The 72089-nt window shown below is 42.9% G+C and overlaps 1 protein-coding gene and 2 pseudogenes across 7 annotated transcripts; all 3 read left to right on the top strand.

Moving 5' to 3' along the window:
* Positions 1 to 33921: 33921 nt before the first annotated feature.
* Positions 33922 to 37469, top strand: LOC147439478 (uncharacterized; annotated as a pseudogene).
* A 5080-nt stretch (positions 37470 to 42549) lies between these two features.
* LOC147439477 (uncharacterized) lies at positions 42550 to 44900 on the top strand (annotated as a pseudogene).
* Positions 44901 to 51842: 6942 nt separating this feature from the next.
* Positions 51843 to 70844, top strand: LOC147439476 (pentatricopeptide repeat-containing protein At2g13600-like). 7 transcript variants are annotated; one of them, XR_015184598.1, is made up of 3 exons: positions 51843 to 52182; positions 66805 to 69200; positions 69617 to 70844. XR_015184598.1 is itself a non-coding variant. In XM_086485321.1 (3 exons), coding segments are annotated over exons 2-3 (1752 nt in total). In that variant the 5' UTR covers positions 52047 to 52182; positions 52382 to 52521; the 3' UTR covers positions 68581 to 70844. The 7 variants fall into 7 exon arrangements, 2 of the variants coding, with proteins under 2 accessions (XP_086341446.1, XP_086341447.1); XR_015184601.1 differs by having other exon boundaries at positions 66805 to 69749; positions 69836 to 70844; XR_015184600.1 differs by having other exon boundaries at positions 66805 to 69749; positions 69832 to 70844.
* The last annotated feature ends 1245 nt before the right edge of the window (positions 70845 to 72089 follow it).

Below are 72089 nucleotides of genomic sequence, written 5' to 3'. Positions count from 1 at the left end.
AATAACGAGGGTATGGCACCACCAATGTATGTAGCACAACCTTCGAGGGATCAATATTTGGTGGACGAAAGAACGTTAATGTTCATTGCGAACCAGAACTACAAACCAAGAGGATATCCTAATAGGGCGGGACAACCTATGGGACCACCTCCTCAAAATCAACTACCAACTGGACCGTGCTATAACTGTGGAAGTACAGATCATTGGGAGCGTATTTTTCCTTTCAAAAGCGAAAGAGTGAAATTTTTTGGGTTTTGTGACGGTTGTGGTGTGAATCACATACTGTTAGATTGCCCAAGGAATCAGGAAAACAAGGGAAAAGCAACTATGAATATTATGGGGGTGTTACCGAGTGCAAGCAGTGGATCAAAAACCAAACCCATGATCCAAATCAATGCGGTAATCAAAGCCCAAGCCAAGGACTTAGAGAGAAACAAGCCATTGGAAGAAAAGGTCGAGTTGCAATTACCCACAGAAGACGAGAGTTTATTTGTGAGAACACAGCGAAAATCCTGGAAGGGGAAACAAGACAGAATGAAAGCAAGAAGGATGAAAACCCAAATTTCCATGCAAAATGAATTACATGAAACAAAAGAGCAACTGAAACAAGAGAGAGATAGTAAAATTGTTGAGGAACACAACAAGCCGAGAAAAGCATCCTCAAGGGGATCAGTCTTGGTCGAGAAAGTGCTAGAGCCTTTAGATGCTCTATTACAAGCGTATGAAGCAAGGCTAAAAACAAACCAAACGTTAGAGAAGAGATGGTTGACTTATCCTCAACCAGAAGTGGAAACGAAGCGTTTGGAAATGTGTAAACACCTTATTGAAACAGCCCAGGCATTGATGGAACCTAATGCGATTAGAACCCCAAAACAAGAAGTGCTGATTCACAAAGAGCAAGAAAAACTGAAGATCGATGAATCAGAACAAGTAAACGGACCCAGGCCTGACACTATATTGTCATTGGATCACCAAGTGGTGCCGAACACCACTGATGATGCTAAGTCAATGACTATAATGCCAGTTCCAGAAGTGGAAGAACCATGGCCACAACACTTATGGAAAACCATTAGAAATAGAAAGAACAGAAGCGCGACGTTACAATCTGCACCAATTCCTGAGGTTAACATGGACAATGAATTTTATCCAGGAGATATACAATCGTTGTATGGAGATGCAGGAACGGAGGTTTCGATGGAAAGCAAAGCTCAATCCCTTACCCTGCCTACATTTATAGGCGAACACGAGACACAATCGAAGATAAGATTAGTTCCATCCCAGAAGAGAGCTATTCCACAAATGATTGACTCAAAAAGTCTTCAAGAGATGCTGTCGACACCTGTAACATGCACAATCACACTGTCAGAACTCTTGAGAGTCATACCACACTTATGGGAAGACATGGGGAAACATTTGGAAAACAAAGGAATAAATATTCCTCTTCAGACAAACCCTACGGTAGAAGAAAACAAATGACAAGGTCAACCCAAAGCCCAACCTGTGCCCATAAACAAAGTCGGAGATTACTGTGAAGGTGAGGAAGGTAATACAACCTTACCTGTCGAATATCAAGATGTAAAGACGATAGCTATCCTAGACAATGGAGCGGGAGTTTCGATTGCTACAAAGAAAATCTGGGAGAAATGGGGCCGTCCAGCTCTCAGAAAGACGAGAATGAAACTGCAACCCGCAGATGGATACGTAGAGAGACCATTGGGAGTCCTGGACCAAATAGTTGTAACTTTGTGTGGAATTAACTATGAGCACACCTTTGCCGTGGTAGATTTCGGGAAAACGAACAACTTTGACGTTATTTTGGGGCGACCTTTTATGCCTCAACTCAAAATGATACAAGATTGGGGGTACGACCAAATTTACCTAAGGCATGAGGAGCTAATAACAAAAATCAACATGAAGGATCACAACTATAGAGACGTTGCAAAAACACCAATGCAAGAATTTGATTCAACTATAGTGAACGGAAAAGAAATACTTGCGTGGTTACAAACGAAAACACATGTCTGGATGTGTGGAGCATCTGATTGTGGAGACTTAATCAAAGAGGAATGTGTGTTGGAAAGGTCCGTAGAAGACGAGGCTTATCTCCCAGAACCTTTCCCTGAAAATTTATTTGAACCATTTGGGTGGACTCAAATATTGTCAACCTTGGATGTATGTGTTAATGAATGCACGTCTGTAAAATTTTGTGACGATGAAGGATACGACCTAGTAACGTTGCAAATGGCTAGTGTCATCCTTGAGTCAGGATCAGAGAGCGAGGAACAAGAAGAACCACTACGTGAGACTGAGTGTAAAAGAATAGTTGATGATATATCTGTATTGGATGATAGGAATCGAACAGAGGAGGAATTCACAGACTCACTAAGCGATGACCTTCCATCACTGGGTGATGAAATCCAAATGATAGATGTTGATGACGAAAGATCAAGTGGATCAGAGACGAATAGCAAGTATATGTCGAGACCGGACAGGTTTTAAGAGTTTCCTAACCAAAAACCTAGTCGACAAGGGCGGTATAGATCAAAGAGAACAAGGAAATCAAGAGCGAATAAGCATAAACCCATGCCTCTTGTCAATGACAAAACGGGATATCTAAGGCTTGTAAAAGCTGACGATTGTGTCAAAGACAATATCACAGGCCGGTTTATCAAAACTAAACCATGGAGAAACAACAAGAAGAACAAGCACGAAAAGCAAACGACTGAGACACATAAGGAGGGGGAAACAGGGTCTAGAATGACCAAAACAAAGAGGAAAACAGAGTACAATAAGCTCAAACGAATCCTCAAAGACATATGGACAACTGAAATGGAAACAGATGAAGACACGAATTTTGACAAGATGGATGTGTCGTCCCATTATAAGAAGTATACAATACAAGATAGAAAAATCATAGTGCAACAACCGAGGGAATTGAAGGAACCTAGTACATCATACGACGGTCCTGAAAAAGAAAAACGAATAGATCTAGCGGAGCCAGGAGAAGATCCAAAACCTGCATATATTGCCACGGATCTTACTGAAGAAGAGGAAAAGCTTTTGATAGCTACTCTAAAACAGTATAGAGATGTGTTTGCATGGTCATACAAAGATCTTAAGGGGGTGGATCCAAGTATCTGTCAACACACAATGACGCTAAACCAAGCAGACAACGTCCTTATACTTACAATGAGATGTTTGCAAGGAAGATCAAGGAGGAGATAGATAAGCTGAAAGAGGCTAAGTTTATTTACAAAATTGAGCACACCGACTGGGTTTCACCGATTGTGGTGGTCCCGAAGAAAAATGGAAAGTTGAGAGTATGCGTCAATCTCAAAAAAGTAAACGCTGCTACAATTCGGGACAACTATCCCTTACCCATTACTGATCATGTAATAGAAAGAGTGGCAGGAAAAGAAGCTTAAAGTTTCTTAGATGGCTTTTCAGGCTACAACCAACTCGCAATAAAGCCAGAGGATCAGCACAAGACGGCTTTTGCAACTGAATGGGGCATTTTTCCATTCAGGGTAATGGCTTTTGGCTTAACGAATACACCAGCCACATTTCAGAGGCTGATGGGTCATTCTTTTAAAGAATATCTAAGAAAGTTCTTAGAAATTTACATGGATGACTTGTGCATTCACTCTCTCGTAAGATTGGAGCACATAGAGCACTTAACCAAAGTGTTCAACAAATGCAGACTGTATCGGATTTGCTTGAATCCGGAGAAATGTGTCTTCATGGTGAGACAAGGCAAAATATTGGGACGTATAGTGTCCAAAAATGATATTTCAACAGACATGGAGAAGATCAGTGTAATTGTTGATCTACCACGACCAATAAAGGTAAAGGAGGTACAGGCATTTATGGGCCATTGTGGATATTATCGCACATTTATCTACTCATACGCTATAATTGCCAAACCACTTTACGCGTTGATAACCAAATTTGAGTGGACAGATGAGTGCGAAAAAGCTTTTTAAACTTTGAAGCAAAGATTAATATCCTCTCCAATTTTGAAGGCTCCGGATTGGGAAAAGATATTCCACATCCACGTAGATGCATCAGCATATGCTATAGGATGCATACTTGCACAACCTGGAGAAAACAACATGGATTTTCCAATCAGTTACTCCAGTAGACAACTAAACAGTGCAGAGAAGAATTACACAACAACTGAAAGGGAGGGTTTGGGTATGATCTATGCTGTGAAAAAGTTTAGACATTACCTACTTTCCAATAAATTTGTATTCTTCGTTGATCACCAAGCACTATTGTACTTGGTAAACAAACCTTGCAGTACAGAGTGGATTGTACGATGGTTCATCATACTGCTTGATTTTGACTTCACGTTGTAGTCAAAAAAGGAACTACACACCAAAGAGCGGATCATTTATCTAGAATGGTGCATGGAGAAAACCCTGTAGGAGTTGATGATGATTTTCCATATGCATATCTCTTCAACATAGAAATGGTTCCAAGATGGAGCGAGGATGTAATTCCTTTGTTGACTATTGGGTCATTGAATTTAACAAGAAAACCATCTACCATTGTAGCATCTAGATCATTGGTAATGCTGGTTGGAAGGCTATACAAACAGGGATCGGATAAAATCCATAGGCTTTGTGTTGAATCAAGTGAACAGGACTTGTATCTAAACCAATCTCATGTGCAAACAATGGGGATTCACAATGGGCATGCACAGACGTATCAAAGATTGATGAGAATGAGTGTATATTGGCCGAAAATGCAACAAAGTGTTCATATGCATATCAAATCATGTGTTATCTGCACTTTTCAAAAGCCGATAGAACACGCAACTCTATTCAAATTATCTGTAGCACCCAGATCAAGTAACTACATTGTAGAATACCTCACCACGGAATACTGCCTGAAGGGATGAGTAGATCACGTATCAAAACGATCACGAAAGAGACAGAAAACTATGTATTGATTGAGGACAATCTTTACAAGAGGGGAAAAGACAATCAATTGAGAATGTGTGCGACGGAAGAGGAATACATTCCTATCTTAGAGCAAGCACATGGCGAACAGGCTGGAGGACATTTCTCAGCTGACAAAACGGCCAAAGAAATTCTTATTGCTGGCATATGGTGGCCTACACTATTCATGGACGCCGAAGAATTTGTGAAACAATGTGACGATTACCAGAGGACAAAGATTCCTAGAGCATGAGATGACATGCCCTTGAGGCCAATGATGGGGGCAAGAGCGTTTGCAAAATGGGGAATAGATTTTGTAGGACCAATTGCGCCTCCTGGATATAAAATGCACGCTCAATACATTATTGTGGCAACAGATTATCTAACAATGTGGGTTGAAGCGAAAGCAACAACCAAAAATGATGCAAAAACGACAGCACAGTTTTTGTATGAGTACATTTTTACCAGGTATGGCTTACCAATAGAGATAGTGAGCGATAGAGGGACTCATTTCGTCAATGAAGTGATCGAATTCCTATTGGATGAATTCATCGTAATTCACAAAAAGTCAGCTCCCTATCATCCACAAGCTAACGGTCAAGCAGAAAGTACGAACAATATTTTGGTGACAATTCTCACGAAAATTGTTAGTGAATCGAGAGCCGACTGGGATCAAAAGCTGCATTCAGCTTTATGGGCATATAGAGTAGCGTACAAAACCTCAATCGGAACAACTCCGTTCAACATGGTTTATGGAATTCAAGCGATTTTGCCACTTGAATTTCTTATTCCCACACTTTGGGTAGCTAAAGAATTAGAATGGATGGGCCATGAATTATCCAATCAAATAGATAACCTGGAAAAACTGGATGAAACTAAATTGAGAGCAGTTGCATCAATCTATGTACAAAAACAAAACATGAAATCATTCTTTGATCAACATGTCATCAACAAGGAATTTTCTACGGGGGATCATGTCTTAATGTATACCCTGAAACAACATTCCCGAAAACTCAAAAAGCAAGGCAATGGACCCGTTGTGATTCATGACATATCATCTAGTGGTGCCATTAAGCTTGCAACACTAGAGGGAGAGGAGATGCCTAAGTGGATTAGTAGCTGCAGATTAAAGAAGTACAACCTACCACTAACCTCAGAGATGCTTGCCGAAATCCACGCTACGAAGGACCGCAAGAACAAAGCAAATGAGACAAAGGCTCAAGCACACGAGGAAGCCAGAATCAGGATTTTAAAGCGGAAACAAAAATTACAACAACATAAACTTCCTCAACCAGCAGAAACGGCTCAAATTCCTCTTTCCATAATTCACACCGACGAGCAATGGAAAATAGGAATCGATGTTCGCATCAATGTCAGACTTCCGAATGGCAGATATCAACGAGCATTGATTAACACACGGCAAGAGTCAATGTGGTCAACTTCTCCACTTACAAGATGCTTACCAATGAACCCCTAGTGCAATCCACACGAGATTTACAAGCCGCAAATGGGGCAACAATGCCAACATTGGGAATAGTAAACTTACCAATCAATACTGATGGGAATAGTTGTCCTCATCAATTTCTCGTAATGAAAGCCGGAGAAATCAGAGAATCACTATGTTTGGGAGTTCCATGGATGAGAACGTACAATGCAGTTACCAAATAGTCAGAACATGCACTGATGTACAAACACAACTCTAACACGTACATGACTCCATTTGCCAAGACAAATCACTCGTGGCCGATTATCCCCATCGACAAAAAGCAATCAGCTCATCAACCAGAAACATCAAAAAAGGCTGTTCGGAAAGTATGGATAAAGAAAATTGTCGTGCAGAACAAACAGAGACAGATATGGCTGCCCAAGTCACAACTCCCGACGACAGCAACACCATATCAAAGACCTTCAGGAGCTATCCAGAGTAGAAATGGCAACCAAAGCTGGAGACAACCAAAGCTGGAGACAACCAAAAATTCAGCGACAAAGATCGAACGGAGACCAAAAAGTCAACATAGGAAGCCTGAACTAACAAAGTGGCAATGGAAACCTAAGAAAATTCAAGAACCTACATTAAAAAAAATTAAAAACAAATGGGTTCCAAAAATAGTTGCCATCAAAAAACCAACAATCAAGGAGAGAGCAATTAAACTGCAAGCCCTTTTGTTCCATAAACAGCTAGCCTCGCCATCCAAAGCCACTGAAAATTACATTCAGTCCCCGCATCTTGCACAGCACTTTGTTACCCAATGCATTGTCTCAAACATGAGGATAGGGCCACATTACACGGCCGTGCATAGACACAAATTTCAAAACCCATGCACATGGGCACAACCTTCGTTCGAGACGACTCAGTTTAGGAAGGGGGGAGTAACTACTGAATCTAGCAGCAGTCAGGACCATTAAGGGTTCCAACATGTATATATGTACATAATGCATGTGTTGTTGTTTTTTTCATATGCGTGTGTTGTTTTTTTCATTTTTTAGAGTTCAATTTCGAACAAATTTGATCAAAATTTGATATTTTTTAGCGTTTTCATCATCCAACCAGCATAATAATGAGCTGTAATGACAAAATCTAGAGCATGGGGATGGTTCTAGTGAAAATATATGCTTAGGGGTGAGTATAATAATTTTTGGCTAATTTTCGCCAGTTAATAAGTATTTTCAATTTATTTTGTTTGATTTTCGTTAATAATCTTCCAAAAATTAAAAAAAAATATCGTCCACAGTGTCGGAATCAAGTTCTGGAAGCAAACACCGAAGTATCATGATAGGGTTATCAAGCATGGAAGATATGAAGCTAATCTGAAGATGTCGAATTTCAGCCTTAATGATCATGACCACATTTCGCCAGAATCGCATCAAATGGTCATACGACGCCAGAATGACGAAAGGTTCAACCCACAAGTGGTATACAAATTATCTCAAGATCAAAGGTAAGGAAAATCAGCCCTATGTCACAAAAACCTCGGGAAGATATGGGTCAGGTAGGCCAAATTCTAGCTCATTGATCATTTTCACATTTTGAGAGAGAAGAAGAGAGCTTCTTGACCTAGAGCGAGCTGCCACATTTCTACCCCATGCAGACGTTCGGAGCCAGCATTTCATACCAGATTTGACAGGTATGTTCCTTATCAAGTAAAAATCAAGTCTATTATGCATGCAAGCGCGAATCATTGCACAAACGGGCGAATGGATCAAATCAAAGTCGGATTGAGTCGAATAGGTCAAGGGCCCTTAGAGGCATCATAACAAAACTTTTTTAGGGACAGAACACATCAATGTGCTCCCCACAATGTCAGGAACAAAGCCATGTGATCATATTTCAGTTTGGTGGTGGTACAACGATCACGATCGGTGTACCCCACTGACCAAAATTGACACAGAATTTGCAAAAAGCCTCCCCTCAACTTCTCCAACAACCTGCAGGTGTCCAAAATTAATCTGGGATTTATGGTGCAATCGCGATTGGTGCCCCCAGTTGCAGGTTTTAGAAATTTTGACATGGCCCAGGCTTAGAACTCATGGAGGAGTACACTCTCTTGAATTTTCATAAGAAATACATAAAGTTTGCTCATATAATGGACCAAAATTGTCAAACACACCCGAATCGGGAACTTTGACCTACAACTACCAAAATTCGACTGAAAATTATGACGGGTGGTTTGAAAGGCATACATGTCCGACTAGGAGTCAGCACAGTAGTAGAAAACCCTGAATGGAGCTCAGAATCTCCTACAAGGATGGAGATAACCATTTCAGTCTCGAGTGATCACACAAGGGAAGAATTTGACCGAACTAATGTCAAAGACTAAAAGGCGACTTAGAGATGCCCAATTATCCCATTGGTATCCAAAGAATGCCTGAAAAATGCACAAGTCTGGAAAATCTCCAAAGACGGGGTAAAAAGTGTCTGATCAAGTCAGAATCAGACAGCGGAGTAGGCTTATGATAGCAACACATCATGGAAGCAGTAAAAGCTCAAAAACTAACATCAACTAACTCCAAGCTCCAACCATAATTCATCAAAAAAACCCAATATGGTTAGACTTAGTAAAATAAGGTCAAACAGTGAAAAATTGCTCTAATTTGTTTATTTTAAGTCCAAACTTGAAAATAAATCATCAATGGGCTAGGTAGGCATAGGAGACTAAAGCCATCTAGTTTTCACCCAAAAAAGCCCAGGTACTACGATCGCGATCGGTGTCCCTCAGCATCAGATTTTGACCAGAACCTAACAGATCTCTTGTACACATCTTGTTCAAGTCACACATCAAGCTTCAAGCCAATTGGATATCAAAAACCCATGAAAAATCAAAGTCTAGTCCAAAACTCCCTTGTAACCCAAAATTGGGACATATAAACTCAAAAGTGGTTCAAATAAAAGACAGAGTGGACCAAAATGACCCTCTAGCTATCAGCAAACCACTCATGTGATCAAATGATATTTTGGCCTCTGTACTACGATCACGATCGGTGTACCTCAGGCCCAGATTTGGCTCAAATTTCAATCAGTCATAGCTCTAGTCTTCCTAGTCCCACTGGTGAAATATAGACAAGAATGGATGAGATTTGTTCAAGTTATGATCAGTTTTAACTTTTGAAGTGCTTTTTACTAAAAGTCTAAATGCTACTGGTTGCGAAAGGAAAATCCTGACTGCTTGTGATTCTAATGACACAGAATGCCTCCCCAAAAGCAAGCAAGGTAGTGGGCAGCAGCACCGTATGAAGTGGATGAGCTCTCTACAAACGAAAAAGCTCACATCTCGGATGAAACACTAACTCAGATCCCTGCTCACATTTTCATTGCGAAGTTTAGGGATGCTGATGGTGACATGGTAAAGACCACTATCATGCCACGAGAAATATGGAATCTCCACCAAAGGCCGGAGGTCATCGAAGCCGTGCGGACTATTCATTTGGACCAGTTTTTCAGATTGCAGCCATGGGGAACAGACTACATGAGGACCCACGAGCTCATGAGCTCGATACAGTATGATGGGCAAGCAATTCTCACCGACAAGGATGGTTCAAAGGTAAAAGTAAAGATCACAAAAGAAATAATCAACGAAGCTTTACACTTCCTTCCAGGGCGACACAACTTGCTGGCAAAGACCAAGTCACTGGATAACGAGAAGGCATTTATCAAAGCAAAAGGAAACAAGTACAGTGACATGATATACGGTGAGCTGGAGTTACCAATGAGATTGATCTCTCAACATTTCAGGGTACAAAAGCCTCCTCGCTACACAGAGCCGATCCTGCACATTGCAGTGGTCATGGCTCTAGAAACAGCTGAAAACAGAACCATCCGATGCGATTGTGGTTCTTGGAGAACTTGGTCGAAGAAAATTTGAAGGGCTCGGCAAAAAACAAAAGCTACATGAGCGCATGGCCAATGCTAACAAGAATAGCATACCAAGCTTTGGGAATGATTGAAGACCTGCCGGAGGCCAGTTCTCAAACGGCCTTGATTCAAAAATCAAAGCTGGTTGCTCACTCAGTAAGGACGACTACTAGCGCAACATCATCGCGCTCGGCCAAGGCATCCAACAAAAGCTCAAGTGATGAAGAAAAGACGGAGACTGAAGACGAAGGAAACTCTCAAGGGTCAAAAGACAAAGGACCATCGGAATTTGAAGAAAGCGAGGAGGAAGACTCCACCACACTGCTTGAGAGAAGAAAGAGGGAAAGAAGTACAGTGCCACAGTCCGACCTTCAAAAAGCATATGCAGAGGCCCAACAAAGAATCGAGGAAAGAAGGACCAAGTTGCGGGCTGACAGAAAGGCAAGGGCTACTGCAACACAACAAACAAAAAAAAAAGATTCGAGAAGGAAAGACAAGCAAGAATAGAAAATGCATCTCGCATACGGGTTGAAAAACAAAGGTTAGAAGCGAAACAAAAGGCTGCAGAAGTGGACGTTTCTTCTTAGTCCACTAAAAATTATGGCTTAGGGGCACCTCTGGGAGAGGAACCCTCCCACTACCGAAGACCAGAGGAGGTATATCGAGTAGGACGAGGAGAACCAATGATGAGATTTTTAGACCTTGTAGAATTAGACCTTCTCAGGTGCAAAAATGGGTAAACAAGAAATACACAAGAAATAGAGATCCCAAGGATCATGTAGCAGCCTTTGTGCGTGTAATTAGAGCTGAAGAAGTTTTGGACTTCCCTACTCAATTTTCAGGGTTTGGACTTACCCTAGAAGAGGATGTCGCTACTTGGTTTAACTCTGTGGAGAGTAGAGATTTTGAGTCTATGGAGGAGGTTTTTGACGAGTTTATTGAGGAATTCTCACAAAGGGGGATAGCTCATAATACAGTTTCACAAATCCATAAATTCAAACAGAAAGAAGGAGAATCTGTGCGAAAGACAGCCCTACGACTCAAAAGATATGTGAAGTTCTGCCTTGTGGAAGAACTGCCAACTCAATCCAGACTTATGCTTATATTTATTCAAGGACTAAGGAACGTAGATCTCCAGAAGGACTTACATATGAAGAGGAGCACGACATTAAATGAGTTAACTAAGGAGGCTCTTTACCTTGTAGACAATTGTGTGGTCTACAAGGAGGGTGAATTCAAGGATCTTGATGACGATTCATCCTCACAACAAAGTGGAAGCAAGTCCGCTAAGACAGCACCGAAAGGAGAAGTAGTTGTAAGCCAGTAGCAGCTTGTGGAGGAAGTGCTAAAAAAATTTAATATGTATACCAAGCCTCATGCTAAGCAGCCAAAGTGGTGTGCTATTGAAGAAAAATGGACAAACCATGTGACAGAGGAATGTTATTATAACAAGGGATATGTGAGAGAGCGACCTTATTCTCCCCAAGCTCAGGTAGCATCTCCTCAACTTCCACCGATGCCTAGGTATCAAGCAGGCAACCTACCAGGACCTGTAGGTGTTGAAAGACCACAACCAGTATTGGGGCAACAACCACCCCTACCAGGATTACGACCGGTCGGCATAAGATACACACCAACGGTAAACGAACAGAAGAGAAGGCTTTGGTACCTATGCATGCATATTACGAAGATTCCAATGGATATGCAGCAAATCTTGTCTATTATCCACCGGAAGAACCCCCAACACCAGAACCTTGGATCATGATTGGAAGTACAGGACCACCAACAGTTGCACAGGCAGCAGGAGAAGGAAGATACAGCATGGATGAACGAACACTGTTGTTCATAGCCAACGGAGGCATGGGCGGGTAGAGGCATGCATACCAACAGAGAGGAGCTCAAGGAGCACCTCAACATCCTAAGGGACCGTGCTACAAGTGTGGCAGAGATCATTGGCTAAGGGATTGTCCTCACGATAAAATCATTAGAGTCAACGCGTATTGCACCGAGTGTGGAATTACTCACTTGATTCCCGATTGCCCTAAGAACCCGAGCAAAGGAGCAAAAACTACTTTGAACATGCTGAAAGCAGTGCCTTACAGTGGAGGGTCAGAAAACGAAACAGTAATACCTATTCAGGCAGTGACACGAGCACAAGCTCAATGAATGACAAACGAACCCATAATTGAAGAGCCAAAGACTGATGCCCCAAGTGCAGAAATAAAAAATTAGAGAAGCACTTGGAAAGCTAGAAAGGCGCATATGAAAGCCAGGAGAGAACGAGAGCAAACGGCTCTATCCGTGGAGTTAAAACACACAAAGGATAGATTGGAGCGGTTAGAGGATCTAACTAGTTTAAGTTCACACGCTGCTACAATCAAAGGAGCCAAGGAAATAGTAGAATCCAAAAGTGCAGGATCGGGAGGATCAGTGCCGGTAGAAAAAGTAAATGAGCAGCTGGACGCACTTTTAAAAGCATACAAAGCCAGACTCAAAAACAATCAAAACCAAGAGCAAAGATGGATGACTTATCCATATACAGAAATAGAAAATAGAGGTTGGAAATGTGTCGAAAGATGATTGAAACAGCCCAATCCTTGATAGAAAATCCGCTTGGTAAACCTGCAAGTTGGCACGAGGTACCAGCTCCAACCCCTATCAAACCAACTCTAGAGAAACAAATAGACACGAAGGAGAGACTCGCGACTGCCTCTGAGTCTAGGAGAGATCCTATCATAGTGCCAAATACAATAGATGAGACAATTGATGGTTTCCAGCCTAAAACATTGGTAGAAATGGGTAAGGATTATAACAGTTTAGATGACGTGTGGAAGCAAATCCGAGAAGCAAATGAAGCTAACAGGGTGAACCACCAAATAAATAGCACTAGAAAGGAGAAAAATGAGATCTCACCTCCCATTGAAGAGTTTGAGGCAAGATCACAAATGAACTTTGATATGCATTCACAAGGGGGGGACCAGGGTTCAATTAGTTCGGGGCACAGCCAACCAGACTCGCTAAAAACTCTACCCTCCTACCTAGGGGAGTATGAAGCTAAGTCTAAGGTGAGAGCAATCCCATCTCAAAGACTTTCTTCCAACAGAGTGATGGATTCACAAGGGTTGATTGAGTTATTGTCCACCCCTGTGGCATGCACAATCACGTTAGCTGAACTCCTGAGGTTACGACCAAACATGTGGACCACCGTAGGCAAATGCGTAGAAAAATTTGGAGTAAAAGACCCTACCTCAAAGCTTCAAGAAGGGATCAGAGAATTGGACAAGCCTCAACTAAACACTAGGCCATTACCTTTAAACAAGGTTGGAGAATATTGCGAGGGAGAAGATGGAAATACCACATTACCAGTAGAATTTCAAGGAGTAGTATCCAAAGCTATTCTTGACAGTGAAGCGGGAGTCGCTATCGCCACCAAAGAAATCTAGAAAAAATGGGAAAAACCGGCTTTGAGAGCTACCAGAATGAAATTGCAACTGGCATATGGGTTCATGGAAAAGCCTCTAGGACTTTTAGAAAAAGTAATTGTCACCTCTTGCGGAATCGAGTATGAGCATACATTTGCAATAGTTGATTTCGACAAAAAGAACAATTACGATATCATCTTGGGAAGACCATTCATGAAACAATTAAAGATGGTCCATGATTGGGGTTACGACCACATATATCTCAAACGTGGGGAGACTACAACCAAAATATACCTAAAAGACCATACACCAGTGGAAGAGTTTGATTCAACTACATTGGCAGGGTCCGAACTCCCAGCATGGTTAGGGCAGAAAAAAGAGCTATGGATGTGCAGAGCTTCACATTGTGGGATCTTAAAAAGAGAGGAATGCATCTTAGAAAGAGCTATTGAGGACAAGGATTACATTCCGGAACCTTTTCCCAAAGATGCCTTAGAACCTCTGGAATGGAAACACATACTAGCAACATTGGATGTCTGTACCATTACAGATAGCCCAACAACAAAATTTTGCGATAAGGATAGCTATGATGTGCTACCCTATTACATGGTAAACCTTATACCAGCAGGAGATGAGTATGTAGACTCACCAGAACAAGAAGAGTTTTGTGACTCCTCTGAGCATCTGGAACTAAGTCACGATGCAGATAACGAGTGTTCAAACAGCTCGAGCGAGAGTAGGGAAACAACTACAGATATCAAATTTTATGATTTTGCAAATCAACACCCTAGACGTCGGGAACGCTATAGGAAAAAAACAACAGAAAAAAAAAATTAGAGAGAACCTGATGCCCAGGATAAAAGATAAAACTCACTATCTAATGCTTGTCAAGGCAAAGGATTGTGTAAAAGACCAAATATCAGGAAGATTCTCAAGAGTTCGAAGGGAAAGGACACATGAGGAAATCAAACAAGCACGGAAGACTAAAACAGAAACAAAATCAAGAAAATCTCAACAATCAAAACAGGAAAAGACAAAAGATCCAGAGTGAACCAAAATGGAGCATAAAAAGAAATACCAAGAACTAAAACGGTCGTGACGAGAGGTATGGACTATTGAGGGAGAAAGTGACGGTAAGGAGGATTCACAAAAAGGAAACATGAATGTACCATCCCACTATCGAAAATTCACCATCCAAGACAGAAAAATCATAATGACACCACCAATAAGGGAAAGAATAAACCAGGAATCTTACGATGGGCTGGAAAATGCAAAACGGATAGACCTCGCTCCGCCAGGCGAAGAGCCTCAGCCTCTCTATATAGCAACTAATTTAGAGCCTGAAGAAGAAGAAAGGCTAACACAACTTCTCAAGAAGTATAAAGATGTGTTTTCATGGTCCTACAAAGACCTCAAAGGAGTTGATCCATCGATATGCCAACATACAATTCCTTTGAAATCAGATGCCAAACCTAGCAAACAACGTCCTTACACATATAATGACACATTTGGTAAACGAATCAAAGAAGAGATTGACAATCTGATGGATGTTGAATTCATCTATGAAATCGAGCATACAGATTGGGTGTCACCCATTGTGGTTGTCCCCAAAAATAACGGAAAGCTCTGTGTGTGTGTGTGTGTGTGTGTGTGTGTGTGTGTGTGTGTGTGTGTGTGTGTGTGTGTGTGTGTGTGTGTGTGAATCTCAAAAAAGTAAACGCAGCCACAATAAGGGATAATTATCCCTTGCCGATCACAGAACATGTACTTGAGAGGGTGGCAGGAAAACAGGCCTATTCCTTTTTAGATGGGTTTTCGGGGTATAACCAATTGACAATGCAATAGAGGATCAACACAAAACAGCATTTGTCACAGAGTGGGGAATATATGCGTATAGAGTTATGCCTTTTGGCCTAACCAATGCCCCAGCTACCTTCCAAAGGTTAATGACTCATGCGTTCAAATAATACCTGAGAATATTCTATGATCTCTGTGTCCACTCTCTTATACGAGAAGAACATATTGACCATTTACAAAAGGTATTTGAGAAGTGCAAAATATATCGAATCTGTCTCAACCCGGAAAAGTGCATTTTTATGGTAAGGCAAGGCCGCATCTTAGGACATATTGTCTCAAGAAATGGCATAACCACTGACCTAGACAAAATTAGAGTCATAGCAGACTTGCCCAGGCCTACTAATGCGAAACAAGTACAATCCTTCATGGGACACTGCGGATATTATCGAAGATTCATATATATGTATGCGGTCATTGCACAACCACTATATCGCTTATTAGTCAGTTTCGACTGGACTGAGAAGTGTGAAACTTCATTCCAAAAGCTTAAGGAAAACCTTGTATCAGCGCCTGTACTTAAAGCACCAGATTGAGAAAAGATATTCCATGTTCACATTGATGCCTCTGCATACGCAATTGGGAGTATTCTGGCTCAACCTGGAGAAGGAACAATGGATTTCCTAGTTTGTTATGCGAGCCGATAGCTAAATAGTGCAGAAAAGAACTACACCACCACTAAAAGAGAGGGATTAGGAATGATTTATGCTGTAAAGAAATTTCGACATTACTTGCTTGCAAACAAATTTTTGTTCTTCACAGATCATCAAGCTCTTTTGTATCTAGTAAATAAACCGTGCAATACTTGGAGAATTGTACGGTGGTTTATTATATTGCTAGAGTTTGACTTCACAGTGGTAGTAAAAAAGGGTAAAACTCATCTACGGACGGATCATCTTTCAAGGCTACAAAACGGGGAAGCTCCTGAAGGAGTAGATGATGACATACTCGATGCTTATCTTTTCAATATTGAAATGATATACAAATGGTCTCAGGAAATTGTTAGCATTCTTTTCTTTGGAGGTAGATTTGATAACAAGGAAGACAGATCCAAACAAAAAACATTTCGACAAACAAAAAAATTTCAGTTGATTACAGAACGACTGTACCATCTAGGCTCGGACCAAATTCTACGATTATGTATAAATCGAGAGGATTTCGAGTGTTATCTTGAAGAAGCACACATCCAAGATTGTGCATTTCATTGTTCAACAATGAAACCACACCAAAGATTGAAACACTTAGGAGTTTAGTGGCCAACTATGTATGCTGACACAAATGCTTATGTTAACAATTGTACTATATGTAGTGCCAAACGACCGGTGGATCACACGACATTGTTTCAGGTAACCATTGCACCTACATGAAGTCAATATATCATTGATTTTCTAACAACAAGGACATTTCCTGAAAACATAACAAAAGCGAGAAAAAGGGCTATAGAGTTGGAGGCTCGAGACTTTAATTTAATTGGAAATCAACTCTACAAGAGAGGAAAGGACAATCAACTTAGAATCTGTGCAAGTGAAAGTGAATACTTGCTGATTCTAGAACACGCACATGGAGGAATAAGTGGAGGCCATTTTTCAGGCGATAAGACGGCAAAAATTGTCTTAACTGCAGGAATACGCTGGCCTACATTGCACATGGATGCTGACGAGTTTGTAAAGCGTTGTGACGCATGTCAACGCACTAAGGTGCCGATAAAGAGAGATGAGATGTCACTACGGCCAATGATGGGTGCACGGGCATTTGCAAAATGGGGAATTGATTTTGTGGGGCCTATTTCACCCCCTGCATATCGCACCCATACCCAATATATCATTGTCGCTACGGACTATCTCACAAAATGGCCTGAAGCCAAAGCAACACAAAAAGCAGACGCAAGAACCACTGCAGCATTATTTTTGTATGAGAATGTCTTTGTACGATACGGATTACTAATAGAAATTTTCAGTGATCAAGGAACACATTTTCTTAATGAAGTCATTGAATACCTGTTAGAGGAATTCATGGTCATACATAGAAAATCTGCTCCATATCATCCACTAACAAATGGACAAGCTGAGGCCACAAAATAAAACATTATGCATTGTTTTGACTAAAATTGTATCAAGATCAAGGACAGACTGGGATCAACAATTACACTCAACACTATGGGCATACAGGGTAGCCTACAAAACATCAATCGGAACCACACCATACAACATGGTATTTGGACTAAATGCTATATTACCCATAGAATTTTTAGTTCCAACTCTACGAGTAGCGAAACGCTTAGAATGGACAGGCCATGAGCTCTCTTCAAGAATAGATGAACTTGAAAAGCAAGTTGAACTTTGACTGAGAGCTGTAGCTTCAATCTATGCTAAAAAGAGAAGACAAAAAGAGTTTTTTGACAAGCATGTGCGTACGAAAGAGTTCAAAACAGGTGATTATATACTTGTTTATACTTTAAAGCAACATGCCAAAAAACTTAAAAAGCGAGGGATGGGACCCTTTGTGATTAGTGACTTATCACAAAGTGGAGCTGTCAAACTTGCTACATTGGCAGGAGAAGAAATGCCAAATTGGATTAGTGGGTGTCGGTTAAAAAAGTATCATTTACCACTAACACAGGACATGCTTCAACAAATCCATCAAGAAAAACAACGGATGAAGGAGAAACAAAGGGTACGAGAAGAAGCACAAGCAGAAGCAAAAGAACGCATTGCAAAAAGAAGGCTTCTACGACAACAACAACAAAGTGGATCACCGTTGCGAATAAATGCTATTCGATTAACGAATTTTGGTGAAGACATAGTGGAACCAATAATTGCAGTCAAAGTAGGTAGCAATCAAGTTGAATCAACTGCATTGCTTGATTCTGGAGCTCAAGCAAATCTGATCTCTTGCAAATTACATAATCAGCTCCAACTCAAAGATCAACTACATCCTACTCAACAAGTGCTGGAAAGCAGTACCTCAAATTCATTAAGCACATTGGGCTGGACAATATTGCATATACAAGTACATCAGAATGTTTATCCCCACAAGTTTAATGTGGTTGAGGATGCGAGCACACTACACCAAATGTTATTGGGACAACCATGGCAGAAAGAATATAATGTGCAGATAGATTGGAGTTCGAATACAGTCAAAATTCAACAAGCACAAGAACACCAAGTGGTAGCCTTTGCTAGGAAAACCCGAAAGAACCCAATAATGGTGCCACAATCAATTGATCAAGAGAAAAATAGGTGGGTGCCACTTAACCAGCAAAAAGTTCCTACAAAGGATACACAAGAAACATCCAATTGTCTTCAATCAAAAAATGATATACCACAGGCGACAAAGAATAGATCAAAGTCAGCAATAAGCAAACAAGTATGGGTACATGAACGAGCCTACAAACCACAATGCACTAGCAAACAGCCTCCAAAAAACCAGGTTAATCAAACACCAAACAGAGTCATCAAACAGATATAGATACCGAAGAACATGCTCAATCGCCAACTACATGAGAAACGCGTTTGGATCCCCAAGACGATGCTACAGGAACTCCCTTCAGTACAAGCAAAACCAGCAGCCAAACAAACAACATCGGCAAATCAATCTGTGCAGATGCCGATCAACAAAAAAGCCACCAAGACCAAAAAAGAGGCAATAAACCTACAAATGCATCCAAAACAAAGCTACAAATGGCAAGAAAAAGAGAAAAAGATTACGGCAACATCAACCACGACAATCTCTCCACGGAGACAACCACGGCCATATCGACAGTAGCCGCAACCCAAGCAACTTTTGCAAAGAAGACGATCAAACAAAGAGCTGTAGAGTTACAAATTTTACTTGCAAAGAAAAACTGCAAACCCAACCAAGAACAAATAGGAAACCTCGACGTCGAATGCCCATAAGCATCTTGCTTATTTCCTCCTCTCGCACAGCATTAATTTTTCCATTCATTGACTGAGTATGCATTAAATAGGGCCACATTACAAGGCCACGCATTAGCACAATTTTTAACCTATGCACTGCACATTCCCCGAGGCGATACCTTGTCGTCCGGGAGGACTCCGACTAGGAGGGGGGGAGGCATTCTCAATGCGGACCCAATGAAGGTGAAAAGAGCAAAAAAGGGCATGTTTTTCGACTATTTTGAAGGCTTTTCGTTCGATTGCAAAATTTTCTGGACAAACCTAAGTACATATGCCCTTATACAGCACAAATCTACAAGTATATGGGGCCAAACGCCAAATTAGGCCTCTAGGTGTGTGTATATATGTAAAAATAGCCATTTTTGGGCAACATATTGATAAAACGGAGAAATCCGGCCATAAAAATTACATGTGAGTGTACATAGTATTTTGCGGTGATGTTTTTGAGTTATTGTGATTTTTGGGGATTTTTTGGGTTTATTTTGCTATTTTCTTTTTAATTTTACTAATTATCGATAGAAAAACTTCAAACATACAAAAAGCAGGTGAAATATGATCGTAATGAAAAACAAAAAATGTGGGGATAATCAGAAACTATAGGACAACCTATGGTACAATGGGGGTGAAATTATGTGAATATAGCAGGAGGTGTGTTTTAGCCAGATTTTGACCGAAACATCAAATTTCTCGAAAACTGGGCAAACGGAGTCCAAATCGGGAACTTTTTGAGCCTAAACTACATCTCACAAGAATTTAGGACCACATGTCAAATTTCATAGAAAGTGGTCCGGGGACCCCCATTATAAGATTTTTTCACTTCACTTAGAGCTCATTTCTACAATTTCCTTCTTGAGAGAGAGCTCTAGCCACCGAGAATGAACCGGACTTCCAGCTACTTCTACGACGCGCACGACGACCAGACAGGCTCCAGATATGAGAGGTAGGCTCAGCACCTTGAGCTTTTCGCGTATGTTTGATGTTTTATCCCGAAAACTAGTGTAGGGTTCACATGGGGAACGTGCAGTAGAGACCTACAGGTAGAGGTAGCCACCTAACAGCTAACCCAATAGCAATAAGGCTTCATAGGGGGTTTACCCTAGCATAGGAGACAACCCTTGAATGCACAAAGGCGGCTAAAAACCATTGGGAAAAACCCTAGCACCACAAGCCCTGCAAGAGGCCACCAAGTGGTAAATCGGTGGAAAGTCGCACAAATGCTACCAAGACTCATGGGTAGGAGCATCTCGACATGCTCTACAAGGCTATATAGCCCACATGGCCATAAGGTGACCCGAAGCAGGACTAAGCTTCAAAAACGGCATCGGACACACAAAGCGTCAACTGGCTCTCACGGCCAAACCGGATGTCCGTTTGCCACCAAACTTCACGAGCGGCTTGCCTAGACATCAACAACCAAGTCCTATGGTGGTAGACCACCACAAGTCATCGACAGCATGCAAACGCAACCACGGGCGCTTCCAAAGCGACAAATCGCCAAACGGAGCTCCGGTGAAGCCAAAGCCAAAAAAAACCATATGGCAAGGTTCCCCAAGGAACCATGAAGCTATAGAGACTAACATCAAGAAATTTCATCGCCGAACAGCACTCCAAGAGTCAGAAAACGACTCAGCGGCTCTGAAAGCCAAACAGGGAGTTTCTATCTATCTTTTGACTTTTTTATTTGAAATAAAGCTTGAAGGGGACTCAGGGGGGCTAAGGGCATATACTAGTAGCACTTCTTCCAAAAGAATTCTTCAAAAGACATCCTACGCGTAGAATGTCGCAGGGCCTCTTTTGTAAACCAAACTCAATATCTCACCTCATACACAGCTTCTACATAGCTTATACATGCTAGCCATCAAGTTTCATCACATTTGGACAAGAGTTGACCTCATATGCATCAAAAAAACGGAAAGTCACAGCATAGAGGCAATAAAGGGTCATAGACCTACATTGCCAAGCTAACTGTGGAGTCAGATATGAAAAAATAGTGAAATAGACATCCTATACGTAGGATGTCTAAATGCCCTATTTGACCTTTAGCTGGCATTTTTGAGTTCCACATATCTTTATAACTTCTTCACAAGCTCATATATCAAATTTCAAGCCAGACCCATCACATTTGGCCCCCAAAACCTCAAAGATGCACTTTTTTGAGCCTAAAAACACTAAACATGCTCCTAACAACACCAATGCTTATCCAAATCAAAATCTAAGAACAGGGCCATGTTCTACATGCTAAGGGATACCCATAGAACCAAAATCAAGTCATTCTGAGATAAGAAACATACTACGTGTAGGATGTCTCCAGGGTCATATTGACCTTCTGTGTAGGAGTTGACATCATGGGAGTCTTTTACATGGTATAAGAAGCCTATATATCAAGTTTCAATCCAATTGGATATCATTTGCCCATCCATATAGGACATCCTATCCATTTTGTGAGCCAAAAGCCTAAATCTGCTCAAAATTGCACTTTTTGATGTCGAAACCAAATTCCAAGTACATGGCCATGTTGCACAGGTCAAGGACCACAAGCATGTCAAGTTTCATCAAAATCAAAGGAAGTAGACATACTACGCGTAGGATGTCTACATGCTTATTTTTCAACCAAAAACCTATTGTGGGCACATGCATGGCTTCCCTAGTCCCTTTTGAGTTCTTATTTCAATTTTCAAGTCATTTGGGTAGTCAGAACTCAGTTTACCAGCAAAGTTGTGAAAAAACACTAACTTTGGACTACTGAGTGCAACAGGATCCATGGCAGCCACAAAGTCGCCTACAAAGAAGAAGAGGATGGCTATAAAGGACTACTTAGAAGAAGTGGAGCCTTTTGTTATCCCAGAGGGAACCCTGAAGCCCACAAGCACTTGGATTCAAGATGACCTACTAGAAGCCAATGATCTAAGAATCTACCAAGGAGTGTTTAAAGATCCGGAGGGAAATGCAGTGGAGCTACCAATGATCCCTCAAGAGCTCAATGAATTTGTCAGGAGCAAGATGGGGGACTACTTGGAGAAACTGGATCTCCACCATTACTTTGAAGCCTTGCCAGCAGGGATTGATGTTAAAAGAGTGTGGGAATTTGTCACCACAATCAAAGAGAACGGCATAGCTAGAGTTACAAATCTGCAAGGCAAGTCTGATAAGATGATTTTCATCAAAGAGGAAGTGGTGGCAGCAGCACTTGACCTCTCTAATGCAGGAGACAGTGTGACTAAGAGGCGGGATGACATTAAGGTCTACTCAGAGAAGAAAAATAACTATACATTTGAAGATATTGCAAACCCGAAGGTGGCCATAATGAGCCAATTATACAATCAGTACTTCCACATGTGTACCAAGCGGCCACAGAAATACACGATGCCACCTGGAGTTATTGCCACCACTTTCACTTGGGCGATGCAGAAGAGCCGCCCGAGGGAGATAGACTATGCCGCTTACATTCACTACAACCTTGTGAGAATGGGGACCAAAAATCCCACTTATATTATGCCTGGTGATTTGATAACCAAAGTCATCTATGGAGCATTGGATGCCAAGGGAAATTGGCCTCTACCTCCCCCCCAAAATGATTGGCTTAAGCTGAAGGAAGACAAAGAAGAAGAGCCTCCTAAGGCTCCAAGGGTAGCCACAAGGTTGAAGCGCCGTTTAGAGACAGTGCCAGAAGAGCTGCCACAGCCCAAGAAGGGGAAGAAAGCAACTCTACAGGTGCCAGTAAAGGAAACAAAGTCACAGAAAGTAGCAAGGATGGAAAGACTACTGGAGAGTTTCAGAGCTAAGAGGATACTAAAAGGGGATCTGAGCGAATTATGGAAGCTCTCACTTGAGGCTATGTCTGGATCTTCTCGAAGGACTAAACGGGATCGCTTTGAAGATTATATAAAGAATTTCGAGATCTTAGATGCTACAGGTGAAAATATCCCAAACATACCTTTTACCGAAGAAGAAGTTGATGATGTGAGACGACAGCTGCTAAAAGAGCAGGAAAATGCAGAAAGAGAGAGGAAAACAAAGGCTGATTGGGACTTGAAGAAGAAGCAACCAACCCCACCATCAAGACGAGAATCCAGCCCTCCACCATCACCACCTCCTCTTAGTCCTCCTCAACCTCTACAGACTGAGGAGTTAATTAAATCTGAGAAGCTGCAAGTCTTTAAGAAAGAACAGGACAAAGAGAAAGAGTCTGAACCAGAGCTGGAGAAGCCAGATTTAGAAGAAAAAAACTATAGAATATTCCTTGATCTACTAGCTGTTGGATACTCTCGAGAAGAGGGAGCTCATGCAGCTTTTCAGTTGTCTAGCACTAGGCCCAAAGAATATATGATGAGCCCTCGATTGGTGGAGTTGAAGGAAATAGCCACAAATACAATGGATTTACAGACACAAGCCAATGATTGGGATGAGGTGATGCAAAGACTCACTGGGCTCAGAGCAAGGTCTATGGCCACTGAGATTGAGTGTGATAATCTCAAAGTGAATGAAGTTCAAATCAAAGTCGAGGTGGACTCGCTGCAAAAGCAGGACCAAGAGAACACACAGAAGCAAGCCAAGCTGCAAGCTGATTTGGACGCGGCACTAAAAAGATGCCAAGATCTGGAAAGTTAGAGTCAGGCAGCGGACCAAAAGCTTCGAAGAGCAGATGAGGAGTATAAGAAAATCAGCAAATCACTAACGGATGCGGAGAAAGAAAGGGACAACTTGACACTCCAGCTTGCCGATGAGTCCAAAGAAGTGGAGACTTTGAGGAATGCTAAGGAAAAAGCTGAGCTAGAACATGAGGCCAGCCAAGGCAAAGTTATAGAGCTGAAAGATCAAATAAAAGTGAAAGATCAAACAATCCAGAGGCTAAGGGCATCTCCGGGCAGAGTCAGAGCCGCGGCCTCAACTAGCACTGCTTCAGAGAAGGATATGTATGACGAACAAATGAAGGAACTCCAAAAGGAGTTGACACTAGAGAAGAGACAAAGGTTATGCTGGCCGAGGGCTCCCTAGTGATGCAAAGCCATTTGGAGGATGAGAACAAGGCCATGAAAGATGAGCTAGCAGCCTTGAAAAAGAAGATCGACGAGGATCTCAAGAAGATGCAAGCTAAAAATGAAGACACCAAGAAGAAGCTAGAAGAGGCTGAGAAAGCCAATGCTTCAAATTGAACGACCTTTTAGTGACCATGGGGGATCAAGCTGAACAGGAAAAGAAAGCATATCAAAAGCACATTGATGAGCTAAAAGGCCAACAGCAGACTGAAGAGCCACAATTGAGCACAGGGCCAACAGCTATGGAAGGAATTGATATAGACAATGTATCAGATCCAGTGGACACAACAATGCAAGAGGACATCCTTGTGGGACCATCCCAAGATCCCCGGGATCTGACACAAGAAGAAGAAGACAATCTACAAAAGGCAATAGAAGCGTCCATAAAAGACACCACCAAAGAAGCAATGCAGTGAAAGCAGAGGATATTGAAGTCTATGACCATTCAAAAATTAGATGCAAATGTCGTTCGACATGAATGGCTACAACCCTCTCTCCCATATCCTCTTCTCAAGTATGAAGCTGCTACACTAAACATCTAAAACCAAAGGACTGCCAGGTCCTGGTCGATCCGCCCAACCTCCCTTTAATAGGCTCCTAGCCACTTTCGGACCCCTTCCCACTGGCAGCCGGCCCTTGGCCGAGTCCGTGACCCCTTGGTTGGCCCTTGGCCTGACATTACTCCCCCCTTGGAGAAGCGTTTTCGTCCTCGAAAACAAAAGTGGGGAATTTCTTCTTAAGAACACTAATGTTTTCCCAAGTGGCACCCTCTTAAGGGCGATCTTTCCACTTGACTAAAGCTTGACTACGTACATGATGACGAGTACGGAGTTCATGAAAATCTAAAATGCGTTCAGGTTCATGCGGTGGAATTGGAGGTTCAGTGAAATCAACCAATATCTGATGGCCGATAACATTGTCGTCCCCATGCAAGCGTTTACATAAACGACTTACATGAAATACCGGATGGACACGGAGTGGGCACGTAACTCAAGTTTGTAGGCCCTATCTCCAACTCGCTTGAGTATCTTGAATGGCCCACAATAACGTGGAGATAATTTGGGTGTAGGCCCAGTCTTCAGACTTTCTGAATGCTCTGGCACACGCAAAAATACCTCTTCCCCTTCCGTGAAGGTAACTTGCCGACGTTTCTCATCAGCATACTTCTTATACCGATCCTGTGCTTGTCGAACATTTTGACGAGCAAGTCTTAGCATTTCCATATGAGCTTGGAGGAACTCCTTGACCTGTTGGAGCTTTTCAGTTGCCAACCCCACCGTCACTGGTGATCTAGGTTGAAAACCATACATAAGCATGAATGGACTAAAACCAGTTGTAACATGCTTAGCACTATTATATGCAAACTCAAGAATAGGAAGATAATCTTCCCAATTGGATTGCTTCTTACTAACGTATGCTCGTAGCATATCTTCTAGCACTTGGTTGACTCGTTCCGTCTGACCATCTGTTTCAGGGTGATCAGCCGTACTTAAATTAAGTTGTGTACCCAATCGTTTAAAAACAGCCCTCCAAAAATGACTATTAAACTTGGGATCACGATCACTCACAATGTTACTTGGCAATCCATACAACGTGTAAAGATTGTCCAGAAATAACTTCACTAATTCTGGAGTCTTAATGGTTGACTTGGTTGGAATAAACCGACAAAGTTTAGTCAACCGGTCTACGACCACCCATACCGAGTCATGTCCTCGAATAGTGGTTGGTAAACCCACAATAAAATCCATGGAGATACTTTCCCATTTACCATTGGGAATCTCTAAAGGATGTAAGAGTCCTCCTGATTTCAGGCGCTCTGCTTTATTAACTTGACATTTTTGGCAATGCAAGGCATAGTCTTGAACATACCCATGCAAACCTGGCCAGTAAAACTGTCGTCTTACGAGTGCATAAGTTTTCTTAATTCTCGGGTGCCCTGCACTTGGACTATCGTGACATTCATAAAGAATTTGGCGCCGAATGTCTGCGTCCGTCGGTACACACACTCTCCCCTTGTGGAGTAGGTACCCATCATCTATGGAAAAATTCTTCCATCTTTGCAGTTCATCACTCGAAAGAGGAGAACTGGGTGTGGAGGAAAAAAAACCACTACCAACATTGGAGTGAGAAGGATCCCTCTTTCTAACATAGCTCCACACCTTGGAGTATGCAGTATCATGCTCGCACTTACCTTTGAGAGATGCCAAAAACTCACTCCGCAATTCCGTGAAAAGGAGAGAGTTGATCTCTGGCATTCGGCTGAGAGCATCAGCCACTACATTGTACCGCCCTTTGCGATATCGTAGCCTGGCATCATACTCCTGAAGAATCTCAGCCCACTTGGCCTTGCGACCCTTCAAATCACTTTGTTGTGTGAACCACTTGATGCTTTCATGGTCGAACACAATCTCGAATTGTGCACCATATAAATAATGTCGCCATGTCTTTAAAGCAGACACTATTGCATAGAGCTCTCCTTCGTAAGCAGAGTAATTATGTTGTGCTGAATCCAGCTTAATTATGTTGTGCTGAATCCAGCTTCTTGCTTTCAAATGCAATTGGCCTTCCCTCCTGCAGAAGGACTGCTCCAATCGCACGATTACTAGCATCCGTTTCCAAAACGAATGGCTTTAAGGGATCCACAATAGCCAAAACAGGAGTTGTGGCTAATGTGTACTTAAGTTTGTCAAAACTTTGCTGTTGTTCTAATCCCCGCTGAAAGGTCTTGCCCTTGGCTTTCAGTTGATCTGTCATGGGAACAGCAATATGGGCATAGTTTTTAACGAATCGACGATAAAAACCTGCAAAGCCTAAGAAAATCTGGAGCTCTTCCAAATTTTTGGGAGAGGGCCACCTGCGAATGGCATCCACCTTGGATTGATCCATGTGTAACCCTGCAGCCGAAATAACATGCCCCAAGTAGTGAATTTCCTCCTTGAGAAAATCACATTTGGATTCTTTGGCATATAACTGATTTTGGCGTAACAAATGAAACACTTGTTTCAAATGTGCTAAGTGCTCTTCCTCAGTGGCACTATAGACAAGAATGTCATCAAGAAAAACGATAACAAACTTTTCCAAGTATAGTCTCAAGACAATATCCATGAGTGTCATGAACGTAGCTGGAGCATTGGTTAACCCAAAGGGCATCACCAAAAACTTATAATGTCCAAACCTTGTTCGGAACGTTGTTTTGGGTATATCCGCAAGCCTGATGCGTACTTGATGATACCCAAATCTGAAATCAATCTTTGAAAATATACGAGCGTGGGTGAGCTTATCAAACAGCTCATCCACTCATGGCAATCGGTACTTGTTCTTAACAGTAACCGCATTTAATCCACGGTAATCTATGCACATGCGCATACTACCATCCTTTTTCTTCACCAAGAGAATGGGAGAGGCCCATGGTGAAGAACTTGGTTGAATAAACCCTCTACTGAGATAGTCAGTAAGCTGACGTTCCACCTCAGCAGCCTCATAATGACTCATTCGGTAAGGCGGTTTACTCACTGGCTTACTGCCTGCAACCACGTCTATGCCATGTTGCACAGAACGTGTCGGCGGTAGCCCTGGTGGCAAATCATCTGGGAACACATCCGTGAATTCCCTTAAAAGTTCCTTTAATGCATTAGCAACATTTGCTTGTTTTGAATTAGTAGGCATAGCTGGAATAGGAGAGAAAGAAGAATGCGGCGTTGAGGAAGTTTTATTCAAAACTTTATCATCATTAAAAACATCATCCACATTGGAAATAAAATGGCACAGTGAGTAACAAAAAAAGAGTTCTTCTATTGCATCATCAGAAGCGAGCTTCATAAGCTCAGTTGTACAAATAAGTGGTGAGGAAGGTACATCCTTCTCCCCCAACAGCAGCACGTGCACACCATTGGATTCGAACATTAGACTATTATGCTCATAGCTACGTCTAAGGGATGATCCTAAACTATGCAACCATTCACAACTAAGAACCACATCTGCCCTCTCCATATTCATGACTTGGAAATCCAAAGAGGTACGGTATCCTTGAATTTCCAGAGGTACATCTTTAACCTGAGTTTCCCATATCTCAGCATCATGGCCGTTAATCATTGCTACCTTGTAGCGATGGGAACTCGGGGTTTGGGGCAATTTGAGTCGTTCCATCAATTTATAATTGATGAAATTGTGTGACGCACCATCGTCTACCAAGATCCGCACCCTATGCCCTTGGATAGAGCCATGCATACGCACCAACTCATGTGATCCGAAAGTCTGCTGCCACATGGAGGCCGTGATACAGCACTCATGCACCGCCTCGGTGTGTGTTACTTCCACATTAGTAAACTGGGAAGAGGATTCAAGAGGTAAAAGCTGCACCATGTGCACTGCTTTTTCCTTCCCCTTGTCTTGAGCAGCAGATTTCCCCTTGGGACAATCCTGTTTGCTATGTCCAGTTCCCAAACATTTAAAGCACAGCTTTTCTTTTTTGGCTTTCTCAAACTCTTCCGTTGAGAGAGGACCTCTAGACCCCTTGGGCTTTTTGGAGGTCTCTGATGCAGTAGAGATATTTTTTCTTTTATGATGCACATGCTGTGGACGTGTTGAAACAGGTGTAGTGCCATGCACATGCGAACTATGCAATGCCCGATCATCGGGATCATCATGGATGTGAGCTTGCACTATTGCGTCCTCAAGTGTTTGTGGATCCTGGGTTTTAACGTGCTTCTTAAGCTCGGGAGTTAACCCACGGATGAACCCACGCACCTGTTGAAAGGTATCCATCCCTTCCAGCTTGAGGATCACATCCCGATAATGGGAAATATATTCCAATAATGTTTTATGGTGGCGCATAGAACATTCGTCCCAGGCGGTCCAATTTCTATCCTTCTCATTGGTAGGTAGAAATTCCTTCCTGAAGACAGTCTCAAAAGCTGTCCAAGTCTGTGGTAGCATGCCCTTCTCCTTGAGAGACATCCACCATTTGTAGGTCTTGCCGTCCAAAGTCAGACTTGTCTGCAGCGCCTTGGCTGCATCCGGGGTACGTCTAAGGTCATGAATACCATCCCACTTACTGAGAAAAATATTCACGGTGTCCTTGTTTTGCTCACGCTCTTCTCCCCGAAAAATTGGTGGCTTTGTATTTTTCAACAAATCGTCCACCTCTTTTTGGGTCAGAGAGTGCAGCGGTCCCGGAGGAGGGCCTTGCCCAGCAGCCGGCCCTTGGCCTAGTGTGGAGCCGTGCTCCTGAGTTGGCTGACTAGTAGGGCCCATGGCCTGCTGCCGCATATGCAACTTAATCAAATCGGATAATGCTGGACATTCTGATTTAATTGTGCAAAATTCGTTTCAAGCACAGTCATGCGTGTTTGCAATGCACGAAAATCTTGCATGTCCAGCAAATCATACTCATTGTCTGTCGCCGTTGTGGCACAATTACTCTCCGTGAGAGGAACCGTCCGCGTGGCATCGGCAGACGAAACGGGTGCGGACTGCTCGAAATCAAATGCATGATGCATATTTATGTCCGAATCCATGCTGTGGACGTACTGTGCGAGAAAAGAAAGAAGAATACCTGAATTCCAACGAGCTCGTAGCAGGTTGCTATAAGTAACCGTATAATTACGCCTTTGATGGGAAAAAACGCTGACTTCGAAAGCGAACGTCAATCCAAAATGAAGAGTAGCTTGAAAATAATGATCAAGTCTGCAGTCGATGATGCTCTTGAAAGCATCGATCACGTTGGAGTTGCCAACGAGCGGGTTTGCATCATATGCACTACGCCAGAGGAACTTGAAATTTTTTGACAAATGGTGCAGCCGATGATAAGCTTGAGAACACGAAGCAAAGTACCTTCACCACCGAGTTGGCTTGCATCGGATGCAAGAAGCCAAATCCGGGAATTTTGCCACTAATCGCGGGCTTTTCAAAACTGCAGAAGCCGAGTTGCAGCAGATTTGGATTGCAAAATTCGTATAAATCCACAGCCGTGGTGTGCTTTGTGTGCCCACAATGAACGGATTCGAGCCAAAGAACAGAACTCGGCTTGCCAAATCAAGTACCGTGGGGAGAGCCCCTTAACTAGGCCATTAGGGTTGGCCAAGGTGAAGGGAAAAAAAAAATTAATGCAAAACTGTCTACTGCATGTCGCCAACAGCGCGTGGAGAAGATGGTGATGGAGCTCGCTATGGAGCAGCTCTTTGTGGGCGGGCCAAGCACGAAAATTCCCTGATTATGCCTTGCGCTCCAACTGAGCCTAGCCCCAGCCAATTTGGTGCAAGTCATCAGACGCCCTCGCGCGTCCCCGACTATGGGTTGCTCCACACGCGCGGGCTTCGGCCTCTTCTTCTTCCTCCTTTGAGGTTGCATGCAACATGCAGCAAAAGCAAAAACATGCTCCAAGTTGTAAAGATAGCCTGAAGCTCTGATACCAATCTAAAACCAAAGGACTACCAGGTCCTAGTCCATCCGCCCAACCTCCCTTTAATAGGCTCCTAGCCACTTTCGGACCCCTTCCCACTGGCAGCCGGCCCTTGGCCGAGTCCGTGACCCCTTGGTTGGCCCTTGGCCTGACAAAACAAGAGGATTAAAGAGGAGCCGATAGTGCCACTATACGAAGAAGATATTACCAAACCAGAAGGTGTTAAGCTTATTGTGGACTCTCAGCCAAAATGGAGGAAGGTATGGCTAACTAAATACCCACAGTATTTAGTACATTTGGTAGAGGCGCCTAAAATAATCAGAGCTTTTGCCCTCTACCGAGGATGAGGACCTAGAAAGAACAAGAACTGTTGAAGAAAAGCCACCCCATGTGGCTCAACTACGCAAAGCTACCAGGCTTGAAGGCAGGTGAGAGAATGAGTGAGAAATACATGGTGAAAACCCTAACGGGCGCCATTAAATTGTTCACTGGCTCGCCTGACCTCTCTTGCATTATGCTCAGGAAGATATGTAAAACCCTTCTGGCAGTTTTTGAGATCTTTAAACCTGGACAGGCAACAGACAACATATTTTTCTTCCAAGATACATATAGATGTGCGTATGAACTGTCTGCTCAACCTTTCCATAAGGTGATACATGCCCTCTACCAGCGAATAATGTTTTTGCCCTCGTACCATCTCCAGGCCTTTGAAGAAGCCTTCTACACCGGTTTCTTCACCATCGATACAGATATATTCGGCCCTACATTACTGGCCCACCATGCACCGTATGAGTCTGTTCTGAAGATGCCCGAAAGCCTCCACTGAAGAAGCAGTTCTACTGTCATGGCGGGGATGACATGATCTAGGAGGGGAGAGTGTTAGCGGCTGGACACACTCAACGGAGGATGATTGCCCGGTGGGTTACTAATTTCCTTTGTGATCATTCCTTAATTGAGAAGAAATCGTCATTTCACCTTTGTAAATAGTGGGGCTTGCAGAAGCTTCCACATCGTATCCCATTTTTGACATTTAGACTTAGTAAATGGTTAAATTGGCATTAGGGTTTGAGATTGTAAGGTATTTATACCACTTTTGAACTTAATGCAAAAAACCTTTTGTCATTTTCATAAGTTTGTCTGTGTGAGTTGAGGCGTACTCTGTGTAAGAGAGAGTGTGAGAGTTTAGAGATTCGCTACGCGCGCCCTGGTGATCCGTTTGAAGAACCGAGAAGTGCAGCTCCTTGCCGCCGAAGAGAGCTACGCGCCAAGCTCATCACTGCGCACGTACGGCCCGTTTCTGCAAGATAGACCCACGAGCCTTATCTAGGGTTTTGGTGAGTTTCTGGTGTCTGTTTTCTTATTGCAGCATGTCCACGCGTCCGAATCGGGATAAGCTACGCATTAGGCATGTTAGTTTCAGAAAACGTCGACCAGACATCCTACGCGATTCTGCATCAGGTGTTTAGGGTTGGGGTTTTGGGTCACGGACCTTAGGGAGAGCGACCTATTGGTGTTAATAGGATTTTCCTCAAGTTCCGTAGCGTTTCGAGAACGTTTGATGGGTACTTGGCTCTTGAAAGCATTGTAGGAAATCTCCTCTTGTGTACTCTTGAAGGCTGTAACTTAGACATTTGGTAGAGACCTCTGTAGGAAGTAGTCAATAGTCGGTCGAGTGTAGGTTGACACCCTATGCTTGCTTCCACGCGCCTGCAGCTCGAGCTTCGTCCTTAGCTGAAAAATCTTGTTAGGTGAGTTCTCGATGTGCTGACGTCCGTCACGGCGTATTTGCCAACATAGCTCGTCAATCAGCTCTTCCATCTCAACCATGAGTGGAGGTGACAACCACACCAACGATGATGGAAAACAAGGCTACCAATATGGGCATGGACGAGCCAGAACAAAGGGTGGTGACCAAACTACCAGCCAAGAGGAGAATTCAAGAGTTGGGAACTGACGTGGGAGAAAAAGGTGTAAAAGGGAAGAAGAAGATGCAGCCACACAAGACAATCCAAGAGGAGAACAACAAGGAGAAGAAGGGACGAGAGAATTGGAAGGATACGTGGGTGGTACAGCTTATACACGTTCGTGGTGCCAGGCATGATGAGTTTGGGAAGACTCCAAAACAGCGTGTAGACCTTTGGTCTAAAGCTGCCACACAGCTTGCATCTTTGTTTCCTCATTGTGACAAAGATGGTCAAGCTTGCAGGAAGAAGTGGGGACGTGTCTACGACGCATTGTCGTGCTGTCGTACATCTCTATGGAAAATTGCATGGAGGAGTCATATATTCAGTGTTTTTATGAGTGCTCGGAATATGGTTGGGAGCATAGCATTTCCGCACGATGGCAGGCTTGCAATGGCCGTCATTTGTCGTGGGAGCAGTTTTTTATATCATAACTTGGAATCTGAAGTCGTCAATGTCGAAAGTTTTTGGAGTAAAGATTATGCTATGGGCTTTTACCATGATTGACAGCATCACTCATGCCGATAGAAGAGAGGGCGAAGCACTCGAGGCATCATCGGCATCATAATGAGGCAACTTTGCATTCCATATGGATTGCGAGACATCATTACCATTAGGGAAACCACATATGGTGAACTCATCAACGATTGACAGTGCATCTGAGAAAAGCAAGGACAATAGGGTATGCAAAACATGGATAAAGAAGGCTTTGGCATTACCTTGTCAATATAAAAACCAAATGATGTGCTTGAAAATGCTTTGATATATGTCATTAAATGCAACCAACATGCTTTGATTCATGGATGATGGCTATTATTATGGAGGCGGTGAGGAAGCTACAGAAAATAATTGCTTTGGTTGTGCTCTACATTGCCTTGGTTTTAGTGTATGCCAATATGGTGAGAAGTTCAGGCTATGAGGTGTGTGTGAATCGCCACTTGAAATAAGCAGACTATTAATAGGAAGTTAAGCAAGAAATAAAAAGCACCGTCAATAAAAAAAGGCGTCAATTGTGGCGAGCAGCGGAAAAAAAGCAGTTCAGGGAGAGCCGCCAAAGAGAAGAGGAGGAAGTCTACACAGCTAGGACGGGAGGAGACCCTTCTGTAGAGGGGAAGGGAGCTCCGTTGTGGGCGTTAAAGGTCATCGCCGAAAGAAGGTGCAAAGGCGGACTGCAACCAGGGCAGTTGGCGGAATCTGTAGACCAGTGCAGTTGGCGGAATCTGTAGACGACACAGAGACAAGCAAAGACCAGGCTAAGAACAAGAGCCAGCAAGAAAAGCGAACGTCAGCTGCAGCTGCACAGGTGGAATAGCTCAAGGAAAGCGCGTTGACAACCAAAAGCAGGAGTGTCGTCTGAAGAATTGGAGGGGCCATCGCGAGGACGAGCCGCAGGTTAGAGAAGAGTTGAATTGCCGAGGGCTGTGCCGAGGAGACAGAGAGGAGCACTGTCGAATACGAGGCCGAGCAGGGAACTGTTGTTTTCTTTGTTGTGGCGTCAATTGCAGAAGGAGCGTTTTTTTTTTAATTTTGTATTTAAACTCAAAGTTGAGTTTTTTCTAAAGGAAACAAGGGGTAGTACATACAGGAAAAGACCAGAAAGGATAAGAAATCGTAAATTACAGCAATAACTGTGAACGAAACTCGAGGAGCAGCTTCAAGAAGTTAGAGTGAGCAGGTTTACAAAGAAAGTGCACTATGGATAAGAAAGGCAAGTTCGTGTTCGTAGAAGAGGTCAAGAAGAGCAAGGGAGGTGTATTGAGGCCATAAAGCTTTGGCTTTGCATGTCCGCTCATATTCTTGGCAAAGTTTAGAGCACTTCATGCCTATTACAGTGAAGTTTCTTTTGTATCGAGATTTTAAGCTCATTCAGTTTAACAACTTAAGATTCTAAGGTGTCCTTTGAGTCAAATTATCTTGTGTTGTATCTTTTCTCTCACCACATTCCCACAGCGAGCAACCCAGTGTTGATCCCGGCTCACTAACCGCACTTATTTTTCCCGACATCTTTGGTGAACCCGATGCAAAAGCGAGCCGGGGTGGGACTTGGTAGCAGAAGATGTCGACACCACAGGAAGTAGCAATGCAACAAATGATGCAACAGTTCGCAGCCTATATGCAGCAGCAGCAGGCTTCTCAACAGCAGTACCAACAAAGTGAACGCATTCGTCAAGCGAGGTATACAGTAACTGAAAAGCTGCAAAGATTTGAAGGTCGTGATATTTCAAAATTTTGTACTGTTTATGAACAATCTATGGAGGATTATGGAGTTAATGATCATGACTCAGTGGAAGGTTTTCATTTAATTGCGGCTCCTGAGCTTAGGGCTCGAATTGAAGAAATTCGAGTAACACATGGTGCAAATTGGCAGGAGTTTAAGAAGTCTTTACAAGAAGAGTATTTCCTCGAAGATTCTCAACGGGTTACCAAGCAAAGCTTTATGAAATGGATACAGCAGAAGGATAAAGGATTATCTGCGAGAGAATTGCTACGAGCTTTTGAAAAGAAATTTGAACAGTTATCTACTGCTCAGCAGAAAACAATGCAGCCGGAAAAGGTCGAGCTATTTATTCAAGCAGCAGATTCGCGCCTTCAGAAGAGCTTAGTACACCTGCTTGAGGACCCATCTGGTTAGTTGGGCTTAACTTCTGATTGGAAATTGGTTACAGAAGCTGTCAATATGATTGTAAAGCGACAAAAGAGGGTGGACAAGTTCAGAGTGGCTGATCCTATGGAAGCGCTCGAAGAGGACCTAGTGGAGAAGCCGAAGCCCAAGCTGGAAGAGCCAGTCCTTGATGAGCTGGTAAAAGGTATACAAGAGTTGAATTTGAATTTGAAAGCTGTTAAACTTGATGGTTTGAGTGCAAGTGGATCGTCTTCAGAACCCAGACAGCGTCCTCCACAACAAGACTGGGATAAAGGATGCATGTGGTGTGATAGCTTAGATCATATACGCAAAAATTGTGATGATTTTAATGAATTAGCTTATAAGAAGAACACAGTTTTTTGGAAGGACGGCAAGCTGCATCTTTAAAAAAACTAGTGAACGTCTACGTTTTAAGTATGAGAAGGGCGGTATGAAGAAGCTGGTTGAGGAGATGCAGCACAATGCCTCTAGGGTTGATGCAACAACTTATGGATTACAGGTATGCAGTGCGGAGGATGAGGAAAGTACCAAGGCTAAAGGGAATCTATGGCCATATGCTTTGAGGACAGCTGACAAAGGTAAAATAACTCGTGACACATTAAGTCAAGCTGGGAATTACATTCGACAAACTACGGGGTGGTCAGATCCTGTAGTGTATGCCTTTCTTGCAAAATCTCAGGCTAATGAAGCTATGGTGGAAGAGAAGCGCAAGAGAGATGAAGACATTGTGGGCTCATCAAAACGAGCTACGAGGACTAGCGGCAAGATGGAAGAAGGTGCAAGTTCTAAAGCAGTCCCTACACCTGAAGTGCTTATGGAAGAGGCATCAAAAGATAAAAATCAAGGTAAGCCAAAAGGGCCTTCTTACAAGTTAAAATATGATATTGAATTGGCTACGGATCTGAAGAAGGTATTTGAGGAACGCATTCTCAATAGCAAGGTGGAACTTACTTTGGGCGATGTCTTGGGCATTGCTAAACGTGAATTTCATGAGGAGATCATTGATATTATAAAGAGAAAGCGACAAGTACCAGTCGAGCAAGAACCTGATGCGGTCAAGAGCCAAGTGATTCAACATGTAGAATCAATTCTGGATGCTTATGAGTCAGAGATTGAAGAAGAAAGTTTACAGTCTATAGTGATCTCCAATCAAGTTACACCCGAGGTAAGACATGTTCACTTCAATAATGATGATGGTGAGGAAGCAGAACCTAGGAGCCATTTTTCCAGAACACATTGGGCGAGAGCTACTACGGAGACAATTGTTAAGATTGGTGATATTGATGAACCTATCCTAGCACTTGTGGATCATGGTTCAGAAATTAATTTGATGTCAAAAATCTTGTACCAGAGAGGGAAATGGCCTATCGATATGGATCATGGTTGGCGGATTCGAGCTGCCAACACCCAACCTGGCAATTTATATGGTGCATGTGCAAATGTCAAGGTTACAATTGGAGATGTTTGTGATGAACAGAACTTTTTTAAACAGGAACATTCCTCTTATCCACTTATCCTAGGGCAACCTTACATCACAGCTGTGCGTATGGAAACAAAGGTTTTGGATGATGGTTCAGCATATGCAAGGATTCGAAGTAAAGATGGTAAGAGAGCAGTTCAATTTTTGATTGTTTGTGTTGATCATGTTAGGAATAAAGATAGCTTAAGAGAACAGCCTTTGCCAAGGGTTCCAAAAGAGTTTAAAGAGTATAGGTTTGCTCAGGATTTTCTTGGGGTGCCACTATAGAGCGGGACTATAGTGGTACAGGGAAGAAGAAGTTCTCGCAAGAAGAGACTTTTTCTTCGGGGTTTCTGAGACTAACATCTGAAGGTTCAGTTTCATATAGGAAGTTCACGGAGCTACCTAAGTGAGAGAAGCAATATGTGGTAAGTGTTCAAAGTGATTTGCAGGGATGTGATGTACTTGAACATGATGATGTTATCTCAGGAGTCTTTGAAGAAGTTTCTTCTGTTGATACGATGTCAGAACTTGAAGTTATCAAGAAGTGTAGGTTGCAAAGTGGGACTGAATTTTTGTGAGTGCATTCGATGGACATGTATGACATTCTAATGGAGGTAAGTAAAGAATTGGGTGGTGCTTTTGAAGTGTAGGTGGATACAAAGTACAAGACTGTTGCAAAGAAGGTCAAGCCTGTAGCTACCCCACTCCCAGGGGAGAATGAGGAGGTTATCAAAAAAGCTTCACACCAACCAAAGCTAAGGGATCCCAAGAACATTGGCCACAAATTTACTGAAGAGACCTTGAAGCATGTAGTCATCGGCGAAGAAGGGTTTCTTACTGATGAGGAGGTCAAGTGCTTTCAAGAGACGCTTGCAAAACATGGTAAATCCTTTGCTTTTGAGCCCAGTGAGATTGGATGGGTAGATCCAAATGTCGTAGCACCTATGATTATCTTTACCGTTCCACATATGCCATGGAATTTGCGTCCTATTCCTGTTCCTAAAGCCCATCTACCACAGCTTATTGACTTGTTAAATGAAAAGATACGTATGGGTATTTTAGAGCCATCTTGTGCACCTTATTCTAATCGATGGTTCACCGTCCCAAATAAGAATGGAGCCCTGCGATTTATTCAGGACATGCAGCCAGTAAATAAGGTAACAATTCGTAATGTTGGCACAGGACCAATTGTGGACGAGTTTGCAGAAGATTTTGCGGGTAGGGCTATATACTCCATGGGTGATCTTTATTCAGGCTATGATCAGTTTCAGCTTGCTTTGGAGAGTAGGGATCTCACTACTATGCGTACTCCACTTGGGTTGGTAAGGATGTACACTTTACCGCAAGGTGCCACAAATTCTGTTGCTCACATGATGAATGGCATGAACAAGGTATTAAGAGAATTCATTCCTCACATTACTATGCCTTTTATTGATGATTTTCCAATCAAGGGTTGTGAAGAAGGTTTGAAAGACGAGATAAAAGATCAGAGGGGGTGCCGAAGCTTTGTAGCTCAACATATTGCAGATTGTGAAGTTATTCTATCTAAACTTGAAGAGGTAAATCTAACACTTTCATGTCAAAAATCAATTTTTGGTGCCAAAGAAATATTGATTGTTGGACATATGTGTGGGCCACATGGACGACGTCCAAGTCCAGCTAAGGTGGAAGCATTACAAAGGATGAAGAATTCATGCACATCAGTTCCTGAAGTCCGTCGTTTTTTGGGTGCTTGCGTGTTTTATTGTATTTGGTTACCTCACTTTGCTCATGTTGCAGAAGTACTTTACCAATTATTAAGAAAAGGGAAAAGATTTGTGTGGGAAGATGCCCATACAAAGGCCATCAAAAAATTGAAGAAGATGCTTTTGGATGCTCCTACCTTAAGGAAGGTTGATTATAAATGTGGAAGGCCAGTGATTTTGATGGTTGACACTAGTCCTACAGGCATTGGTTGGGCTATTGGTCAAGATGATGAGGATGGTCATAGATATGCTATTCGGTTTGGTGCAAAGGTGCTTAACACTCGTCAACGAAGTTACCCACAGGTTAAGAGAGAGATTTGGGGTGTTGCTACTGCTCTAAAGTCTGACAAGGAGTATTTTATTGGAGCTTCAGTTGTAGTGGAGACTGATTGCTTGCCATTGATAGGAATGATTACGAATTGCTCCACTCCGGATATTGCTATGTTACGATGGATAGCTTTCATTAAGTCTCTTAATCCTGAATTCTGTCATATTGCAGGAAGGGACAATCCGGTAGCAAATATGTTATCAAGATCCAGGTATGAAGATGAGAAGGAGATGCTTACAGAGAGTGATGATGTGGACTTAAAGTTTTATACTTCTTCTCATTTGCATGCAAGTTGTAGTGTTCTTGCTCGTGTTTTTGAAGCTTTTTTAGATGAGATGCACAATGGAGAGTGGCTTTTGATAGTCCGTTATCTCAGCACTCTCACCAAGCAAGAGAAATGGAGTGATCAAGAATACAGGAGGATCAGGAAGAAAGCTTATGGTTATTTCCTTAAAGATGGGCACTTGTGGAAGCAGCCAAAACGTCCAAGAGGATCACCACAACAAGTAGTATGTGACAAAGTAAAACAACAACAAGTAATTAAAGAGTTTCATGAGAATTTATGGGCAGGACATAGAGGAGTTTGGGCAACATTTGCCAAGATTAAAGACCACTACTGGTGGAAAGTTATGTACAGAGATATTGCTCGATTTGTGGAGACTTGCATGGTTTGTCAACAGTATTCAAATGTGCGACATCGAGATGAGTTACATCCTACTTATCCATTGGCTATGCATTATAAGTGGGTTGTAGATTTGATTACTATGCTAGTCGGTACTTGGCAAATGAGGTATATTGTTCTTGCCAGAGAGGATCTCACTAATCACGTGGAAGGAAGAGCTTTGCGTACCAAAGCTACAAGTTCAATATGCAAGTTTTTGCTTGAGGATGTGATTTGCCGATATGGTTGCATTGGGAAGATTACTGCAGATAGAGGAGAATTAGATGCAGATGAAGCTTATGAGTTCTTCGATCGGTTGGGAATCAAGTTGGCTCTTACTACAGCATATATTCCGGAAGGTAATGGAAAAAGTGAAAGAGGACATCCGCCTATTGTTAAAGCTTTGGCCAAGGCTTGTAGAGGACGAATTGGTGATTGGACTAAACTTTTACCTTTTGCTTTATGGGCTGACAGAACTACTCATAGCTCAGTTACAAGATTTATGCCATTTGAACTTATCTATGGGCAAAAGCCAATCATGCCTATAGAAGAGACGATTGTTTCTTGGACCATACTGCCATGGGAATCAGAAATGTCAATTGAAGACTTGCTTGCTATGCGCATTCGGCAGCTTGAAAGACACCAAGAAGACATTGATCAGGCAATAGATAAGCTCAAGGAGTCACGATTGAAGAATAAAGCCGCATTTGACAAGAAGCATAGGTTGAGACCATATACTATCAAAGATGGAGATTGGGTACTTGTTTATGATAACAGTTTGGAAAATCAATATTCGGCCATGCGTAAAATGGTTAAGAGATGGTTTGGACCTTATGTTGTGCTGCACGTTTATGATAATGGAACTTACAAGCTTAGAGAACTTGATGGCACCAAGCTTAAAGTACCCATTGCGGGAAAGAGGATCAAATTATTCAAGAAGCGTGAAGGACAGGTGGTTCTGGGTGACAGATTCTGCAAAATGCCAAGAAGATGATGAGATATATTCGCTAGAAGAAGCTTCTGGCGATACTTTTGCTTATGTAGATTAGCAACCTGAAGACGGTTGGCACATGCCGGAGGATGTGCAGGTTTAGAGGGGGTGGATGTCGTGCTGTCGTACGTCTCTATGGAGAATTGCATGGAGGAGTCATATATTCAGTGTTTTTATGAGTGCTTGGAATATGGTTGGGAGTATAGCATTTCCGCACGATGGCAGGCTTGCAATGGCTGTCATTTGTCGTGGGAGAATTTTTTTATATCATAACTTGGAATCTGAAGTCGTCAATGCCGAAAGCTTTTGGAGTAAAGATTATGCTATGGGATTTTACCTTGATTGACAGCATCACTCATGCCGATAGAAGAGAGGGCGAAGCACTCGAGGCATCATTGGCATCATAATGAGGCAACTTTGCATTCCATATGGATTGCGAGACATCATTACCATTAGGGAAACCACATATGGTGAACTCATCAACGATTGACAGTGCATCTAAGAAAAGCAAGGACAGTAGGGTATGCAAAACATGGATAAAGAAGGCTTTGGTATTACCTTGTCAATATAAAAACCAAATGATGTGCTTGAAAATGCTTTGATATATGTCATAAAATGCAACCAACATGCTTTGATTCATGGATGATGGCTATTATTATGGAGGCGGTGAGGAAGCTACAGAAAATAATTGCTTTGGTTGTGCTCTACATTGCCTTGGTTTTAGTGTATGCCAATATGGTAAGAAGTTCAGGCTATGAGGTGTGTGTGAATCGCCACTTGGAAAAAGTAGACTATTAATAGGAAGTTAAGCAAGAAATAAAAAGCACCGTCGATAAAAAAGGCGTCAATTGTGGCGAGCAGCGGGAAAAAAGCAGTTCAGGGAGAGCCGCCAAAGAGCACGTGAGGAGAAGAGGAGGAAGTCTACACAGCTAGGACGGGAGGAGACCCTTCTGTAGAGGGGAAGGGAGCTCCGTTGTGGGCGTTAAAGGTCATCGCCGAAAGAAGGTGCAGAGGCGGACTGCAACCAGGGCAGTTGGCGGAGTCTGTAGACGACGCAAAGACCAGGCTAAGAACAAGAGCCAGCAAGAAAAGCGAGCGTCAACTGCAGTTGCACAGGTGGAATAGCTCAAGAAAAGCGAGTTGGCGGTCGAGAGTAGGAGTGTCGTCTGAAGAGTTGGAGGGGCCATTGCGAGGACGAGCTGCAGGAGAGAGAAGAGTTGAATTGCCGAGGGCTGTGCCGAGGAGACAGAGAGGAGCGCTGTCGAATACGAGGCCCGAGCAGGGAACTGTTTTTTTTTTTTTTGCTGTGGCGTCAAATGCAGAAGGAGCGTTTTTTTTTTTTTGTATTTAAACTCAAAGTTGAGTTTTTTCTAAAGGAAACAAGGGGTAGTACATACAAGAAAAGCCCAGAAAGGATAACAAATCCTAAATTACAGCAATAACTGTGAACGAAACTGGAGGAGAAGCTTCAAGAAGTTAGAGTGAGCAGGTTTACAAAGAAAGTGCACTATTGATAAGAAAGGAAAGTTCGTGTTCGTAGAAGAGGTCGAGAAGAGCAAGGGAGGTGTATTGAGGCCATAAAGCTTTGGTTTTGCATGTCCGCTCAGATTCTTGGCAAAGTTTAGAGCACTTCATGCCTATTACAGTGAATTTTCTTTTGTATCGAGATTTTAAGCTCATTCAGTTTAACAACTTAAGATTCTAAGGTGTCCTTTGTGTCAAATTATCTTGTGTTATATCTTTTCTCTCACCACATTCCCACAGCGAGCAACCCAGTGTTGATCCCGGCTCACTAACCGCACTTATTTTTCCCCGACAGCATACAAGAAAGACAAAGCTCACAACTCCATTTTAGGAAATGATCGCAAGATACGTGCGATTGGTATGACATAATGGACGAATACTTGCACAGTAGAGCAAACGTAGTAAGTGAATCCCACGTATCTTCATTGAGAGGCTTTGCGGATGAGGAGATGGTTGAGGCCATTGTGCTTGAAGAGTCTACTGCCACAAAAGATGGGGTAGATGGCACAAACAATCATCAATGAATAAAGAAAAGTTGCTGGCTACGAACACTACTCGAGACACACGTCATCGAAAAGATCAAAAAATCAAAGAGTCTTTGAGTGACATGACAAACATTGCAAAGCTTATGGCAGTTCAACAGAGGGAGTCAGATGCAGATCGCAAGGTTGCGGAAGCTGAACGTAATAAAGTGCTTGGTACCCTCACAAATGCAATTGCTGGCTTGATGGATGTTGTAAAACATATCATTAACAAGTGAGCATACAGATGTGTAGCTCCCACAAAATCTTGCTACTCATGAGTACAGAGCACTCTCTTTGTGGTCTTTGTACACTCAACAATTGATTTCAAGTGTTCTTTGATTGTATCTCCAACTCTTTGGGCTACAATGTTTACGTTTTTGTCTACATTGCATTTTTGCCTATAGTGTTTGACATTAAAGAGTGTCCACAACTACTCTAATTTTGCATGTATCGATTGGCTGACTGGGTTTTCCAGATCTAAAATCCAAAGGCAGTTCAATATTGGCTGATGATTCATTGGCATGCTTATGGTGCATTTTAGTCTACTAGTTTTGAGGTTTCATTGCAGGTTGATCTCGTGAAGAACTAGGGTTATGTTTTAATCGCGTTTTTTGGTTTGACGACTCCAATGTTTACGTTTTTGTCTGCATTGTGTTATTGCCTATAGTGTTTGACATTAAAGAGTGTCCACAACTACTATCGATTTTGCTAGGTTTTCCAGATCTGAAATCCACTTATGGTTCATTATTGGCTAATGATGTATTGGCATGCTTATGGTGCATATTAGTCTACTGGCTTTGTGGTTTTGTGGTTTGAGTCTACTGGTTTTGTGGTTTAAGTCTATTGGTGCATTTCAATCTTCTGGCTGAAGTCCAATGGCTTATGATAGATTAGTGTCATCTGATGGCTGGTCTGTAACTTTGTGGTTTCCTTGCAGGTCATGGATGACGAAGTGGTCATTGTGGTCTGTGTTGTTGCCATACTCATATCAGCAATTATAGCATTGGAGCTTATAGGTTTTGATGGTCATGATGTTGAGGTATTCACATCAAATTCTCTTCTTGAGTCTATGCATGGGTCAAGTTGTTCCAGCGAGAGCGGCTCGTATTGGGAGGAGACGGCACGAAAACAAAGCATGATGGTCCTATTCAAGACCGAACACATTCATAGAATAGTGCTTGATGGGCAGCTACACAGATCGGATGTTCAAGAGCAGGCTACGAATAAGAAAGGACGCCTTCGATTTCCTGACTGCACGCCTTGCTCCACATTTTCATCGTGCCGACGCTACTTTTTGCAAGGCAATACCAGTTGAGAAACGAGTATGTGTAGCTTTGCATAGATTGGCTTCAGGATCAAACTTACAAGTTATTGCAGATATTTACTCCATCTCTACTTCTGCAGCCCAAAAGATCGTCATCGAGTTTTGTGATGCTATATCAGCGTCATAGCTACATGACCTTTTCATCAAGTGGCCTTCACTAGAAAGAATGCAAAGCCTAGCAAGGGCTTTTAAGGCAACTCATGGAGTTCCTTATGTAATAGATGCAATGGATGGTAGTCATGTACCCATAATTGCCCCACGAACCCACCACGAGGACTACTTCAACAGAAAAGGTTTCCACTCTATCATTTTGCAAATGATGGTAGCTTCAAATTGTGTTGTTTGGGACTATGACATAGGATGGGTAGGTTCCATGCATGATTGGAATGTGTTTCAACGTAGCCATCTAGGTCAGAGATGCGCATCAAGAGCTCTAGGTAACTATTGCTTGCTGGGAGATTGTGCTTATCCTGCACGATTTTGGATGCTGCCACCCTTCAAAGGTAGCACATATGGATTATCTCCTCAACGGTACTTTTGGAACTACATACAATCTAGCTCACGAATGGCAGTTGAGCGTGCGTTTGGAATGCTCAAGGCTCGCTTTAGAATTCTATTGAAGCGTTGTGACATGCTTTTTCAGAATGTCCCAAAGATGATTTGCACAGGTTTGGTATTGCACAATATGTGCATTGTCCATGGGGATGCATTTGATGATGTGTGGGTACGAGAAGCACAAGGTGAGTTGCGACGTGCACAAGCCGAGGAGGCAGTCTCCAACCCTGATCCAATAGTGAAAGGACAAGGGAACTAGAACATGCTCATCACCACCCAGCCACACCCTATATAGGCCCTAGGCCTTCTATATATAGGGACCCTCTTGACTGCATGTCCGTCCTGGCCCTTGGCCCTAGCCCATGGCCGTGACTGGTCCTACCATTGTCTTGACTTTACTCCCCCCTTGGAGAAGCGTTTTCGTCCGCGAAAACACAAGTGATGGTATCTTCATAAGAACACTAATGTTTTCTACCGTAACATCCCTCATGGATCCAACGGTTCATTTGAGCGGAACCCGGTTTAGTAGGAGGTTCAATGAAACCAAGAGTAACATCTTGATTTTCTACATTGTTGTCCATTTGTAACCATCTGATGGTACCAGTTCCTATCCAAACATAGTGTGTAGACTCCATTTAAAATGCTCATGAGCATGGTAAACGAGTTTATCACAACACAGGTGTACCAAAAAGAGTACCTCTTTTCACTTTCCATGAAAGTAACTTGCTGACATAACTCATCAGCCAAGTTTAAGTCCTTGACTTGTTCCCAATTTTCATCATCAATAAACAACCCCACCCTAACGAGTGTTCAAGGTTGAGAACCTGAGTTATACATGAAGAGACTACACCTAGTCGCAAACATGCTTTAACTTATAGTAAGCAAACTCTAAGTAGAGCAATAAATGCTTACTAATTGGATCTCTTGGTGCTAACGTACGCACTTTGCATATCCTTCAACACCAGATTACACTTTGTAATCTGCCTATCCCCTTGGATAACTGACAGTACTGAAGTGTGTTCCCTCACGTTTACAGACAGTCGTCCCAAATGACTGGTAAATGGGAATCACAATATCGTGTAACATTGTTGAGAAATAACCATCGTGGTTAACTTGAGAAATCCACAAACACCCAAACCGAGCCATGACCTCTATTGGGGATTAGTAGACCCAAAAATAATCTCATGGAGCTACTGCACATAGAGTGCAAAAATGCTTCATAAGCAACAACTTGAGGAATATGCATGCCGTTCCAAATCAGCCTTTGCTAAACACTAGGGCCCATAACACCTAGCTAGTGTGCATGCATTTAGCAAGAAACAGATCCGAACCTGTATATCCATGGTGATCCTTGACAATATTTATGGCAAATGTGATGCGCCTAGCACACATTAAAAAGGAATGTAAATAGTTTTGAAAAGAAACTAAATACTTTCAGTTGCAATCTTTTGCAAGCCTTGCTGAAACGTCTGAATCACAATAGAAGGTGAAACATTGATCACTTCTAGGTATAGACAATGAAACTTTTTCATTAACAACTTATAGCCTTGCTATATGTATAAACAACCATCTGTAATGTTGTTTAGCAGTACTTGTAGCTGAACAAGTCATTCTAAGTATCCGACAATTTTTGGCCACTGAAATTGCTCCTAATACGTCGTGCTGAAAATGGTCTAGAAAGCAGATGTGACCAGCACCTAGGGACTTTTTTGTGACACATATTTGAAATAGGAGGTGCCAGTGTCAGTCCCAAGAGTCATATTCGCCACATGTGGAATATTTCTCAACTAAGGATGTCTAAAAAAGAACATCCTTCAAGTACAAAATGTACTTGTGTGTGGAGGTAACTCTAAACACTCTGCGACAAGAGTGAGAGGGACCCTCATTCATTGCTCCACACTGGCTAAACCGAACTCCTTGAGTCCCTAGACCATGTTGTATCCCATGTGACAACATGTGCCAAATCGAATCCGACAAGTGGATTCATAACAACATAATGTACATTGGACACTACGACCCAAAATACTTGTTCCGACATGCCCTTGGCATGGCCCCGAGGGATTGAACTGAAAGTTCAGTTACCCGTATTCAAATGCACAGGAGCACGTCTCCCACCTGTGAAAAAACCAAGCAACATTGCACTGGAAACCCTGGGTGTTGCCTTCGCAATCAAAACCCGTTGGGTAGAATCTATGTAGTCAACCCCTTGGTAAGACCCTTTGTAGAAACTACTCAACTAGCAGGTAACGGTAACCAACATAGTTAACCGTGTACAGAATGATGAGAATCAACTTGAAAAGTTGAATTTTTTCGCTACCGCATGGTAGATTGCGAAATTCTTTCCTTGAAAGTATAACGAGAATAGATCAAATTGTGATCTTCAATGCCTATGGGGTGATTTAGTAAGCACCCGCATCTTACCCCAAAATAGTGCGTCCATAGACACTCGTAGTGCTATAGAGAGAGCAAGAGATCCACACAAGGGAAAAACCTAGCTCTTATGGATAGCCATGCTGTCGCAATGATATGTTGCATCTAATATCCGTGGTAGAAATTAGCCGAGTTGAGTTTATGGTTATCAATAACTCAACTCGAGTGTCGCACTGAAACCATGTCATGCAAAAATGACACCCTAAACATCTGTAAGGACAAGACTCTTGCTTGTCCATTAACGTCGTTGTGTACTCCAATGGGTAGATCTGTTTGATCTTAAGAACAATCACCCAAGGAGTGCCAACAGTTGGGTTGTACCCGAGATCTGACAATGACTCTTAGTCAGCGTGTGTGGCTCATAGCCCTTATGGGAATTAGTGTTCAATCGACGAAACGGTGAAGACTAATGTAGAGGGTGTCATGCCCAATTTCTGGCTGAGAGTTAGAGCACCTTGGCTCATGCCGTCTCCCAAAGAAACATGTATCAAAATATTATTAAAAAGTTTTCATTATTCTTCAAGAGAATTAAGAAAGAGAGAGAGAACAAGAGCATGCTGAGCTGAGGAACTTTCCTTAAATTTTTAGAGTGTGTACACAGGCTGTGTGCTCTTTCGCATCTTATGCCTAAATTGCAACTTTCCTTAAATTTTTAGAGTGTGTACACAGGCTGTGTGCTCTTACGCATCTTATGCCTAAATTGCAACTTATCATATAAGCATTCCACAATTTTCCATTATGACTCTCTCATCGAGAGAGGTAATAGAAAAACAAAAAACTCAATCTAACCCACCTACCATCATGCAGGGGTCGTGATTGTATGAGGACAAGGTTTTATGCTCATAGCATAAGCCATACGAGAAAATTTCAATGTTCTAGATTTAGGTTCCTTTTAGTGTTGTTGTGTGTTGATAGCAACCAACAATCATATTAAACAATCCATTACTTAGTATGTCATTGACAGAGTTGCGCGTGTGATAGCGGAAGCGTAATTCATGAGGTGGTAGAATTGAATCCACCTAACTAGCATGTCTTGCATGTAGAATTGTAACCCTCAACGAGAGTGATGGCCGCAAACGTGAGAGCCAACAAAAGTGCCTTGCTGGCTTCACGTAAAGCTATCAAAGCACTTTGCTTTGCACAACATAGAATATTGTCTAAAATAAATGTGAAAATATGAAAAAACAAGCAAAACTTAAAATTGTCTAACCTGGTCATCTCGTTGTAACCAGTTGTCTTGAAATTCTGAAGGAAAAACTCGCTGGAAGATGGCTCATAGCCATAGGTGCTACGCGAGAGAGTTGTCGTGTACATCATATACCCCCTTTTTGCATGTAATGAAAGAACACGCTGACAAACTGACAAATTCCTCCAAGGTTTTATGCTCATAGCATAAGCCATACGAGAAAATTTCAATGCAAGATGCCGAATTGGAAGCCTTGCTTCCCTTAAGAACTTATGGAGTTCAGGCTTCTGGTAGGTTACTTGATTACGGCGCAGAGCTAGATGAACTGTGCACGGGAGTTAGCATATGTATTATTCATATACACCTACATGGAATTTAAAATCATGGAAATTTTTTCCCGATTCGTATGCTAAAATCATATTCCAAACTTTGGAAAGCGTGATGCCAAATACCAAAAGGGAAGCCTTGCTTCACATAAGTACTCATGTAGTTCTGATGCGGATAGCAAACAGATACTCTTGCCAGTTGACAAGGGCATTGCAAAAGAAAGTCGACCTTGTTGAGTATTCACAGCTAATCGACCATGTCAAATTGTATTATGTATTGAAAAATCAAAAGAAAAAAATTCGTGCAAAGTATGTACCTTGTACCTGATTGGCTGGATTATTGTAATCCTGAGGATTTGTAGACGGAGCTCTGCTCCTATGATGTCTTAGAAAAACTCGTCAGATCTTGCTTGCCGACAAACAACTTGCCTAGGAGCCATGTCCTAGCAAACTTGTTTTACAACTTCTTAAAATTGTAATTAAGGGTTGACCTTGCCGAATACCTGCACCTTACATGCCACAGGCCTTGCTTGTACCAGCATGCCATAGGCCTTGCTTGGACGTGAGGAACAAACATTGCCTAGGACCAAAAAATTCCAAGCCAAAATTGGGAATTCGACATTCATAACATTAGACCCTTGATGATATAAATTATTCGGCCAGTGATTGTGCTCATAGTCATTTAAGTTATCATATGGCATGCAAGAAAAATGTTCAAGACGTACCGAACATGCTCAAATTGCCCCATGCTGAGGACAAATATCACCAAAGAATAAGTTGGCATCCATGCCTTCGCTTGTCGTGCTTATAATGCAGAGAGATCTACAAAATTCAATGAAGTGATAATTGAAAACGTTAAAGGTGACGTGCTTACCTACTCTTAGAAGTCCACTTCAAACGGCGGAAACATGTCTTGGCTGCAAACCTTTTCGAATGTGATTCACTCGAATCGAAGAGAGTTTGAGGCATACAAACTTCATGAAATTTCTTGTTGTAGACATGTCATCCGAAAGCTACATCAGTCGTCGTTGCCCTTATTCCTTGCCTTGACAACTGCTTGGTCACTTTGGACTTTTTGCAATTGCTGCTCCCCTCAGACATTCAGCAAATGCAATTTCGACTCCAACCTTGGCCGCCTTCGATACACCATGGTCCCGGCCGATTCGGCAAGGAAAACGAGTCTCGGCCCTTGCAAATTGATAGGGACAAGGGGTGGAAGCATGGCATGGGCGGCCACTCCAGTGGAGACTTGGAGAAAAAGTAAAAAATAATTTATTTTTTAAAGACTTCTTCTGGCTATGGTGCTGCAGAGCATCGACGAGACCAAGAGTGGGAGCTTGTCTGCGATCCACTGCTCTGCAACACTCAGTGGTATGACGAGTTTTGCTCCCCATGGCCAGGCGACCTCAACGGCACCAAACATGCAGCAAAACTCTTTGGTCGACCCTGTTCTCCCTCCCCGACACAAGGGACACTACCCACGGTCCTCCATCTCGCCCGACACAGGCGGCCCTACCCGCGCTGTGGCTCGATTTCTTTCCCTTCAACCTTCTCGGCTTCGTCATGAAATTGCATGCACATGCATGCCTTGCATGCAATTCCCTGCGGCCTCAAAAGATCTTCCATCCTCTTTGTCGAGCCTTGATGAAACGCCATGCAACCATGCTGCACCTTTTTTGCTACGCGAGAGAGAGAGAGAGAGAGAGAGAGAGAGAGAGAGAGAGAGAGAGAAAAGAGAAAACCATGCCTTGAGAAATCCATCTTCTCCCCGCCATAGCTCCACCCTCCTTCCTCCTCTCCACCTTGCTCTGATACCAGTGAAAGGACAAGGGAACTAGAACATGCTCAACTCCACCCAGCCACGCCCTATATAGGCCCTTGGCCTTCTATATATAGGGACCCCCTTGGCTGCATGTCCGTCTTGGCCCTTGGCCCTGGCCCATGGCCGTGATTGGTCCTACCATTGTCCTAACAAATAGTGTGTAGCGGGTTGACTGTTGCTCTTGTAGAAGTCACAAGCCTGATTGAGTCGGATCCCTCACAAGTAGCTGAGAGGCAGAAAATGTGGGCAATGTTCCTTTTGATGCTACAAATGTAAGTGGAGCACAGAGGCGTGACAGTCTTTCAAAAGTAATGTTCAATGAGCGAGCAAGGAGAAGTGCAAGGCTCATGTTTGGAGATGATGACTCTGCCGATGAGAGTTTTGACAGCGACAACTAGGGCGATTTTTTGTAATGGAATGTAGTTTGTTCATATTTTTTTACCTTCAAATGTTGTTTTGCCTAAGTGGAGTTTGGTAGTTGATTGATCAACATTATAAGAGTTTGAGTTCCATGGTTTTTGTGAGTGTTGTGTTTATGTTCAATACTAAGGGGATTTGATGTTCAAAAATGCTACTGTTTTCTTGTATCCTCAATTTTTGACTATCGATGTCACCTCTGGTCTTGCATAATGAACTTAGACAGTGACCTCTTTGGATTTCTCGATGAGGTAGAGCATGTGACGACAATGCATGGAGTCTTGAAAGACAGGTGCAACCAGAATTTTTGCACTCTTTCTTTTCCTCAGAAGACCAGCTCACACTTGCCCAGTTTTCAGATTTTGAGTGAGTTTATTTTTTTTTGAATTTGGCTGTAAGGGGATTGCTGGACATAGGCTGCCCATGTTTTACTTTTAAAGACCCAGGCTTGGGCAGGTTACGGGCTGCCATGGGCAGTGTGTAAACGGCCTTAGCATTTCCACAGTGCCGTCTGAACCGGCCACAAACACGAGGTGGCGCCCAATTCGTGGCAGGACCACCTCGTCACTAATTGACACCTCCATTTGGAGGTGGGATCAATGGCTCACGATCATCGATTGATCGTGACCGTTGGATTGCCTACGGAATGCAAAAGATTCCCACTTTCTCGGATCCCGGACTTGAACCCACTACCCTCTCCCCCACGGGATTGACTCTAACCACTAGGCTAATGCGCGCTCGTTGAAAGGTGTGTGTGGGATAAGTTTATAGATCACGGCGTCGCGGACAAATTTACACCTAGTTCACACCTAGTTCGCACCGAGTTCACACCAAATTTGGTGTGGTGTGCAGGCCCTCCCCAGTTCACACAGTGTTCACGTCGTGTTCACACCGAGTTCACACCAAATTTGGTGTGGTGCACATATCTCGGAGTTCACGCTTAGTTCACACCTAGTTTAAATGTCGATCGGACGGCCAAGATTGCACCCGTCTCGCGACGCCTACTGTGGGCCATTGATCCCACCTCCCTCGGTAGGTGTCGTTTAGTGATGAGGGGAGGACCAGAATCTGCTACCCCCGAGCGCAGAAGGAGCAGGAGCTAGCTGCCAGCTCAGCGACGAAGTGGAGGTTTGTATGATGGGAGGCGTTGCTGGATAATTTTCTCGTCTTAGCTTGGAGCACCATCGTCTTCATCATGGAAAGCACTCTCCGGTGTCTTTCGCTGAGCGATACGGTCCATGAACGCGATGCCACACGCACATTACTCACAGAAGAAAGGCTTTTGACAGCAGAAAGAAGCTATCTCGATTTCTTTCCGCAGGAGCAATCCTCACTTGTGCAGATCAATCATGGCTGCGTGGTATGTTTCTCCCAACTCGCAAGAGCTGCTTCTTTCACTTGCTTGCCTGCATGCAGAGAGAGAGAGAGAGAGAGAGAGAGAGAGAGATCCAAACTATGATTTCCAGAAACTAGATTGCTTGGTCAATAGTGCGCTTGTGCAATACATTGTGCAATCAGCATCGTGTGGAAATTTATGTAAGATGGGCTCTCCCTCACAGGTGCAGTCAGCTGGTTGGATGAGTTGTAGTGCTTTTGCCTCCCTATTTTCCTCACTGTACATCAGGCATGGGAGTATCTCCAGCAGTGCAAGAGTGGAATAGTCAATCTATGGCAAAAGCACTCTCTTGCTCTCACAATTATGTAAGCAAATGGTTGATAGTAGCTCGTTCCTTTTGGCTTGGCTTCTAGGTCAAGTCTCTTCTACCACACATGGATATGATGGCAGATGCAGATGTGCCTTCTAGAAAGGAGGCAAAGAGAGGTCACAGCTAGCTTTGTGGCTGGGGTTCCGATGCATATCTAGATGTATGGTCACTTGTCTAGGTAGATATTTTAGATGTATTAGAACTTTTTCTTAAGGATTTTCACATTGTCTCTTGCTAACTCAAATGGTTTGTGACTGACTAGTTCTATTCCAAAGTCTTCTTCCTATGTAACAACTCTTTTTTTTGGACGTGAAGTCCTTCTTTGGGAATTTCAACTTCTGGATCCTAACTCAAGAGTCTACCACTTTCGGATCTGTGGATCTACTCCCAAACTCAGGGTGCGAAACCCTTGGGCTAATCTGGCTCTAGTTCCTCCGGGCGCTTTTCTCCTACAGAGGCTCGTGCTTTCTAGTGCTCCTACTCCCTCGCGGAGAGGAAGTACTCCTGCAAGCAAAAACTCAGAGATCAGAACATGAAAATGTTACCTTTGAAGTCTCAACACTCAAAATACAACTCGGTTCTAGAAAAAGCAACCTCCCGGAAGAGATTTCTATGCGGAGAATCTTCTCTTCTAATCCTACACACAAAAGAGGTGTGTTCTCAGGTTTCCTTCTCGTAAATCAGCCCCGTCTTATGTCTATGACGTTTATGGGCTGAAAACAGAGAAAAACAGCAACTTTTCGTGATGGAAACACCCCCCCGTAGGCACTTCGTCGCGATGGAACTCGCCTACTCGGTCTCGGCGACATCTGGTACACTCGGGGAAGCCGTGGGCATCACCAACGGCGTCGTCTTTGTGGCTGGAATCTGCAGTAGCATGTCGTCTCCTTCAATGCTGGCTTTTCTGGGTCCTTGAGAGTGAGAGCAAGGTTCGGTTTTATTTCCCCTAGCAGCAAGCAGGAATAGGGGATTCTACTTGCTTTTTCCTAGCAAGAATAGGGCAGGTGGGGGCCCCTCAGATAGAGAGAGGAGAGGTCGATTTTTTTCACTGGCTAAAAAGAGAGAGAAGATGGGGCGATAAGAATTTGCTACTTTGATTACCGGTTGGCTGCCCACTCCAGCCTCTTTTAAAATTGATATGATCCTGTTAAAAAAATCGTTAAAACCTTATAAGCTGAAAACAAATGCCTACATGGCACTTCCCAACCGTCCCTGGATGCAACCACATGCACAGATGTAATGCTGACATAAACCTTTTTACAGAAAAGCATCTGCTTTCTCGAAAAGAAACCCGCTTTCTAAAAAAGCATTTGTTTTCCCTCAAAAGTTTCCTGTGAACCCATCTTCATTCAAGTGCTTGCTCATCCTTGTGCATAATTCTAACACAGTTCAGAATTTCTTCCAGACTATGGAATATTTCCTTTCCATTGCCCCCCGTCACCCACCATGGGACGCATCAGGAATACCCATCACCTAGTTCTTTCTCACCGAACTTACAGTACAATCTCCTTCGCGATGCTCTCTGTCACCCAATCTATGACTTATCAGCGATGTCCGTTCCCGGATGGTCAAGTACTTCTTCTCGATGCTCTTTGTCTCCCATCCGATGGGACACATCAGAAGTACCTGTTCGTGGTGGCCTTACAGATATTCTTGTTCATAGTCTCGTCATTACTTTGAATGATGCACTAGAAATATTTGTACTCGGATGTCTCCAGTGAGAAACCCTTTCACTTATGATTCCAATATTTCATTAAAAAAAAAATTCAATGTCCCAAGCAAGAAAACCCTTCACTTATAAATCCAATAATTCATTTAGAATTATTTTTCTGTCAGATAAAGGTAATTTAGCAACATCCCTCTCTTATAAACAGTTGTCCTCAATTGTAGAGATCCAATTGGGCCTAGGAAGAAACCGGAAATTTTTTCAAAAGCTTGCTCAATGGTGAGTTGAGATAGGCCTTTCTCAAAAGAGAACTTTAAAATTCAATTAAAAAAAAAATCAATAATTCAATACTTACTGGTTTGAAAGTAAATGGGGTACTCGACTCTAATAGTAGAAATTCATGCTCTTCCTATAGTACCTTAGGATATCTTTTCACGAATCATCAATCTTACGAGTTACGTATGCAACTCGTCATTCGGTTCTTTTCACCAGATCGGAAGTTTCCTTATCCGAGAATCTGTTAACTCAATTCCGCTTTCTCAACCTCAAAAAGAATGATCTTCCTAAAAATCAATCTAGGTATATATTCTTGCGCCTAGTCATGTGCTATTAGACCTGAGGGTATAAACCCCTTCTATGCACCTGCATTGGGAATGCCAAAACATAGAGCATTAATCTCTTGTGAGATGTCTTTCTTTGGCAAACAGAGTTTGCCATTCCACCAGAGAAAGTTCTTATACTTGGCCTTTGCTTAGTGTAGGCCGATTGTTCCGATCCGAAGATCCCTTGTGCACAAAAACACTTCTTTTTGTCCTACGTGTGTTACTATTAGCATTGTTTTCCTGACGCCCATCAACGTCTCTTCCTTGCGGAGGTCATAAAAAATGTGTCACCTTGCAATGGCTTGCATAATTGTAGGCAAATTAGATTCTAGCCATAGCATTCTCTGAACATATATTCAAATTCAGTTCACAATAGAGCAAACCCGCTTTGGATCTCAGGGATGTTCTTCCATTTATGGTTAAGGCAATTCTTTCCGTCTTGGAAGTCACGACCTCATGCTTACACTAGCATTGTGCAAATAGTACTTGGCCTGCTTACGGAGAAGCATATGCTACAACCATAACTTGCTACTTTAGTGGTCAATCCATGTAGCGTACTTGATGATCAATGACCATCAGAAAAAATCTTAGTAGAGAAACTCAAAGCAACTGAACACATCTCACATAGAGATTCTCGTGTTGGAATATCATGGCACGCAAACAGGTGCTCAAGAGAGGTATCTCAAATGCCATTCCACTTCCTAAAAAGGAAGTTGGCTCACCTTGTTCTGGTTCACTCGATTGGTAGTCGACTCACCTTGACAACAAGGTCTGCATCTTTATGTGTTACCCATGTGTCGGAAGGTGTACATAATACTCATATCGTGCTACAGTTTTTGTGAACTCAGAAGATTTGAAGATCCTTAGAACGAAAACTCTGAATGTAATAACCCCTTGACTCGATCTAAGATCAAATCCGCTCATCGAGTAAACTGGTATTTTGTAACAAACTGCTGACGTGTCAAAGCCTAAAGAATGGAGCCAACTTACAGATGAGAGCAGAAACCCTAACCCTAATTTCTGCCAGAAATCCTAACTGTTGAAACCCTAACCCTAAAACCTGCAAACCCTAATTCTAGAAACCCTAAGAAGAACAAGCAACAGAAGAAGAAGTCCTACCAACTTATGGGGATCCCGTCCGATGGGGTCCCAAGTGGCATAAAGGCATTAAAAATAAAGCAGAACACACTCAAAAGACTTTGCACATCAAAATATGATGATGTGGCACCTGTACGGACGTCCCGGAATTCGCGGCGGATTTTTAGGGAAATCCCGAAATTTTAGGAAAGTGATTTTTTGGGGTCAGCTTTTCATATTTGATGCTTTTAGGCTTTGGGCCTTTAAATATGAGCCTTGGGGGCCCTCTCTGGCACTCTTCAGCGCGCAGATTGCAGAGGAGGTGCTTCCCGGCTGTTGTACTTTGCGAATCAGCAGTAATATAAAGAAATACCGAAAGGGGCGCCAAGGTTTGGGGCCAATACTCTCTGGGGTGGAATTTCGCCACTCCGTGTCTCTCTCTCTCTCTCTCTCTCTCTCTCTCTCTCTCTCTCTCTCAGTTCAGTTGTTATTGAACAGTTGTTATTGAAGTGCTAAAAGTCTGTTTAGTCTGTTCTTTTCTATTGGCACGTGGTGCCTGCCTTGTGACAGATTTCAAATCTGGAGTTGTGCAAGCACAGGCCAAAACCATCTCTTGTTCCTTCCCTCATAAAGAGAGTGTTCATTCACTTGTGTGAAAAACACTACCATATCTTCCCTAATGGGTAGGGGGTGTGGGCTCATAGGGTACTCAAGCTTAGTGAAAGCTTTTCTTTGCTTGAAATCTCGGAATGGTTCCTTGGTAATGTCCGACACGCAGTAGCAGGTAATCTATTAGAGAACTATCGGATACTAGATCAATTAGTGACCTTCCGGATGGTTTAGCAAACCAGTTCATCACAGAAAGCAATGCTCCAACTTGATCCTACTCTTATAAATACTTGAGAGTGATCAGTCCTGGTTAGATAAATGCATACTTCGTACGAAAAAGCAAAAGGCACTTATGATTTCCTCACAGATGTAACTTTGATCAAAGACCTGCCCTCTCACTTAAAGTTCGAGGGTCTTCTATTCAAATCTCAAGAATTGGATTGAATTTCCTTACTCCAAAACTTTCTCCGGATAGCAATGTATCCTTCAAGAGGAGGTAACAAAAATTTGTTGTGTCCATGTTCAATGGTTCCTGTTATGTCCCATTCACAGGTGTAAGGTGCAGCAGAAGTGAATGTTGATATTGCTCAAGATGAGTGCTCCGAACTGTGCTCAAGGGTCCCTTTTACTTACGTAAGGGAGAGCCTTCCGTTCCTTTAGAGAGAGAGTGCAATGATCACAAACAAAGTGAATGCTACTGTGAATGAAAGTGCTGAGACTAAGAGAAGCGAGAGAGAAGAATACGACACTAGACGGTTCTCAAACCCTCCTCCAAGGGCCCCCCTCTCTATGGCGAGAGAGGTCTATGCTATTGATTGCACAAATCTGGTACAATGGTCTAAATGCAATGGACTTGCTGACGATGTCGACGACAATGGTGACGATGACGAGGACAAGCTGAAATCTGAAAATGCCCGGGCTGAACTTTTGAAATCTGCAAAACGTGGACTTTCTTCTGACCTCTGACACTGTATCGGTGAGGACAGCGATGGCGACGATGCGTTGAAAACGTAGATGCTGAAATCTGTGGACAGCGCTGAATCTGAAAACGCTGGCTGATTCGACTGTACGGCGTGGATCTGCTGCGGGTAGGTGAGATCTGCAAGGCTAAGGGCTGAATCTGTGGTGTCTAAGTGCTGAAAATTGAAAACGCTGATATGATGGGGCTGAATTGATGCCGGAAACTGCAAACACCAGGCTAGGTCTGCAACTGAAAAACGCCAAGTTGATCTGCTAGCAAAAACGCTAGGCTTGATCTGTAGCCAAAAACGCTATCTGCTCTGTAGAAAACGCTAGGGTCTCTTGCCGGTCTTGCTGAGAAGGTGCACTGCAAGTTGCTCGAACTTCTTTTGCCTCTTTTGCTAAAAAGTTCTAGCGCTAGGTTTCTTTTATAGAGACTTAGCAAATTTGCCCTACTCACTTTTTCAACAAACTCACTTATTGAATAATAAGTGAAAAATGAGTAAATTGGGAAAATGGGTTCTATGCACTGTAAAATGCTTATGGTGGGTACTGAATGTCATGTTGATGATCATGTTGTGTGCAACCTGAGGATATGCAACTATTCTAAGTGCCTGGACATAGATGTTCATGTGACATCCCCTCCTTTTCAAAGTGAGGTACTGGTACCGAGCTGTATGGCGTCGAAGATTGCCCCGACAACTCTTGGAATCCTGCGAAGAACTCTTCACCGGCCCACTCTAATGCGTGGGTCGTACGATACTTGAACTTCATGAAGGTTTGCAATGCTTGCTTCTTTGGGCCGCGCCGAAAGCGACAAAGTGATCTGTGGCGGCTTCAATGCTTCAACTGCGTCTATGGTTGTGGGTCCACCTTCATCAAGAATCTCCGAAGAGGAAAATTCCTGAAACCATTTCCAACATAAAACCATAAACATACCCATTCCATGGAGAGTAACTGGAAAACTACTATTCTTCCTAAAAGACTGCGCATGCAATGCAGATGAACAAAGTGACGGAGTGTCAAAGCGATCACCAAACACACACAAAAAGTGGGATCGAAACTTGACTTTTTGACCTAAAGAAATGCTTGCCATGGAAACCCTAGCATATTATATCTTGAAATTTCTCAATATCCCTCAGTAGATGCCTCTTCTCGAGCTGATAACCTTGGAGGTCCGGTGTGATTGTTGTCTTGGGACTACTATCGCCGCCAGAGATACACTCTGTCCAAGAGCTGATGGACCATGCTGTGGTCGGCTAGGACCTTATGGAAGGAATCTAACCCTAATTTTGGTGCAGGTTACAGGATGGAAAGTCGATCAACTTTTTGAGCTCGATTGATGTCGAGATTGCTTTTGAGTTCTGTTTGAGAACTTGTTTGGTGATCCTGTTTGGAATTTGTTTGAAATAGATTGTATGTTACGTGACACATCCCAACCCTATGTGTCCGTGGACAAGCTACACCACAGCAGAGTTCAATCAGTTCAGTCAAGTCTAGATTAGCAGTGATCTGGCACTTTTGTGAGTCTATTCGTAGACCGTGCATGCCCAGTCACTTAGCATAGATGCATATCCTCCGGTTGCACACAGCATGATCATCGGAATTCCCATCAGAATCCATTAGCATCAGTTAGGGGAATTTTCCAGTGCATTTAGCCTATTTTCCTATTTATTGGGATTTTCACTTATTATTTTTAAGTGACTTTCCAACAAAAGTAGGTAGTGCAATTTTGCTAAGTTAATATATAAGCAAACCCAAGTTAGCACTTTCTGGCAGAAGAGGCAGCAGGAGCTTCCCGCTCAACAGGTCACCTCTCAGCAGTACCCCCCCAGAAGCCTGGCGTTTTGGTTTTCCATCCTCGCCTACAACATCAGAGCCCTAGCGCTTTGGATACAGAGATCAGCCGGCGTTTCGTACCGCGGCAACACCAGATCCCCCGCATCCTTCCCCCCTTGCATCATCGCCAAGACCATCAGCATTGTAGCATTTTGCTCACCAAACCTCAGCACCAACATCAGCGTTTTCAGCCCATGCACTATCGCCAGCAAGACAGATCCCTTCAGCGTTTTTGTTCAAGTATTCGAACCCTTCCAGACCAGCGTTTTCAGCATTATAGCACCTGCTGTGGCAGCGTTTTTCAGCCAAGGAACTCTCTCCAAAAACGCAACCTAAAGAGCAGCAGCATCAGCATTTTCATCCTCAGCATGACCCCCGACATTGCCAATCATTTTCAGCCATCAAGACAGCAATAGAACCGCCAGTTTCAGCCCCGAAACAGTCCATAAATTCAGCCACCAAGAAGATCACAGATATCAGCCTAAGTCGCCGTCATCATCATCGGCATAGTCCCATTGCATCAATCCATTGCATACGCCTTGTACACTTTTGTGCAATCAAAGATTAGACCACTCTCGCCGACGAGAGTGGGGCCTTCGGAGGAGGGTTTTACAACCTCTCGGGTGTCGTATCTCTTCTCTCTCCTTCTCTCAGTATCATTCACTTGCACGCACAATATCCACTCACTTTGTTCGTGATCATAGCACTCTCCATAAGACGGAATGCTCTCTCTTTCCCTAAGAACTAAAAGGAACCTTGAGCAATAAAGATGACTAATCTTGAGAAAATACAACATTCATTCCGCTGCACCTAACATTGTATATGTTTTGAACCTGTCTTGGTGTCGATTTGAAATGTTTGACTCTGGTTTTAATACTTGTTTCAATGATTGGTGATTTTACTCTCGGGTGGAGTAGTGAGAAATGTTGTTTTGTGAAACGAACGAGGAGATAGGATCTCCCAGCTACATAGACCGCCTACAGATACGCGTCGGACGAACCACCCGACCATAGCCACCATCCGGCAGCTCCCCCGTGCTGGGCCAGCGTCCGAGGATGTAGGCATGCACCTGTAAGACCGGGCGTCCCATACCACCCGGCCTCACCTCCTCGAGGTGATCTCGCGCACTCCTAGCCTCGCGGGCTAACCACTGGTACTCTGCCAGTGGGGTCGATAACTGCAAATGAGGCCTTGGCCTCCCTTCTATAATAATGGCCGGCCACACTAGCCGGGTTCACACTACGTCTGCCCGGACACTGGACGTCCATCCCGACGGCATCTGGGCTAGATCCCCTCTCCTGTGAGCGGGACATAACATACTTCCCCCCTTAAGAACCATTGATGTCCTCATCAATGAAGTGGGGATACTGAGCCTTCAAAGCTCTAACAGGTTCCCAAGTAGCAAACCTTTCAAATTGACCCTTCCATTTAATTAAGTATTCGTCATAAGCCTTTTTGCGAGAATGACAGGTACGATGATCCAAAACTGCTTCTAGTTCTCGAGGAATATACTCAGTTTGCATATCTTGCCATACATTTTCCTCGATAGGCATGACAACAGCTTCGCCCAATTTCACTTTAAGGCGGCTGACATGAAACACTGGATGTACACTAACATCCGAAGGAAGAGCCAGTTTGTAGGCAACTTGGCCAATTTTCTTTGTGATCAGGAACGGACCACAATATCTAGCTGAAAGCTTATAATGCTTTCCTGTTCGCATAGTCTTGGAATCCTTGGGTATCTTCATGTTAGGTGCAGCGGAATGCATGTTGTATTTTCTCAAGATTAGTGATCTTTATTGCTCAAGGTTCCTTTTAGTTCTTTAGGGAAAGAGAGAGCTTTCCGTCTTGTAGAGTGCTGTGGTCACGAACAAAGTGAGTGGATATTGTGCGTGCAAGTGAATGAGACTGAGAGAAGGAGAGAGAAGAGATATGACACCCAAGAGGTTGTAAAACCCTCCTCCGAAGGCCCCACTCTCGTCGGCGAGAGTGGTCTATTCTTTGATTGCACAAAGGTGTACAATGCGTATGCAATGGACTGATGCAATGGGACTATGCCGATGACGACGACTACTTGATGGCTGAAATCTGGGATCTTCGAGTTCGGGGACTGTTTCGGTGGCTGAAAATGACTGTTTTGGCTGCGTTTTCTTGGCTGAAAAATGAGGTTTCTTAGGGCTGAAAACTGATGGTCTTTACGAGATGAATCTGCTACACTTTAGGTGAATGATGCCGATCTTAATTTGTTGCTGACATCCAAAAACGCCAGGGGCTGAAATTGGTCCTTCTGTCGCCGGGGTTCTGCAAATGCAAAAACGCTAGGCTGATTTGCTGTGTCGTGATGACGCCGGGGTTGATCTGCTGTGCACAAATCGCCAAGGCTGATCTGATGCAAAAACGCTAGGTCTTCTGTGGAGAAAACGCCAGAGTAGTCGCGGGGGTTGGTCTTGCTGAGAAGTTGCCTGTTGAGCAAGGTGCTCCTGCTGCCTCTTCTGCCAGAAAGTGTGAACTTTGGTTTGCTTATATATTAACTTAGCAAAATTGCCCTACCTACTTTTGTTGGAAAGTCACTTAAAAATAATAAGTGAAAATAACCAATAAATAGGAAAATAGGCTAAATGCACTGGAAAATTCCCCCAATTGATGCTAATGGATTCTGATGGGAATTCCGATGATCATGCTATGTGCAACCGGAGGATATGCATCTATGCTAAGTGACTGGGCATGCACGGTCTACGAATAGACTCACAAAAGTGCCAGATCACTGCTATTCTAACTTGATCGGATTGACTGAACCCTACTGTGGTGTAGCTTGTCCACGGACACATAGGGTTGGGATGTGTCACGTGACACTTCAAATAGACTCATTGTCCCACATCTAGAGTCCTTGGAGATCTCTTTTGATTAGCATAAGTAGTGACTCGATCACGAGCCGTTCTTATGCTATCCTTGGCCAATTCGAGCATTTCCTGCATGTCATACAGGAAATCACGAGCTTGGCAGTCCTTGACTTTCTCTAAGCCAATAGCAATCGGGGATTTAGGCTCAAATCCTTACATCAACATGAACGGGCTAAATCCAATAGCAGAATGCTTGCTACTATTATAGGCAAACTCTAACTGTGGAAGATACCTTTCCCAGTCATACTGCCTATGAGAGACATAGGCTCTCAACATATCCTCTAACGTCTGATTCATCCTCTCAGTTTGTTCGTCGGACTCTGGATGGTCAGAAGACGACATACTCAACTTCGTCTGAAGGTGAGCAAAGACATCTCGCCAAAATCGGCCAGTGAACTTAGTATCTCGATCACTGACGATATCTTCTGGGAGACCATACAACTTATAAAGCTGATCGACAAATAAAACCGCCAACTCATGGCTTTTTACTGTCGACTTCGTTGGTATAAACTTCGCCATTTTTGTGAGTCTATCGACCACAACCCAAATAGCGTCATTGGCCCGACTAGTATTAGGCAAACCAACGATGAAATCCATGGAAATACTCTGCCACTTGGCATCTGGGATTTCCAATGGGTGTAGCGGGCCAGCTTTCCTAAGGCGCTCTGCCTTATTGACCTGACACTGAGTGCATCTCTTCACATAGCTCTCTATGTAAGAGCGCATTTTTGGCCAATAGAAATATCGCTTGACCAAAGCCAAAGTTCTTTGGATGCCTGGGTGCCCAGTGCTAGGAACATCATGGCATTCGCACAAAATCCTTTGTCGAATCTCATCGATTTCCGGCACGCAGACTTTACCATTTCTAAACAATAGTCCACCTCTAATGGAATATTTTCGTTGTCTCGTCTCTCCAGCACGACTCACTTGGGTCTCCGGACCACCCAAGCCTGTATGCGAGTCATGCCCCGCTTCGACCTCGTTCCATATCTTGCCAAAATGGCCATCAGAACGACATAGCCCTAGGAGAGAGAGATAGAAATCCGTCGAGATTTCAGCCATAGACGTCCTGCTGAGCGCATTGGCAACTCGATTGTTGGATCCTTTTCTATAACGGATCTCAAAGTCAAACTCTTGCATAAGCTCAACCCATCTAACCTTCCGGCCTCTGAGATCACCCTGATCACAGACATAGCGCAAGGAATGATGATCTGTTCATGCAACAAACGTAGAGCCATACAAGTAATGCCGCCATTTCCTCAGGGCGTGGACTAAGGCGTAAAGCTCCTTTTTTCCGTTGGATAACGCATCTCAGCGTCAGAAAGCTTCTTACTTTCAAACGCAACAGGACGTTCATCCTGGTATAATGCCGCACCAATAGCATAATCACTAGCATCCATTTAAACCACAAACGGTTTGCTAGGATCCACAATGTGCAATATTGGCGCAGTAGTCACCAAGTGCTTTAGTGTCCGAAAGCTCTCGTCGAGACGCTCATTCCAGACAACAGGGGGATCACCTTTACGATGAGGACTCGGAGTAATCCTTGATAAACTTGCGAAAGAATCCAGTAAAGCCTAAAAAGGACTTTACTTGGCGCACATTCTTGAGAATGGGCCAATTTCGCACTTTATCCAACTTTTCAGGGTCGACGCGAATTCCATCGCGAGTAATGATGTGACCCAAGTACAGAAGCTCTTTCTTAAAGAATTCACACTTAGAAGCCTTAGCGTAAAGCTTCTCAGTTCTCAGTACTTCGAGAACAGTGCGTATATGCACTAGTTGCTCAGGCAAACTTCGGCTGTAGATCAAGTTATCATCGAGAAATACAACAACGAAGTTGCCTAAAAATGGTCTCAGCAGATCATTATCATCTGCTGGAACGTAGCTGGAGCATTGGTCAAACCAAAAGGCAAGACCAAAAACTCGTAGTGACCATAATGCGTATGGAAGCCTGTCTTAGGAATATCTTCCAGTTTGATCCGTATCTGATGATAGCCTGATCGCAGATCTATCTTCGTAAAATACAACGCTCCATGGAGGATACTTGTTCTTGACAGTGAATTTATTCAACCCCTTGTAGTCCACGTAGAAGCGCATAGTGTTATCCTTCTTTCGAGAAAGTAGCACAGGCGCTCTCCATGGGGATTTGCTAGGCTGAACAAAACCCCTATCGAGATAATCCTTCAGCTGTCGCTGAATCTCGTCCTCCTCGGTTTTACTAAACCGATAGGGTTGCTTTGAGAAGGGCTGACTACCAGCCACCAACTCAATGCCATGATCTACTCCTCTCGAAGACGGCAAGCCAGGAGGTAGATCATCAGGAAAACATCCTTGAAATCAGTCATGATTTCTTGGATAAGGTTGGATTCGTCGGAATCCCCAAGTTCAACAGAAGAACATGAAATATTTTTACGAAATTCAGTGAGACAGAAGTACCAAGCACTAATGAATCAAACCAGGCAGATGGTACACATTGATAAAAGTCAACATCAGAAGACTGTATTTCTTCATACATTTCCAAAGCAGTAATAACTGGTATTGCAAAACCATTACTTCTGATTACAAAGCAACACAGATACATGAGGCATGTTTTGCTTAACAAAAACAAGAGAGTGATGTACATAGTCTATATACAATAAGTCTTGTTTATCATAAAACCATGGAATTTCTAAAATAACATCTGCTCTGTCCAGGCGCATGATGTGGAAATCCAGGTTCTCTTTGTAATCAGCCAGCTCGAGCGACAAGTCTGGAACCATCCGATTCCATATATCCGTATCCACGCCACGAGCCATCTTCACGCGATACTCATGGTCACTGTTCTGCGTCCGCAGGTTCAGTTTCTGCACCAATTTTGCATCCACAAAATTGTGTGAGCTTCCATTATCAAGGAGTGCGGTCATGTCGTGACCATTGATCTTCCCGAGGAAACGGAGAAGATCGTGCTTACCAAACACTTTGGTGCTAAAAGTACAATTTGTGCATGAACTGTGTGCTAAATGATGGATTTCAACTTGAACAACATCAAAGTTACCTGAGATCTCGTGAATCTGAACCGAAGGACGGCCTTGCGGTTTCTGCATCTTTTTCTTCTTAGGGCAATCCTTGATTTGGTGGCCCGTCTGGCCACATCCGAAGCAAGCCCCCTTCTTCACTGCCTCAGCAACTGAAGCATTCCTGGCTTTCTTCTTCTCCTGAGAAGATCTTGGCGGTGATTTGGACTAATGCTGGAATCAGGGTCACTTCCTCGAAGCACCCTCACCGGATTGATGGTCTGTAGTTCTTTTCTTCTCATAATTCGCTCCATTTATTAAATGGAACGTCCTCGCCTTTGCCAGTGCATCCTCGACGTCAGTCGGGGCTTTATCCTTAATCAAGGCCCAACGGTAGTCCTCATGCAATCCCAACAGATACATGTGCACGGCGTGCGTAGAATCCACCTTGCAAAAGGTGAGTGCCTCTTTGAAAGCTGTCGTATATTTATCAAAAGACAGAGTTCTCATCGAAAGACTCTGCAGTTTGGCATAAGCTTTTAAAGGGTCCATTTTGGCGAAATCCCTCTTGAATTTCACGCAAAAGTCAGTCCTTTGCCTTTGTCCATTGTCTTTCTGTTGGTTTCTTCAGTAAGCAGACTGCCTTCTACACCTGCTATGGTCAAACCATCTGGAGGTGCAGAATTACTCAAAGCTGTGCAAAAAGTGTCCCAACTTTCTGGCAATGTGATCAACAGGAACATAGCTCTAACAGGTTCATCTCGTCTGCTACATTGAAGTAAACGCTTTCTGCCAAAGTCAGCATAATGGTAGAAAGTGCCAATTCATCCATTTCGCTCCATTGGCATTTTCGTCCATATCTTGTGGTTTTATCCCCTTGAGCTTTATAGGTTTTATGTGCTTCTTTTGTACCAACACATGCCAAATCTGCTTCTTCCACAATGGGAAATTGGTTCCATCTGTGCAAGAGAGGGTATGCAATTATGACCGGCATGGACATGCACGTCCTGCTAGAGGCTCACAAGGGTGCCAGGCTAGGTCCTAAGCTATGACTGTTTCTAGACTATAGCAGAAGCTTGTCCACGTGGGGCAACTGCAATGCACACGTGACATAGTTTCTTCTAATCCATCATCTTCATCATCCTTCTTCTGTGCTTCCTCAGCTCCATGGTTCCAGATGGTACTAATTGGTGGGTATTGGCCCGCCGACCTTGAGCAGCCGGTTGCCCTATCTTTCAAAGGCACCTGTCATCTTCTCTTTTCCATGGGTGGCCAAGGCACGTTTTACCCTCTTTAGGCCCCTGGTCTTTTTCTATTTTCAGTTTGTGCCCATGTGGCTAGTTGTATATGGATCGTTAGGTTTTTCTTCTGTAGTAAGTGGGCTGGATTTTATGTATCTAGGAGGGGAGAAAGTAATAAATTTTCTTGATTGCGAAGTTGAAGTTTGAACACTGAAGATTATGTTGATGTGCAGCTTGAATATCCTGATTATAAATGATCTCATGAATGGTGAAAAAGTTTTGTCGTCATGTTCTGTTTTCCTTTAATTATCAGAAAGGACGTTCGTGAAGGTTTTGCACTTTGCCTTTTCTCTTTTAACACAGAGATTAAGTGTGATGCATCACAGACCGACTTGAGCTTTGCAACTTCCAGGCAAGTCTCCAGCAATTCGTTTAAAGATCAAAGCTGGTTTCAAGAAGAGCTACAAATAGTGGAATTGAAAGTTGCAGAATATATTATAGCCGATAAGGAACAGAATCAAGTAAGCGAAGGCGAAAAGGAGCAAGAGGTTACTTATAATAAACAGCACTTAGTAAAGCAAAATGCTTGTGATCCTATCATCCTTGTGTCTTTACTGAAGGATTGTGTCAAGCAAAACAATTTTCATAAAGGTAGTAGATTACATGCTGAAGCTGTCAAATGGAGCTTGCTTGAATGCAATACTTATGTGGGCAACACTCTAATCAATTTCTATGCAAAATGTGGGATGCTCGCAAAAGCTCAGCAAGTATTTGATCAGCTTACTGTTAAGGATGTTGTTTCCTGGAACACACTTATTACTGGCTATGCACACTATGAACATGATGAAGCAGCACTCGAGTGTTTTGAGTGCATGTTGCGGGAAGGCCTTTCTCCAAGTGCAGTCACCTTCACATGTGTTCTGAAAGCTTGTACCAGCTTGGGTGATGCCATTAAGGGTGAAGAAATACATGCTGCTATTATAAGAGAGAGGACTTTCGAGAAGAATGTCTTTGTTGGTAGCACGCTGATTAATATGTATGCAAAATCTGGTGCACTGGAAAAGGCTCAAGACGTGTTTGATGGCCTTCCCACTCGTAACTTAGTTTCGTGGAATGCGCTTATTGCAGGGTACACACAACAGGGGCGGGTTGAAGGAGCTTTAAACCATTTCTATCGAATGCAAGAGGAGGGTATTTCCCCAGATGCAGTGACCTTCGTATGTAGCTTGAAGGCTTGTGGTAGCACAGGCACTATACAGAAAGGGAAGATTCTACATGCGCAAGTCTTCAGACTGGGTCTTTTAGAAACAAACATTCTGGCAGGCAATTCATTAATAGATATGTATGCCAAGTGTGGCCTATTAGAAGAAGCACAACAGGTGTTTGACAAGCTTCCAGTTGTGGATGTCATCTCATGGACTTCTCTTATTGCTGGTTATGCCCATCATCTACATGATGAGGATGCAGTAAACTGTTATGAGCGTATGCGATCAGAGGGCTTCACACCAGATGATGTCACCTTTGTGTGTATCTTGAAGGCCTGTGGCAGCATTGGAGACTCTTGTCAGGGCCAAGAGATACACTGTGAGGTTGTCAAAGAGGGCTGGCTGGAAAATAACATCTCTCTTGGCAATGCTTTGGTAAATTTGTATGCCAATTGTGGCATGATTATTGAAGCACAAGAAGTATTTGACCACATGCGAGCACGGAATGTGGTTTCGTGGAACATACTTTTGGGTGGATATAGCCAGCTTGGAGAGGATGAAATTGTTTTCAGATCATTTAAAGAATTGATCAGAGAAGCTATAGAGCCAGATTTGATCACATTTTCCACTGTACTGAACACGTGTAGCCAAAGGGGCTTACTTGACAAGGCAGAAGCGTACTTTGAAAGTATGAATTTACATCATCATATTGATCCTAGTTTAGAACACCGAGCTTGCATGGTTGATCTTTTTTGCCGTGCAGGCCACCTAGAGAAAGCGCTGGCAGTAATCGAGGACATGCCTGTTTTGGCCAGTTCAACCGTCTGGTTTAGTGTTGTGTTTGCATGTCAAAATTTGGAAGCGATGAGGCTTGTACAAACTATTTTCCAGCATGCGGCACTAAGTGATATTTCAGCTTATATATGTGTCAGCAATGTCTATGCAGCATCTGAGTGAAATTGCGACACTGGCAGTTTAACCATGGAATGTTTGATGAATGAATGTCATGTGAGGCTACAGCTCGGTAAGAGATGGTAATTTCTTTCGTCTCACAGACCTTGGAGGCAACATTGAGAGCATGGTTCTTTCGGTTTCAAAAACAGCAAGTGAATTTTCAGTGCTATTGTCGGAAGGTAGTCCATTTATAATGATGGCCACATGATTGACTTGTCCTTGTGCTCTTTCTCTTACATGAGTGTCACATCACAGCTGCTTATTTCTAGCACACCAGTATTCAAACAGCTGTCCCAGAAAACAGGGCGGTGCATCTGCTGCATCAGACTTGGAAAACATTAACCAGCAACAGAAGGAGATGGCATTGATCGTACATATATATTCTGAACAAAAGAACATCCTTACATGGCGAATACAGGCATCCCGCTATGCCCTCTTTCTCTTTGTGAACATCATTCCAGAGGCTCCTCAGACTCATGATCAGATTCACAAGGATACTGTCCAATTGTACATATAGTATATTAATGGCATAGAGTTGGACCCCTAGATCATGAAGGGGAACAGAGGGAGTCAACTTTGGCATGGATCACGTCCTGATCTTCACTGAGGAGGTCACTTTTCAGGCAAGTGTTTTTCCATGAATGCATAGGTAACACTCATCTTGTCAGCTGCATATCCAAGACCCAATACTCCACTTGTTGTCTATGGCCATTCTCAAAGATCCAACACAGTGACTACAAGCTCGCAGTAACTAATGATGCCATCCGTTATAGCAAGACCAAGGAGAGCAAGCTTGGTGATAGCAATTGAGAGCATTTTAAATTCCCGCTGAAAATGCACTTTATGACCTCCATAACACACATTGCACGGGACTATCTATTTATTGTTCTAGGCTAACGCTAGGTTCCCGCTGTATAAGCCTATCCTATGTTTGTAGTCTTTTAATATTGTTGTTTTTTTTGTTATCGGCTATATTTATCATCAAGACATGGTAAGTTGATCTTGGTAGGTTTTTGAGACCCTTTGGAACTGTTTGCAGTATCCCATGAGCACATTGAATCGAATTTGGTTGTCTTGAAGAACAATTTTGATGAGGAGATGGGAAATCGATCAGTAAGAAGAGATGATCAAAGGCACCGGTCGTTTCATTTAGTAGGGCGGTGTAGGAAGCTGTAAGAGAAGATGTGTATGTGTTTTGATTGAATAAATGCATGATCCTCCCTCTATTCAAGAATCCGTGCTTTTTTTTATCAGCCAGATTGTCTGATGCTACAGCAGAAAGGGTGAAGGAGCCATGTCACTGGCAGAAGTTCTACATGTACGTGTGCGCGGCTCACACAGTTGGAAGAAGTGCACACTGAGACTAGTGACTATATTCTTTAAGGAAGCCACCATGCTAAGGTTGCAGTATGTGCCGAGTGCAATGCAGTTCATGTAGCTCAAGGCTGTGAGTTCTAACTTAGACTTTGAAACTTTGAGGCAAATTAACCGCATTTGTTGCTTGATTGCAGGTAAAGTAAAAGATTTACGCTATGATAGCAACATTTGAGATGGACGAGCCAGCACTGCTATTAGCTGCCCTATGGTCCATACAGAAAAGCTTGATCAATTGGACTATGCACGTGGTGCAGACTTGGAACATTTCTGTGCCAGCAAAAAGCAAACCACTTGTCGTGCCAAGGAAAGAAGCAAAACAAAAAAATGAAGGTAATCAGCTTGCCAGCAAAAGACAAAGCAAGCTCGGTCATTGCAAAACAATACTGTGGGTTAATGTGCTTCTATGTACGCCAAATGTGGGAATGTTTCAAGAGGCGAAGCTCAGAAATCAAAACTTCATTTGAGATCTCTGTTCTGGTACATGTTTTCAGCACCTAAATTGAGATGCTTTGTGGCCTCATTTTTGGAACAAAGATTTGGTCAGAGGCACCTGCATTTCGTACAATTGCAAGGCAAGGTTGTTATAGAACACCGTGGTGCTTGACCTGCTCGTGTGGATGAGTATGTCCAGTGCGGGGCTGTTTGAGAGAGACGGGGGGAGCTCATCGAACTCTTCTCATCTCTTAAAATACAATGGATTGCGGAATGTGCACACAAAGGGAAAGCTGAGCATTCCTTTCGCTCATCCTTCTGTTTCTGTCTGGACTTTGGTTCACTTTTTACTTTGTTTGTGTTGAGTCCACTATTTGTATCAGATAACAACTCATTATCTTGTTCTCGATGCAATCTTGGGCTTCCATTAATGTGAGATATTGATATTTCTTTGTCAAGATTGGCATAGTTTGCTTTTGCGTTTGTTTCATTGATTTTTTCCTTTGATATCTCTTTTGTCGACTCAAGTTCAAATGAGAAAGCTTGTTAGGTGAAGTAAACTTCCAACTTATAACGGTTGTGATCTTTCAATGCAAGAGGTTATCTTGAAATGTTAAGACTTTTGTAAGTCTTGGTTTGAAGTGCCATCCTAAATTACCATTTTTGTATATCGTTTGGGAGTTCCACAAAAATCCTATCAAACTTAGATTCACAATTGTTTCTTTTGACACCTCTCTAACATAGGTTTTCAAATGGCTTAGTTATTGTTTCAAAGCCATTCTGCCTACTTTACAGAAGCTTTGGAAAAATCTTTTGAACGATGCAGAGGTAGCGATGTTGTTGTGCCTCTTTAGACATTTCAAACTCCCTTGGGTTTGGAAGTAGATATCTATGATAAACATCTTGAACCGGAGTATGCCAATCTAAATATCATCCGAATGCCCCACATTTCTTTAAACATCTCTCTTTTTGCAAAATGGTGTCTTTTGTTCTCAACTATTTAGATTTTCTCGTCTTTGTTCTAGTATATCTGCTTTTATTGTTTAGAAGTGCCATCTTATTTCTTTACCTTGAGAAAGTATACTCATTCAAAAGAATCTTGAAAAACATTTGTTTATATTTTTATTGTAGTAAGTTTATTTTCAACATTTCTTCCTTTCGAATATTGAAGACACTCGATAATAAACTCAATAAAAGTGGAAAGCCTAAAATCCCACTTATTGTTTGACTTAGTAACAGCCTAATTTTGTGTTTAGATCTTTTGAGCTTTTAGTATTTTCAATCTTACTTGACAAATGCTAGCCTTTGTCATGGCGGAGTATGCCTATCACAATTGAAGGGTGATAGAAATTGAGTTTTTTGGTTTATAGAGTACATTCAAATCATGATTGAACTCTATACAAACCTCTATCTACTAATGGGCACTTTTGACATGAGTAGGAATGTCATAGCTATTGTCCAGGCTATGCACGATAAAGGTGATTATCTTTTTCTTCCTACTTGGACAAGCAACGAAGTTAACTTTGTACTACTTTGGTTATGCTTTGCCTCTTTTAGGTAGGTTCGTAGTAGTATTCAATTCTTGTATTTAGCTTGTAACATTAAGATTTGAAAATTTGTTCTTTTAGAAGTTGTGTGGTCTAAATTAATCAAGGATTTAGTCATTCTGATGTCTTATCCTTGCTAGTTTAAAATTGAGCACT

This window comes from Adiantum capillus-veneris, chromosome 16 (assembly GCF_014529385.1).
Source record: "Adiantum capillus-veneris isolate H3 chromosome 16, ASM1452938v2, whole genome shotgun sequence".
Classification (NCBI taxonomy): domain Eukaryota; kingdom Viridiplantae; phylum Streptophyta; class Polypodiopsida; order Polypodiales; family Pteridaceae; genus Adiantum; species Adiantum capillus-veneris.
The sequence above is the reverse complement of the archived record's forward strand: the minus strand, read 5'-3'. Positions and strand labels throughout refer to the sequence as shown.